The 71,805-nt window shown below is 42.5% G+C and overlaps 3 protein-coding genes across 4 annotated transcripts in view; 2 read left to right on the top strand and 1 right to left on the bottom strand.

Annotated features, from left to right (window-relative positions):
- ube3d (ubiquitin protein ligase E3D) overlaps positions 1 to 13,250 on the top strand; it is a 22,099-nt gene extending 8,849 nt beyond the window's left edge. Inside the window, exons 4-10 of the mRNA XM_071534757.1 lie at positions 63 to 282; positions 1,469 to 1,541; positions 1,631 to 1,712; positions 2,299 to 2,407; positions 3,527 to 3,693; positions 5,666 to 5,804; positions 12,521 to 13,250. Of these exons, the coding sequence (XP_071390858.1) occupies positions 63 to 282; positions 1,469 to 1,541; positions 1,631 to 1,712; positions 2,299 to 2,407; positions 3,527 to 3,693; positions 5,666 to 5,804; positions 12,521 to 12,541 (811 nt within the window). The 3' untranslated portion in view covers positions 12,542 to 13,250. The remainder of the gene's footprint in view (positions 1 to 62; positions 283 to 1,468; positions 1,542 to 1,630; positions 1,713 to 2,298; positions 2,408 to 3,526; positions 3,694 to 5,665; positions 5,805 to 12,520) is intronic.
- A 23,536-nt stretch (positions 13,251 to 36,786) lies between these two features.
- LOC139657060 (trophoblast glycoprotein-like) lies at positions 36,787 to 39,532 on the bottom strand. Its single transcript, XM_071534755.1, has one exon. The coding sequence runs from the start codon at positions 39,117 to 39,119 to the stop codon at positions 37,974 to 37,976; it is 1,146 nt and encodes a 381-aa protein (XP_071390856.1). The 5' UTR covers positions 39,120 to 39,532; the 3' UTR covers positions 36,787 to 37,973.
- A 3,081-nt stretch (positions 39,533 to 42,613) lies between these two features.
- ibtk (inhibitor of Bruton agammaglobulinemia tyrosine kinase) lies at positions 42,614 to 66,532 on the top strand. 2 transcript variants are annotated; one of them, XM_071534752.1, is made up of 29 exons: positions 42,614 to 42,750; positions 43,632 to 44,585; positions 44,970 to 45,066; positions 45,494 to 45,618; positions 47,271 to 47,381; positions 48,074 to 48,244; positions 48,624 to 48,741; positions 49,467 to 49,647; positions 50,029 to 50,152; positions 50,623 to 50,800; positions 51,148 to 51,301; positions 51,914 to 52,298; positions 52,776 to 53,032; positions 53,119 to 53,205; positions 53,302 to 53,384; positions 54,258 to 54,295; positions 54,488 to 54,584; positions 54,718 to 54,819; positions 55,499 to 55,616; positions 56,089 to 56,149; positions 57,184 to 57,311; positions 57,745 to 57,857; positions 58,058 to 58,203; positions 58,581 to 58,702; positions 59,026 to 59,124; positions 59,604 to 59,759; positions 61,739 to 61,933; positions 64,301 to 64,433; positions 64,936 to 66,532. In XM_071534752.1, exons 2-29 carry the CDS (start codon positions 44,262 to 44,264, stop codon positions 65,059 to 65,061), a joined length of 4,029 nt encoding a protein of 1,342 aa, XP_071390853.1. In that variant the 5' UTR covers positions 42,614 to 42,750; positions 43,632 to 44,261; the 3' UTR covers positions 65,062 to 66,532. The 2 variants fall into 2 exon arrangements, with proteins under 2 accessions (XP_071390853.1, XP_071390852.1); XM_071534751.1 differs by having other exon boundaries at positions 59,026 to 59,157.
- Positions 66,533 to 71,805: the final 5,273 nt, after the last annotated feature.

Here is a 71,805-nt window from a genome sequence, read left to right as displayed (position 1 = left end):
AATAATTATTTTCTTGCTACTTGTAAAACTTGTAATTGCCTTTTTGTCCTCCTCTACTTCAGAGTGTTTAAGCGAGTGCTTCCTCTCCCTAATGGCAACTGGAACGCCATTGTGGACGACTGGTGTTGCCACCCGGACCCGTTCGCTAACAAGCTGTTGCCTCGAGCGGAGGATTGTTTACTGGGTGACACCTTTCTGCTCCTGGCCAGAGACGGTGGCTGTGAAGAGACTCTCGCTGTGGAAGTAAACCCCGCCGGGGCAGAAGACAGCCAGGACCCAAAGGTGAAGGACATTGCAAAGGAGACAACTGGTTAATTTGCTCATGTCGGGCCTTATCCTAGCCATATCCACAACTTAACATATGTGAGTCTGTAACCATATTAGGTTGGACCTATATGGAACCTACACTACCAGACAGAAGTTTGGACACACCACATTTTTCTATATTTGTACTATTTTCCACCTTTTAGAATAATAGCTAAAACATCAAAGCTATGAAATAACACGGATGGAACACAGTTGTGGAACACAATGGATTGCATTGACCAGAAAAGTGTTAAATCAAAACAGTAGCTGCCCTTTGCCTTGATGGAAAGGCAAAAGGCTTTGGAAAGAAATTCATACACAGGCATCAACTTCACTATTTATATTTGTCTAAGAAACAAAATTCAAGCATTTAAGCATAAGCCTTTAGATCAAAATGGCTTTCAGAGAATGAAAAACATAGAACATTCAATCAGGCGGGTCCAAACTTTTGACTGTTAGTGTATATGAAGGCCGATACTGATATTGTTAGATTGAAGCTGCCCATAATTTGTGCGATTTTTCATGCCAAGAATTGCAAAAACTAAAAGTATTCAGTGTTTCCCGCAAAGTCATTTTATTCTTGGCAGGTTGGAAAAGCCTCTAGTATTTTAGGGTTCCCACTGGTTATGGAATTCAAACAGAGAAAGACAGAAAATTTGATCAATTTTGCTGAAATCAGGAAATATGGAATTTTATAAATGGGCTCCTTTACAGGAATGTAGCAGAGCCTCAATCATCTTGGAGGTGGACGACACAGACTGGCTAATATCCAGTTTTTATTAAAAGGCCAGTATTGGCCCGATATATAGTTCTAACCGCATCTCACACACAAACACACACACACACACTTCAGATGGCTTTGTGTCTGCATCACTGAAGTCCAGCTCGAGCACTCTGTAGAGTAGGATTGATCTCCCTATTCTTCTATTAGTCATTCTCTGCACAAGTGACAAGTGACTCTTTGCGTGACTGAGACTGAGGGAAATGGAAAGAGAGACAGATGGAAAGAGCAAGAGGACAAATGACAGTCTCGGCCCGCTTTGTCTCTCTCTCTCTCTTGTGTCTCCCACACTGTTGTGGTTATTGATTTGTGGTTTTACAACAGCCAAACTAAAACATTGTGGTGTGTGTTTCTTGGTTTGTGCCTGTGTTTTGTGTGTAGAAGCCTTGCCGCAGACTAGCGCTCGTTTCCTGTAAGAGCTGCTTGTCAGTGCTGGGGGAGGCCGTCGCACCAGGTACACATCACGGTTATTGATTTTCAGTAATAAACATCATCGGCAACTGTGTCTATGAGTTTAAGGTCTCTCTCTATTTTACCTTCCAGAGACCCTGAAACTGTACATCACACAGGTAGTGGTGGAGCCCACTGTGGGAGACAGGGAGGCAGAAGCTTCTCAGCTGAACAGGTGGGTGTTTATCCAAGCATCAGAAGGTGAAAATTAATGTAGCTGTTGAAGAAAGGTGTTGCATAAAGAAGCAATTAAAAAGTGGGTATAAACAACGTATGTTGGAGAGAAAGTAACACAGCAACATTTGTACAATCACCAATATGGGGCGTCGCAAATGCTGAAAAGAAAAGACTATCAGATAGTGAAAATGGCCCCATAAAGTGTATTTAATTGTTCTATATTAGACTTGAAACTTTGCCATTTTTGACATTTGCACACTTGCATACACTGATTGGCTCAAAGGGTGACTGTGTCATTTGTGGGGGACAACATGTTTACTGTTGCCTTGTTTTTATTCCATCACTTCATCTTGGATGGTTTTAGTGAATAGAAAAAGGTGAGCGCTGTGGTCAAATTGCTAAATAACCTGAAACACGGATCCGTTCAGCTTTACTGTGAGTGTGTGACTGAGAAGACTGCATGACTGAAAGATTAAGATGAAGCCCCATTCAGATTAAAACAGCATCTTTGGTGTTTCGTGGAAATGGCAGCATGATTTACACACTTTCTTGGTTCATCAGTGAACGTTGTCCCTCTTTGACAGATCCCTTTTCCTGGAGAAGACAATAGCAGCCAGGCTGCTGGAGCTGTCCAACACCCTGAGCACCTTCCACTTCTCTGTTCAGACCCCTGATGAAAAAGCCTTCTTACTGGTAAGAACAAACCAACATGATCAGAACAGAAGGGGCCTTGGCATTTTGGTAAAAATAGAACACTGAATTATTTGAGAATTGGGAAAGAAAGAGTGATACAGAAGGTGCTTCAAGCAATAAGGCCATAATTTACAGTGATTTTAGTCCAGTAAATTGGTGTTGTTGAGCACAGTGCCAAGCTCTTATCTTCTCTGAAATCAGCCACAAGCGGCTTATTGCTTTTATAAAACAGCAGTACCATTGCAATAAAATGATAACACAGCTGTTCAATAAATCTTGCATTTTTAATCAAAAGTAAATTTGAATATTATTCTTTCACCAAGCAATGTAATTCTGGAACAGTAGTGAAACAAATTGGTAGCAAAAGTGGTTGCAGAAGTGACTCAGACTTGAGTAGCAGCATGAGCGGTGATTTCCTAGTTGGCACATTAATTAAGCCAGTCAAAAGTGGGGATAAGAGCTGTCTGTTTCATAATGTAGTATTATTGTATTTTTGTGCATCATTTAAGTTCGGAGTGTAAGTATGTGTGCATTTGGGTTTGACCAATATGGGTTTTTGAGTCCCAATACCATATTTGGTATGATAGATGATAGATGGCATTTTGTGCTGATAATCGGTATATTTAAATTAAAATTTTTCCCTCAAATTTGTATTCTTGGCAGGGTAGAAAAGCCTCTGAAACGGCATGTAGACCATGAGACACTAAAACTCTCCATTGAAACTAAGCATGATGATGATAAAATAACAATAATAATAGTAATGATAATAACACTAAAAACATTCATGCATTTTTGTGTGGAATCCAATCAAAATGTCTCATTAGAATCAGTTAAGGTTAAGGCCTTCCCATAGACAACTAGTGTAGTATTGATCAATACAGAAAATATGTAATCAATCAAACTGCATCATATCAGAGGTGGGCGACACTGATTGGCCCATACTGGATGGTTAATAAAAGGCCAATATTGACACGATATACCGGTCTAGTCGTACTGTGTACATGAGTGTATACAAACACGTGCAAGTGATAGAGGCTCGGCTCGTCGGCCCACATGACGTCGAGTGTGTGTGTGTGTGTGTGTCTCAAGTGTTAAATGACCTGTCTGCTCCTGCTGCAGCTCTGGCTGCTGAACAGCGACTCCATCGTAGCGTCGGTCCCGGAGACGTGTGTCGGGGGTGAGAGGTCCGTCAGCCCCCCTGCTCTTCACAGCTCATCACCCAGAGCTGCCAGAACCCTGAAACTCCTCTACATCGCCTGCTCTGACAGAGGCATCCTGCAGAGAGAGTAAGCGAGGACTCTTCCCCACATCCTCCAACCCCCCCCCCCCCCCCCCCTCCCCCCTTTCTATCTTTGTTTTCCTCTCCTTAATCTTATCCTTTCATCTTTCCAACGCACGCTCTCAATCACCACCTGTCTCGGCTCACAGCGAAGGATGAAAGACTACTTTTGTTGGCGAACAGATTTCAGGTCTTAATAGAACACTTTGCGCTATGGTTGCCCGCTTAGACTTAATTGTGTGTTATTTCGCAAACCAGCCCGCCTTCAAAGGTGTTCATTGTCTAAAAAGTTGTCAGTTGCGTAAGCTTCGCGCGTGTTCCCTGGGACGTACAGGAGATGTTGTTGTTTTGACTGGGGCGCGTCTCTGTGTACCTTGCTGTGATGCATTGAAAAGGTGTGGGCGGATGTGTTGCAGTGTGTTTTGCCATGTTCGGTACAGCAGCACCCCACTGGAAGAGCCTTCCACCCTCATTATTTTCAACTGAATCAGCACTCGGCAGTTTCTCCACCTCCTCTCCTTCCCCGCAGCCGAATAGGGAGAAGGGAGAACAGAGAAGTTTTGTTGTGTTTCTGCTGTTCTGACAAGCCCGCTAGCTGACTGACAAGAGAAGGGGGTAATTAGACAAAATTCACATGAAAGGAGAAGGCCTATCTTCTCAGTCAAAGCAGTAAGTGCATCGCTTAATGACGTGATAAACTGTATGAGCTGAGTGATGCACGAGAAAACAATGTTTCTCTGTAGGTGCATCGTGGGTACCGAGCCTATGGAGAGACACTGTCATGGTAAAACAAGCTTTGATAGCAACTTTTGACTACAGCAACACTATTTTCAAGCCTGAATAAGCATTAACACACAGCAATTTCAGCTTTTGTATCTGTCCAATGCAGAGTAGTACCTCAATTTGGAGAGGTTAATATTCAGCATTGCCAGAAATTGGAGAATAATTGTTAATTTGGTGCTGCTCAATGCTCAAGTTTATCAGCCTCCCATTCATTGACAATTGAAAACAGGCTAGACATGAGAGTCTTGGTTGTAAGGTTTTTCACATTTGAGTGATTACTGTTTGAATTTAGCATAGCCTACTTGAGGTAGGGGGATTTGATGGACGTCCTGCAAAGCTAAATGCAGGAGAAGTTACTCTCACTTCTGTTTCCCCTACACAATTTTACCATTCCCCCTTCATCACTCATCTCTGACCTTTTTAAATTAAATGTGATGCCAGGGGGGCTGAATTCCCTGGATGAAGGCCATCCCAGTTGGGATACAGTCGGTTACAGTTGACTTCACCTGGAAGTTGCAGCATGGGCTGTTAAATCTGGCAATAATTAGCTAGAGAATCAGCGAGCCGATGCGTAGGTGGATTACGCCTGTCGCTCATGGCAATGACTTGATGATGAGTTGATTGAAAGTTGCAGCCACCATCACAGTCCAGTAGAGTGGGAACACAGTAGGGCTGGGCGATATGGTTGTATTCAATATCACGGGGGGGGGGGGGGGCACTTCCTTGATGGCGCTGCAGTCAGTCATGTTGAGGGCCGGCTGAGATACTGCCTGGCTTTTATCTGGAACTGCTAAAACTTTTGAGAAGAGTTTCCCTCTCTGGAGCTGCACAGATGGCTAAATGTCACCCAAACAAACTGGATCAGCGCCACACACTGACAAGGCATCAATCTCTCCTGTCTCAATCACTCTTCCTCTCCTCCTTTCGATCCCCCTCTTCTTTTCTTGCTTGTTCACACACACACACACACAGCATCATGCACACACATAGATGCATGCGTGGACACACACACACACACACTTGCCATCAATCCAGTTTTATGTATCACTAATTAACCTGTGTAGCTGATAGATTAAAACGGCGATGTAATGCTTTGTGGGATTTATGTCAGCTCTTCTTGACATCATTTGAGAGACATTAGCAGTATATTACACTGGCAGTACCTGTAAATTACTTTTTCCTGTGTGTGTTTTCAGCGTTGTAACTAGCTGGGAGGTCAATGCCATTGGCCATCCACTGGTCCTGCCGCTGAAGGTGTGCGAGGAGCTGCTGCAGGTGTTGGAGGACAGCAACTCTTCACTTCCCTCATCACTGCGGTGCATGAGGTCCTACGAGGTGAGACAGTAGATACTGTAATGGGCAACAGATTATGGTTAAGACAAGTATACTCTTCTATCCGTGGCCTAGACAAATTTTCTTGATCTTGGTGAAATTAGGACTAATTAGTTTTCAGCTCTGGTGAAATGCTTATAGCGATATCTTGTAATGTGATCGGAGAGACCCTGAAAGTCTTCTAGTTTATCTCCATCTTTTGAAAAAACAAAAAAACAAAAAAAGGCCCATTAGCAGCACCGCAGGGACTCTTTCAACTGACAGAGATCACTTATTTCACTTACTTGTTACTCATTTTCCATAATTCAGCAGTGCTTGACAGTGTTTTTATCCCGCCTTAATTAATTTCATGATTCGGAGCCTTCAGTTAACCGCCTTGCTTTATAGTTAGCTAGAGTTGCCAAGCACTGACTAGAAAATAAGAGGTGTAAACTTTGCTGACAACTCTATTCCCCCAGCCATTTTACAGACAGTTACAGGGTAATTACCACCATCCTCTTATCCTCTACTTCCTGCTCAGAAAGTTTAGGAAGTGACTCCTACCACTTAAACTTTTTTTTTTATTCTGCCAAATGACATGAGAACTGGAATAATGTACAGTGAGCAAATCTTTAAGCAGAAAATCTGCTGTCGTGCATCAGGTGAAGCTGCTCCTGTTGCTTGGTTTGAAGAATAAGCTTGTGGATAGAGAGTGCTCACTTGAAGGCCTGCAGTCTTTTCCTAATCTTTAAGGTTTCAGGCACTGAAGAGGGAACACTTAATTGCACTGAAATACAAGACATTATATCAAAGATGTATTTTTTCCTTTTGATGTTTTAGTGCATTTAAAGGTGCTACATGTAGCATTTGTGCATCAATAATTTATGGCCACATTAATTTTGAGCCATTAGTATAATTACTGTAAACAAAGGAGATCATCACAGAGAAGATTGGCAGCCTCTACACTGCATTTCACATTGTGAGCCACCTGGTCGGATTTGGTGGGAAATCTGTTGTATTGCTTTACAGCACAAATGAATATTGTATTGTATAATGTGGTCTTAATTTTGAGAAGCACTAGCACAAACATTATCACAGGCATAAGATAAAAGCTATTAATTGTCTCTTGACCATGGTATCATCTGCTTACAATAATATTGATGTTGCTACACATAGCACCTTTCACATTAAATACTTAAAATGAGTGGCATTCCCCGCAATTAAAAGTACTTAGGAGTTCACATATTGTGACTGTGAATATCCAAGGACCGTACAGTCGGTATTTGTGACCTTGAAAAGCTCTTTCCCAAAGCTAGAAATTAAAGAGCCGAGACTATAATGTAAGATCCTGACTGGTTCCAGACTCTGGATATTGTCTGCACAGACAACAATGAATGATAGACAGACTGAACTCACACAACGTCAGTCTGAACTTTGACAGCCAAAATGTAAATGCTTTATATTGCACACAGTCCCTTTCTTTTTTGTCCCCATGCCATTCCCTGTGGAGCTTTACATGAATTTGGCACCACAGACCAGCAGGATTTTTTTCTGGCTATGGGAGACAGTGCTAATAATTCACTAATAGACTCTGATCTGTCCTATGGGAATAACACAACTTCAAAGCTGAAATTCAGCGGTATTCCCCCTTAGAAGTCAAATTTTGAATGGAGGGCTTTCAGTTATACCGGAGTGCTATTCTAATGTAAGTCTTTCACCACAGGTCTCTGGGCTCCTGTCTCATTATGGAGGTATTATGCTTCGAGCTTATGATTAAAATGCTTACTACTGTTTCCTTCTCCCACCACAAACCCCCAGGATGGTAAACTAATTAAATTTCAGTGCCTCTTTCTTTTTTCTCTCTCTTGTCTCTCTCATTGCGGTGCGATGCACTCCTTCGTAATACTGTTACCAAAACCCTCTCAGCTAGCACTGAGGAACAGAAAGTCATACTTGGGATGAATTCTAGTATTTTCTGGGGGAACAACACAACAATGGTGGGCGGAGGAAGAAGGACTTAGGCTGTAGTGAAATGGAGAAGGCAGGAGATGGAGCGACCCAGACATAGGACATAGTATCTGTCTGGTGGAGGAAGGGGGGGTGGGGGGGTTACAGCCGTAAAAAGAGTGTGATAAATTGACACAGGCAAACGCTTCCTGAGAGTAGCAGCCTGCTGTGCTACAGACGGCGGAGGACCGGAGGGTAATGTGATAGTAGAGCCATCTAGAGTTACCGGAGATGGTCTGAGAGCGTCTGAGAGTCCGCGGTTAAGACACAGTTCGGAAAACACTTGACGCACCGTGTGTCGGAGGAGGAGGACAGTCAGCAGGATTGCAGTCTGGAGGCCGATAAAGATCTGAAGAGTCTGGGTCTGCTGGAGAGGCTGAGATGAAGATGAGAGACAAAGAGGGAGGGTGGGGGGAGCTAGGGTTCAACCGCGTTGGGTTTTTCCAAGACCGAAACGTCTGCGGTGAGGAGCTTCTTCTTGAGAAGAGCAGATGGCATTCCCACTCTTAATCGGTTTCCCTTCATTTGAGTTTCATTGTATCTGATCTTACCCAGCTCCAAGCCAAGTTCCTGTGGAAGTGCTCGGGTTCGACCAATATGAGCTTCTGAAGGCCGATGCCAATATTTTTGGATCAGGGCTGCCAATATCTGATTTTGTGCCAAGATCAAGTATTCAGTGTTTCTCCCTGAACTTTATTCTTGGCAGGGTGGAAAGCCTCTGAAACAGCATTTGGAACACAAAACTCTCCATTGACACTGAGGATAATAATACTACTGCATAAATTACTACTACAACTACAACTTCAGCAATTGCTGCTACATCAACTACTACATCTACTAAATCAACAACTACAACTACTACTACTACAGCTACAACTACTAATTCAACAATTATAACCACTACTACAACTGCAATGGCAACTATGTACTATGTATGTAGTCAAACAAACTGCGTCATATCCATCATATCAGAGGTGAACAATACTAACTGACCGATGTACGATTTTTAATAAAAGCTCAATATCGGCCCAGTATATGGGCAAATGGATACATCGGTCTAACCCAAGTATGATCCGCCATCACAGTGGTATCTGCATGCGATGGTGTTGAATATGACGTGTGTGTGTGTGTTCTTTATATATATATAATTTCAGTGCCTGTAAGCAGATCAAAGCTTGCACTGTAACCCAGCCTGTTATTATGCTGCATGTGGAATGTCTACTGTTGTCTGGGCTGTTGCGCTCCCCGCCCTCCATCCCGGGGCTTGCCAGTGTAATGGGGTGTAAAGTAGTTCCAGCTCAGAGTGTCACTCTCGAGCCCGGGAACAGACAACACTCCCCCCACCTCATTAATCTCCTCCCCGCTCCCTTAGAGACAGCACGGAGGTTAGATAGAAACCGATACAGAAATGGATCCAGCTGTTTTAAAATGGAGGAAGAACTTGATCGATACATCGCCTCAGTCCTTCTGCCGTCCGCACGACGCCACGGCAGGAGCCGCTGCACATTGTCGAAATAAATTATTTCCCCAAGGTACACACGTCTCGATTCATTAGACGTGGGCCAACGGATGCATGAGATAGGAATTTATCGGAAGAGCGGGGGTCTGTGATGCTGTTCTGCATCAGTGTTTACATCAGGGTTAGACCGATATATCAGTTCACGGATACATGGGGCTGATTTTGGCCTTTTATTAAAAATTAAAAATCACTTTCTGGATGCGGTGCAGTGTGTTTGATTACATCTTCACTGTATGATGAGTCAGTGGTTGTCTATGGGAAGCCTTTAACCTGAACTGATTCTAATGTGACATGTTGATTGAAGTATGCATTAATATGTTTTATTATTATTTAATTATTATTTTTAGCCAGGGTTTCAATGGAGAGTTTTGGTGTCCCATGATGGTGTAAATGCAGTTTCAGAGGTTTTTCCACCCTGACAAGAATACATTTCATGGGGAAACACTGAATATTTTTTTATGTTTTGGAATTATTTGACATGAAATTGGAAATTTATACATATTGAACGTCAGCGCAAAACATCAGCTGTCAGGACCTTCAACTGGGAAGAATATTGGTACTGGTCTTCAAAAACCTGTATCGGTCAAACCGTGGTAGAGAGGATGGGAAAGAAGTCTTGTGGGTTGTACTCGGAGTGTTGGGACTGATCCTGCCAGTTAATTACATCAGTGCTTACCAACCTTTTTTCCCTTCATGCACTGCTACTCATTGGTCATATGTGCTCACACCTTCCGACAAATATTACAAATCATTCAGGCTAATATTAACTCGGTGACAGTTGTATTTAATGACATAGTTATTCTGTGGCAGTGAATCAAATGGTCGAATTCTCAGTATCTTAAATGCAGTTGTCAGCTCATGTTGTCCCCAATTCTCAGCCAAATGTTAGTTGTTTCTTTTTTTGTCTCAAATTTGGAAACCTCCACCCCCACCCCACCCCCCAGGATCTTTTCTAGGTCCTTAGGGCCGGGTAGGGACACTCCCAAGTTACTGAATTGTATCATTATATGGGTCAGTGGCTTTGTTCATATCCTTATCCATCTGTAATCCTCCACTGCCTCGGTTCAGAAATTCTATTACAATTGTTTTCCTCTCAGGACACTCGTTTGAGTTTAGTATTCTGTACAGCTTTGTTCGAGTTTGCATCTCTGCCACAATTCTCTCCTCATCTCCACACATGTTCCATCTCTCTCTCTCTCTCTCTCTCTCTCTCTCTCTCTCTCTCTCTCTCTCTCTCTCTCTCTCTCTCTCTCTCTCTTTCTCTCTCTTTCTTGCTGTCTCTCACTTGTCAAGTGGAGAAATATTCTCCCTGCCACTTTGCCAAGTTTTGAGTGCTATGATAACAGAATGCCTGGCAGTGAGTATCAAACAGTGTGTGTTTGTGGGAAAGGTTTCCTCGTACCCATCTCTTCTCATTGTCTCAGTACCTTTTTAATACTCTGAGAGATTAGCCTCCATTTTGTAAATTCCCTACTAGGACTAAAGAGCTATTGTATATAGATGGAAAATAAAACTGTAGTAGTAGAGGTAATCTCCTGCTACTTGGAGATGTATTACTCTTATGGCTTTGCAGTGATATTTTATATTTGATGCGCAACAGAATTCAAATGAGTTCAAAGAACTGTAACACCCTTAAGCCTATTATCATCAGCTGTTCTGGGTAGACCTGTTGTCAGTGTCGCTACCAGTTTAAAACCTTGTTCATATAACTTAAGCACTGTTAAAAAAAAACTAACTTGAAAGCCAGAGACTTTCAATCTCTTATTCACCCCTCAATCACTAGATTGCAGCTTTTTTTTAAACCTTTATTTCTCCTCCTCCTAAACCTTTATTTCTCTGGATGGAGGATTTGAGGATGGATTTTTCCATCCTCAGATCCTCTTACACTGTTCTAATATCATCAATCTGTGATGTTGAATGCATTCCAGCAGTTATTTTGTGATGAAGTGTTGGAATTTACTTTTTTGGTGTAGCCACTTTCCCTCAACCTGCCTCGTCTACTTCTACTTAAGTTAGTGATTTCCTATATTTCCCAGAATGCCTTTCACTAGCCCCCAGAGAGGGGCATGAACTTGTATTCAGCCATGGGTCATACTTGTTGGTGGAGACGGCAATAGTGATAGCGTAGTAAGAGCAAGAGAGTGAGAGGTTTTCCTGTTGAGAAAAACTGAAAGTCGCGTCTCTTAATCAAAGCACAACATGTCTTGTGGCTGCATTGCATTCTGGTCTTTTGAGGCTACTGTGGGTGGGGAAATTGGTGTCTCTGCCTCTTCTACGATGGATTTCTCCCTGTATGATTGTTGAATGTCGGTGCAAAACGGTGAGTCTAGGAAGAATCCCTTGCTTTTTGATTCTGACGGTCTGACACCAAAACCTGTCATTTACTGTTGATGTTTTACGTTTTCTACAGTTTCATGCATTCACACCTGGGAGAGCTGTACAACCACGGTACAAAACCAGTACAACCACAGTCTTCTGCTATCAGCCACTGCACAGCTCCACTCAACGGCTACTCATTATTGAGGGAGAAGAGAGCGTTACTCACTTTCCCCTCCCACAATTTCCCTGCCCAATCAGGGATTCGAACCAGCAACCTTCCCATCACAAGCCCGCTTCTCCACTCTCTAGGCTACCATCACCCCCGTTCCTTATCATTTTTTATCTCATCTTTCCGTTCTGGGACTTAGAGATGTTTTTGCAGCGGCTCACCTCTGGTTGCCGTTTGTTATCATTTGTATGAATTACCGTTGATGCGCTCTAGTGGTGAGCAGACATTGGCATGGGGACGGAGTAGACGGGGCCTTGAGTGAGGCAAATGCCCTCATCCATCATCCCAATATAGAGCCCTCACTGGAGCGCAACCATTGTCTGCACCAGGCAAACACCCAGGAATAGCAGATGGAGGGAGAGAGAGAGAGAGAACAGGGCTGGCTTGATTTGTTTCTTGTGCTCTGTTTATGTGACTGTGTGTGTTTTTGAAGTTGATTAAATCTCTACCACCTGTGGTTTTTGGTGTTTGAAGACAGTAATTGTAGTTAATGTGTTGCTGTTCTCAACCATCAGACCGTAGGGGAGATGTCTCATAGTGCAATACAAACCACAGCTTGCCAAAATGCGAAGTTAAACGCATCTTATTTGTTTAATTTTATTCTCACGCTTCACAAGCTTCCATATCGATTTTAACCTCTCCTAACTTCCTGCCTCTTCTTCTCAGGTGGCGTACTTAAGGCTGTGAGGTCAAAGGTCAGAAGCCAGGAGGTCAAGGCTCCACTCATCAAAGAAGTCCTGGGACAGCTGACAGAGCAACTGTATGTATACAAACATGTGTATGTATGTTTGTATATGTTGACTTGGCATGCAGTCGAGTGTGGAGTGACCTCATAGAATTGATAGTTGCATCTATTTCTATTTCTTCAGTGTCTGATTTGTTGCAAAGCCAATATGTGAATATTTGTTCATTCCAAAACTTAATTTTGTATTCTTCTTACCATTCTCAACAAAAGCAGATTAAACCTTTGTCTGTCTGAACGCACCATCGCTTCATTTCTTTTGTTTATTTATTCTCTGTTAGAGAGCACTACTGGTTGATTTGTGGGGAAGACCTTGTTCTGGAGTTCATTCCTGATGAAAGCTTATTATAGAGGCACTCCATGTCCCCAAGGTGCAGCAGTGCACCCTCCACTTGAGTGTAATTACAGTGGAGATGGGTGATTTCTGTCTGTGTACGTATTCATGAATGATTGATGGTATTTATGTAACATGCTTGGTAGCGGGAATCATTGTGAAAATGTATGGTGAAACTATGAGCATGGGGCTTTTAATTTGAAATGTAATGCCCCTCTTCTCACCTTTTAAAGTGCACACGTTCACCATGACTTACCTGGTGTAGAGGAGAGTATTGGTTACTGTGTTAAGATCTACAACCATTTTTCTTTGGACTATTTATTGCCACTGTTGTCTTAAACATATGCACCATTTGAAAGCTTTGGCTTATACTGTATATTGACGTCAGACTCTTACCATTTAACTGTATTAAATGGCAAAATATGCATGCAGTCAGTTGTGTAAAGGAAAATGATGCACTGATTACTACTGAAGCTTATCATGCCTAAGCCTACACCTCTACTTCATGGCTAGTGAACAAGGCATTCAATCTACATAGGTTATCTCTGACCAACAATGCAGCATAATGTCTGCCTACATGTCTATTTTTACAAGCTCTTAGTAGAGGGAGGGGGGGAGGTAGTTTTTTCTGCTTCTGTCTGCATGCCTGGATCTGCCGAATGCTGATGCGGCAAGTGACAATTACTTTTAAAAATACAAAGACGCATTGTGCCCACTGAGGCGGCAAAGCAGAGAGTGAATTGGCTAATTAAATACATCCAGTGTTGAACCGTCAAGGGGTTCTCATTTCCTTTCTGCCCTTTCCCCACAAGTGCAAATGAAGTAGGCTCTAAATAACCCATTTGTTTCAAGCCCGCTGAGCAGAAGGAGGTACTCTACATTACCGGCTGCGGCTGCCGTTTTGAAGACACTGACAGACACAGTCACCCAGAAGCCTTGAAGAGTTGCAGGCGCTCTTTGTCTTTCTCCCCTTGATGATAGAAAATGGAAGTGTCAAATTAAAAGTTTTTGGCCAGTACACCACCGTCTGTTGACATTGTGCTGCTCATTAGCCTTTTCAGCTAGTTATCTCATGAAAAATATCAGTCTGAACAAAGGTCTACTCCATATTCAGCCCTAGTAATTACGTGTCCGTGGTTGGAGGACAGTTTTTGCTTGACAGTTTTTTTTAGCTGCTCCTCTTTTACTTTTACATGTGCTGCCGGGGTACAGTAGCTATAAGGAATAAGGCAGACGACATGCAGCTGCAGACACTATGAATGGCAGTAGCCTTATACTGCTTACTGCTGTAGAACATTTCAGATTGCCTACAGGACCTGCATTGTCTGTAGGTCTATTCCACCACTGCCGTTTAGCATAGTGCTATATGCTGGGAGACATATTGCTGTCATGAGAAAATTCATAAGCCCAGTCTTTGTGATTTTCATGTTTTAAAGTGATAATTTGCAACATTTTCATATAAATAAATATCTGTTTTGCCACTCTATTGACAACTGCTGTAACACAATAGTGATTCAACTTATTCCCAGTTAATGAAAGCTTTCACATTTGCTGTTCTAAACACCTGGTGTCTGGTAGGCCTTTCCTAGGAAAAATCCTCTGGTGCACAGGAGTTGCGTTTCACATTTCCAGTTTGTTTGGAATAAAAAGAAGAAGAACTGGGTAGTTGGCAGAGCAGCAATAGGCACCTTGGCTGAACAGACAAAGAAAAGAAAGACAGTACTGGACACTTTGATTGACAGGTGATCTCTGGGAAATGCAGTGTAGAAACACCACAGCAATGAGCACTTGGCACCAAAGATGGAGAAGAAAGAAAAAACAAATCTTGAAGATCACTACTTTAACATATTGAAGGATTACATGGTCCTCTATAGTTCCAGAAAATTCTACCACCCTTGGGCTTGTGAAAACCTTTAAAAACCTGTTGGATAAAGACCTGTTCTTAGTGTCTGTAAAGTACCTGAAAAGATCCAAAGTTTTTGCCTGATAGCAGTGATACATTATTGTGCCTCATTTCACATATATCAAAAAGAAGTGTAAACTTTCAGAAACAACCTTTCCATCCTCCGGCACTTATCAGTCCTAAGTGGTGCAATTTGATGCAACTCTTCACCCTGCACCTCTCTCTCCTGTTTGACTTCTCTCCCATTGGAGATAAGTGTCCATTACTGCCATACATGACATCACACATATGGAGTGATCAAGTCCAAGAGAGCTGCAGTATGAATTTCAAATTGGATTTTCCAGGCCTTTGCCTGTGCTAATGTGTTTGATATTATTTTCGGATTAAGCGAGACAGCGATGTGTGAGATTACAACGTGGCCACAGTAGAAAGCAAGAGATTCTTTTGGGAGAGGTCAAGCCATAAAGCCAGGCTCATCTCTGAGGGGAAATGAGGCATTAGATTGAGTTCCCGTTTTAGTCACCCAATCCTAATGGGTCATCTATCCAGGAGACTCTTCGAGTCACTCTGTGAAAGAAGGAGCACAAGATCTTTGCTCTTTTTCTTCTTTTCCTCGTCATTTCGAAGGTGAAAAATAGAGATAAAAACATTATGATAAGGTCGGGTCTGGTGTAGTTTTCACAATGTAATAGGATTGTAAAGGTCTTGTGGTCTGTTCCTAGATTTGAGAATACCCCACTGCTACCCCGTCCTCCCCTCTGGTTCATCCATTTCATCCATTTATCCAATTCTCTCATTGCTCTTACACTAGAAGGGCCAAGTGCCATCAATTGATGCCTGTTTTGAATTACAAATTGAAATATCGCAGCTTCCAAAATTCCCTCTATGACTTTCCCTTGTAGCACTTTATGTACAAAACAGTGTGGTTAGATTTCCATTCACACAAGGAAATAATAGTTATTCTATTTATTCCTGTCAATTGACAGATTTTTGGCCCACAAAGTCCACTGGCCTTTCTCGCCCTCTTTTCACTGAATCATCATCATGCCACGCTGTCTTCCCCTCTAACTACTCCTTTCTCCATTGCCCCATAACTTTGACAACCTTTCCCCCTTTGTAACTCTGTCTCTCTCTCCCTCCACACCCCTCTGTCTCCTAGTGCTTTCTAACAAGGCCATGGGGCATATCAGAGGGGCCTTGTGGGGCTCATTAGTTTGCCCATTGGTCTCAATGAGCCTCGGTGGCAACCTTGGAGCAAACCCATGATAATGCCAAGCCTTCGAGCAAGCGCCGGGCAAAGAGTCAACCTGCTCCTGGGGAAGAATGACACAGCTGCACCGACAAGCACTGGGCAAAAACAACTCAAAACAGAAATCCATAAAACCATTTTAGGAAGTTATAACGCATGTGACAGCGCAGTGACAGTCAGAAAACCGCTTACTGTCATGAGTGGCTGGTCCAACGTGAGAGTACAGTGCATTAGACCGGTAGTGCTAGGCTGTTGCCGAGACTTCACAAATGCGCATCAGCGATATGTCTGTTGTTTAGGTTGCAGAATACGCAGCAGCTTTGAATATCATTTGATTTTCTCTCATGATGTAAATCTCTTTCTAACTTTGGATGAAAGTCTATTAGTAGTTCAGTCTACAGACACAGACTGAGTTGAAGGATCAGGTCTGACAGGCACCAGACATTTTGAGCTGACAGCTGACAGAGGAGATGGAAGCCCCGCTGGAACTGGGGTGTTAGGATGCTGTTTCTGCTGCTGTTGGAGCTTTATCTCCTCTAGCCTGAGGGAAGACGAATCCGCCGCTGCTACTGAGTCTGAGTCTCTCTGTCGGAGTGCAAAATGCTTATCAGCGGTTATGTTCGGCATGTATTATGGAAAAATAAGCAGTTAAGTTTCCTGTTGCCTCTAATCCATGGTTTTGGGGGAGATGCATATAGTGTGTGGGCTTGTACATAATAGAAACCCTGGTTTAAATTGATCAAAATGGTTATTACTTGTTGAAGTCAGGTAAAGGTGTTCAAACCAGAAGTTTCCTCACCAAGAAATGAAATTGGCATTTAAAGAGGTAGCCAATGAATGATGACACACTGTAATAGATCACATCCCGTAGACCTACAGACTTTTGTTCCAACAGGAAATCAAATTGAGATCCTCTTACTATCTACCAAAAGATAGATCATTCAACAGCCTCCCATGAATGAGATGACAGCCAAATGGACTGCTACACTGCTGCGCCCGCTTCAGGGAGGCTCTAAATGAGGGATGGCTAGAATTGGGAATTGGAAGAGGGGGAGAGGGGGATGTTAAAGACAGGGCAATCTGTTAGCACTCACGGCTAAGACAAATGGTCCAATCTACGCAGACTCATGTCTCCTCTGCATGCCTCATGGGTGTATTCACAACAGCTGTGGTGTGGCTAAACTGACGTTAATTGGATCTTCACCGTCAGCAAATGAAGGGCAAAGAATGTATACATGAATTGATCTTTGCTTGTGGCGATATCAGACAACAGATGTCAGAATCATGTAAGATAAACTATATTTCCACAGTAGAGGTCGATCTTGGATCTTGACAAGGTAGCTGCATTCCATTCAAAGTTGGACCTTGGAAATTACCGGCTGGTAGATTGTAGGCTAATTACAACCGCTGTGCATTTAAGTGATTCAGCTTAGAAAAACCAGGGAAGAAACAAGGATGGCCTGTGAGATTTTCTTTTCCCAACGTAAAATCCTCTTCCCAATGCAACAGCTTGTGTTATATCAATGACAGTTGGCAGTGTTAGTTAGCTACTTAGCATGGAACGTTAGCAACTGTAAGCACAACCTGGCATTTCAAATTAAATAAATTTAAGGTCATGGAACGCTGAAAATCAAATGTAAGTGTGTTAAGAGGATTATGAACATCATAAAAAGTCCTGCTGTGTAGCATTCACAATGTATACCACCCCGTTGACGTCAGATAACTGCATCTGGGAAAACGCAAAGTTGAGAAATCTTGTTTAGCTACTACTTGGAATTCTAAATTCTGGCCCGTTCCATTGCTTTGTTTCTTAGTAGAAAGTTGGAATTTCTGACTTTTCAACATCTCTGCTACACAGAAAAAACTGTGGCCAGGGAGAGAAAATAGAATAGGGTACAAAATTGCTCCGTCCATTTCTCTCTTGTCCTCCCACTCTCTTTCTCCTTGGGTTTCAGCTGATTGTTGCCCAAGGAAAAGAGGGCCTTCTGTTTGTAGGTGACCTACCCCCTAGGACACCACAGCAATATATCCTCCACATGATAAGCTCAAGAAAACTGGAAACCTGGGACCAAAGCAAATAATAGGCAGAGACATATTCCCACCGGCCAACCAGGACCGTGTGTGTGTGTGTGTGCGTGCGTGTGTGCATGTGTGCCAGTTTGTGTGTTACCTCTATTCCCTCTTGCCAAAGAGAGGCCTTTTGTCTGGTCCAGTATATTTCCATGAATCTATCTTTAGACGGGATTCATCGTGATGAGACTGCTGTCCAGTTTTCTGAATGATTCCAGCACTTTGCACATTATGAGTCTCTGAGGCATTAACGTTTTGAGGTGCGAGAGTCCCATTTCCCTGAGCTGGTACCAAATTATAGTTTCCGCCCCACACCGTTCTCATAGGCAGCTTGTTCTATTAGACAGAAGCCTTTATCCAGGGAAGGGTTTATCGCTGAGACAGAACAAAGACCTTCACTCTCCCACCGAGGCGACAGGTGGAGGGGAGGACGTTTTGTCGAGTTGAGAGCGCCATCTCATCTTTCTTCACAAAGAGCCCCTGCCTTATTCTGCAGCAACGTCTTTCTTCCCACAATGGAGGAAAAAACGGCTGCTTCTTTTTTCTTTTCGTGCATTTCCTTTTCATCACGTGATCGTTGGGTGTTAAACACGACTGTTCGACCCGCTTGTCTCTACTGCCTTTCATTTACAGAGCCCGTCCTCACGATGCCTCGGGCCACAGATCTGGCAACGCATTGTGTCTACTTTAATAGCTTCCGAGTTAGGAAATGATTCACTTCAAGTTGCTGAAGGCTACATGTGTTGTAGTGTGCTGCGCTGTGCTGTATGGGGAGAATGAATCATGTTCACGATATTCAATATTACATCACATTTTCATAGACAGAAGTGGATGGGAGAGAGAGACAGGTTTCTTTTTTACATCCGCTGCTTTAATTTCAGTGCATTTTATCATCTGCAGGAGTTAGTGGGGATGTTTTTACAACTGATGCCTTTGCACTTGCCATATAGTACTGTATAGTAGCTTTTGGCTGTCACTCTTCTCTATTAGCTTTGGCTGCAGATCGACTTATTTACATAATTTTGTGAAATAAGCACAATGTTAATAACCCCCAATCCCCAACTCATGCCAAAAAGATTTCCTCTGTGAATTTTTAATTTTCAGCAAAATAAAAATCTTATTTAGTCATTATCAAATCCTTACCCTGACCTTAACCAAAGTTGCTTACTTGCCCAAACATAAGCCTTAGCTAGCCTTTTCACAGGATGCACAGGTGAAAATGGCACATCCAATTCGTGGTATTATCACTTCTTTTCATGGTGGAGTGTCCTCTGCCTGAAATTTCATGAGGCTGTGTTGATATTTCAGGAGCCCAAGCTGAAATCTACTTACCTTCCCATACCGTGTAGCTTTTTGCCTGTCAGCCTGTACAGTTCTCTGTTGTTTCCACACCAATAAATGACGTCTCTCAAGGCTGTCAGCTCCTCCAACAGAGGATGTTATTACAGCAGGCTTTTTCCTCTGATCTTCCTCTGTCTCTGCTTGTTATCCAGTATCTACTTGAACAGCCCCATCATCACAGTACAGAATCACGGCAGAGGAGAGCAGCAAGCCTGAAGACTGGGTCTAATATTATTAGGTGTCACGAGGTCGCAGTGCTATAGGACACAGTATCTAAACCTCATCAATGCTCTTGGCAAAGACGCAGCTCCTACTAACTGGGGAGTAGAGATGATGATATGATTATAGAGTGTGTGCGTGCACAGTCAATCTGTAGTCATTAACATTTTACACTCCTTTGAAATATCATTGTACCACGGCATTATTGCCTGTGGCTCTGGCCTGCCTGCAAGCCTCTCTGCTTTATTCAGGATCACTGTTGATGATGGGATGTTGTTTGAACGCTTGGTTAATGGCCGCCACATGGAGGAAACATTTTGCTTTTCCACAACAGATGTCAGCTTGACTTTGTACCTCACACACACACACACTCAAACACACACATACACACCTTTTCTATCTCTCTCTCTCACTAATTAATGTTGGAGTTTACCTGTTCTTTTGGAAGGTAAATTAGCATGCAGTCTGCAGCTCTTTATGTTCAAACTCACATGGTGTTAAAGCTGCACACTATGTGATACAGCACAACTAGTCAAGTTTATTTATAAAGCACATTTAAAAATCAACTAAGGTTGACCAAAGGATTGTACAAGTAGTAAAGTGCAATTGAATACAATTGATAGACCAGATAGTAAGGCATACAACACCCATGCACATGCAAAATATACCTATACATTCACAGGTATGTCATGCATACAGAAGCCGAGAGCAGCTGTGGTTGCTCATATAGATAATGATCACGACTTCATTATCTCGACATATCAAATTTTGTTCTTGTTAATGGGAGTAAAATAGAAATTCACAATCACGTCCACTCTTGGCGTCCATACATGCAGACTCAAAGGCTAAAGAACAAAATGGGTTTGGAGACAGCTAAGAGACTATCAGATGAACTTGGGGGCCTAAGGGTCGAGTTAGGGCAAACTAAATACGAGACCTGTAACAGAAGAGAAATGGACAGTAACAGAAGGCTTGCCTGTTATTGCTTTAATCACATTTTCCCGCAAATCAAAAAGACATTTGTAGAGTATCTCCGAGCAACAATGCCCTGCAGACATGATTTCAGAACTTTTTCAACGCTGGCTGTGATCTAGATATTTAGGATTTACGAGGATTCATTTGAAATCAGGATAAACCGAGGTGAAGAATAGAGGTGACAGAAAGTTAAGGGGAAGGACTCAAGAGAAGTATCAGGAATAATGGCACATTTCAGAGTAAGTCATTCATTCTGAAGGCTATTTGTCCTCTGAATACATGTTTTAGAGTTACATAATGTACTGTAGATGGAATGCTCAAGTTGCAGCACAGCCTCCACATACTCTTAGATCAGCTCTAGCATTATCTTTCATTAGCAGTAATACCTGCAGGCACACAGATGCTTACAAAGGACAGAGAAATAAGTGACAGAGTCATTCTGAATGCATGATGCTCTGTAGCTCTACTTAAAGTGAAATTTCCAAGCTACAGAGTTGAAGGAAAAAGCCACCCTTGGATCCTTTTACACTGTTAGATATCAGCAATCTGTGAAGTTCAGTGCATTCCAGGAGGTATTTTGTGATGAAGTGTGGTAATTAACTTTTTTGGTGAACCAACTTTCCCTCAACCTGCCTCGTCTACTTCTACTTCAGTTTGTGATTTCCTGCGTTGCCCAGAATGCCTTTCGACAACCCCCAGACAAGGGGTGCAAACTTTTTTTTGCTTTCAACCAAAGGTGTGGGGTTCGGCCTAGAAATAGCTTGAAAGTGTGATCACTCGGCTGTGGGTTATATGCATTAGATGCATTCTGGTCTATTGAGGCTCTTGTCAGTGGAGAAATTGGTCTCTTTTCCTCTTCTACAATGGATTTCTCCCTGTATGATTGTTGAACTTTGGTGCAAAATGGTCTAGAAAGAAGCTCTCGCTCTTTGATTCTGAGGGACTGACACCAAAACCTGACGTTTAGTGTTGATGTTTTAGAAACTCCATTATAGTTGCTGGAAATATAAATCTTGACCTCACATCACGTCATCTATGTTTTGCTACTTATCCACGAGACTAAGAAAAATACATACAGACAACAAAATGGAGCCAGAATGTGAAGGACATCGCCAATAGATGTTTTTTAACTGTGCCAAAGTGCTTTAGAGTGGAATTTTCCGTTATTGAACAAGCTATGAGCAAAGTTTTAGATGAACATGAACAAAACCAAATAAACAGAAACCCCCAAATTTCATGCCTATTGTCAAATCAAGTCTTTGTTTAGGATCATAGGAGTCAGTTGGGTATGGCAAGGTGCCCCATCTTAGGCTAAATGAGTCAAAATTTGATCATGTAGTTTCTATCATTATAATGGAGAGCAGAGGTAAAGCAAAAATCACCATAACTATATTTGGAAGCCATATCTAAAAAATGAAATCACATCAATGGAGCATTCATGGTTACCTATATGTGTAACAATTTATCACATTGACCAAATATTGTCAGTCATTGCTCCACTTTGTCCCCAGAAATTTAGTTGATATAAGCAGGTTTTGAAGTTTTATTGACAATTGATTTTTATTTACATTTGATTTTTAGATGCAGGGGCTTTGCCATATACCTTTGGGTTTAGTGGATGAACAGCCCTGTTTAGGACGATTCCCAGCAGTGTGATCACCATGAGCATACCTGTGGCAGACACATGCCCACTGAAGGACCTCTAAACCACAGGGCCAGTTGTCAAATCAAATCTTCTCTCCATGTTTATCCCCCACATTGTTGCAAGGATTTGTGTGAGAGCATGATGGATTAATCCTCACTGATCTCCAGTTCTGGTTAACGCCAGTGAATTGCAGGAATTCGCTTTTATCTAAAGAAATTGGATTTCCACTTCAAAATGCCAAGTAGTGACAATGAACAAATAGGAAAGGTCCTAACCTGATGTTTGATACCACAAAGTAAGGCGTACGTGAACCGGTGTGCAGAGTGGGCAGCACCTTACAAAAGCTAATTGAGCTTTTATCCTTCTCATCTCGGCTGGGCTCGTGTACAGAGGGGTAACCGGAGAGATCCTAATTGCCCAAAGCATTGGCTTGTGGATGGTAATAGAGGTATCGTCAAGTACTATCTGATATCTACATATGGAGCTCATGTTACACAGCACTTTAAGAATATTGCATTTCATCTGTCGGGGGGCTGTCTGAGCCTGTATCTGAAGCCTATTTCATTATTCTCCATCGCCGCTGCCAGACTGCTTTGCTGGCATGGGGACTCGTCTCATTTCATAGAGAGAATAGAAAATGACAAGACGGCGCGCAAAGGGGCGGAACGACACACTTGACAACTGGGGGCCGAGATTGTAACCAGAGAAATGTGAATGTAAGTATTTCCACAGCCACTCAGGCTCCCGGGAGAACGGGCTCCAGTCGAGGTCTTGGATATTATACACACATATGGAGCGGTAACAGGGTGAGAGGTTATGTTGTTTCATACTGAACCCTCCTCTTGGACAGCCTTGGACCCTCATCATCCAGGGTAAACAGCGTGTAAGATCAGCTGTGAGATATTCATGAAGAGAAGAATGAAATGCAAATAGTGTACATCTACATAAACAGGGAGGCACTGGTTATCCGATCTGGCTGCCTGGTGTAAGGAGCTGTGAACAATCAGGGGTGGATTTCCCAAAAGGTGTTGTAGTGCTAAGAACTTCTTGAAGCAGTTATTCAAGACATTTGTTCACTTCCTGGAACCCCTTGTAACTCAAGTAGCACACAAAATCTCTCCTTCTTTCACGACAATCTGGCAGTAGGCTTGAGATTTCATTTATTTCTTTACAGGTCCTATGAAGGCAACATCCAGCAGCACAGGCCGCAGTCTTACCTAAGCTATTGGTATAAACAAGCTGCGAACCACCACATCAAAGTATTAGAGGCTTTTTCTTTTTGCTTCAACCCTTATTGTGAAAATAAATAATAATAAAACTCCTTCACCAATGTATTTATTATTAGGGTACATCAAAGTCTACATTAATACCTTAAGATGAGCAAGGCATGAGGCTCAAGGATGTTGGAGTAGGTGCAGTTTGCTGACATGAAATTTTAATTTCATATTGCAAATGAAAACTCAGTTGAGTGCTGAAACATTTGGCTCATGCTGCGCCACACAGCAGTAGACAATGTCATAAGAAATAAGGTTAGAGTACTCTGTGCCTGTATATACAGTCACCTATGTTATAGGTGATAAAAGGAATCAAATTGCAATATATGTTACTTGTGTATTTAAATAGTGTTTAAGTTACATTCAAAATCGACCTGCGACAAGATGAAGTGCATTGTTGTAGGTACAATCTATATCTGATTTAACATGTTTGATTGATAATCCTTCAATCGACTTGTTATGCTCTCAGCTCAGGAAATTGATTATTCCTTTGATTGACCTGTAATATCTTCAAGCAGTTCAAGTAACTGTCTTGAAGCTGTGCATGAAGCATGTTGTGAGTTTTCAAGATCACTCGCTATTGGGAACTTGCCCCGGATGATTTAAGGCGACATAACAAATTTCTGTTTCCGCTGTGTGCTGCAGCCTGAGGAACGATGTCCAGTTCAACACCTCTTGTGCCAACAGATTAATGGCAGGACACAGCTTTCATATTCTGTGTGGACCTTGTTACGCTGCCTCTTGAAGGCCCGCTGAGCATTCTAATTTGGGGGGAAAGAAATACATGTTTTTAAATAGGATTTGCACCATCTGACCTTGTAAAAGCAAAGCTGGACGGTGTGATAGAGCTCCTCTCGCCTGTCTCTTCCCCTGGTGCCTTGCTGCTGTGTTGCTGAGGTCATTACTCACTGTGACACCCTCCACTGATCTACATCATATTACCAGGCGTTCAATATCGTTCCCTGCTGACCAGGCGGCCTCGCACAACAACCTCAAAGAGGAATGCCAGGCTGTACTAAATACATCATCACGATTATTAGAGTGCTTGCCTCAGCAAGTTATATTTAGAGATTTAAAATGCCTCGCTGCTCTGCTCTATCTTGAGAACTTTTTACATTATTTTTGCTACATTGCTTTGTTTGATATTGTTTTTTTATTGATCATCTATGCTTTGAACTGTAGCTTTGCAAAAAGAAAAAAATAATCCTTAACTTATTTTGCAATCAAAACCTCTCCATTTTACCTCCTGTGGTGGAAGTGCTCAGCACTCAGTGTGTGGCATATAATATTCAGTCACACTATTTCCACTCCCAGTGTCTTTTGTTCTTTTCTTTTTCTTTTTTTCTCACACAGGTATACTACAAAATTGGAAAGAAACTGCGCACAGACAGCAACCAAGATGATTTCCCCAATAGACCTGAGGCTATTTCTTACAGTAGTATGACAGTATGACAGTTTTCTCCTCTCTAAACCAGTTTCATTCTTCCCCTTCCTCTACAACACAGATTATATGAGTCTGGCAACCCATTCTAGCTTTCCCAGACGTAAAACATCTGTCACTAAATCTGCCAGGGCTTATTTTGACATGAAACAAAAAAATGGCTCTGGAGGCTCATTGGTCTTGCTCTCACTGGTGGCCCTTTGTTGAATGGATAGACAGCAAGAGCAGAAGAAATACACAAACGCTTCAGCAGTGTTTGGGTTGGATTGTGTCCACACAGAAATCTTATGTTAACATGCCAGGCTGGAAGTGTCTGTTGCTGAGGGAAGCTGGAGTTGCCAGAAGAACACCTACTATATGATCCATTTTATTACATGCCTTTATTATTTAACCTTGCCTTAACCTGGTTAGTCTCTGGAATTTCTTCTTCAAGGGAGACCTGGCTGAGAAAGTAACATCAGGACAAACATAAGAGCTGCGAACCAACAGCATATAACAGTATAAAGTCAGAATAGGGTCAGTCAGAGGAAAAATAATGTATAAAATCAAAATACAGTCAAAATCACATAAAAGAGAGAACAAAGTAAAAGTTGTGAAGCGCTTCAAAAGGAAATAATCCAACATCAAACCAGTAGTCTCATGGGCCACACCTATTTTATACACTCACCGAGCTCTTTATTAGGAACACGGTGTTGCTAATAAAGTGCCCAGTACTAATACTGGGTAGGTATCAAGTGACATCTGCCTCCAGGTTGGACGTGTTGTGCATTCTGAGATTCTTTTCTGCTCACCACAGTTGTAAAGAGGTTATCTGAGTTACTGTAGCCTTTGTCAGCTCCAACCAGTCTGGTCATTCTCCTCTGACCTCTCTCATCAACAAGGCGTTTCTGTCCGCAGAACTGCCGCTCACTGGATGTTTTTGTTTTTTGCACCATTCTGTGTAAACTCTAGAGACTGTTGTGCGTGAAAATCCTAAGAGATCAGCAGTTTCAGAAATACTCAAACCAGCCCGCCTGGCACCAACAACCACGCCACGGTCAAAGTCACAAAGATCACATTTTTTCCCCTTTCTGATGTTTGATGTGAACATTAACTGAAGCTGCTGACCTGTATCTGCATGATCTTATGCATTGCACTGCTGCCACATGATTGGCTGACTGGATAATTGCATGAGTAAGCAGGTGTACAGGTGTTCCTAATAAAGTAACCCAAAGATAAATTAAACTAGAAATAACCGCCTCGCGGCTGTATGCCTCCACCAATAAACTTTGTTTTATCATTGCAAGGACAGTCTTTATTTATTGAACATATATAATTAATGTGATTATTAGGTCAACTTAAAGGATTTTGGTGTCTGCAAAAGTAAGTGACAGCACTTCCACCGTTTCTGTAGAATGACCCAAGATAGTTTTCTCAGCTACAGTGTTAAGCAAAACATTATAGCTGAATCCAAATGTCCGGACTTCACCGCACTTGCAGACTCGCGGACTTTGCGGGCGCGTTCCTGGGAAGTCTGCGAGTGCTGAGGGCTGTCTAAATCCACAATTAGTCCAGTCCACAAGGGGCCTCAAGGGGACTTTCTGCAGACTTCCAGAGAGTCCGCTTGGGGTGCAGACTTCACCAGACTTCACTGATTTAATTACCCACAACTCATTGCAATACGGACGTGACCTTGTAGTTTTCCCAATTGCCGAACAGAAAAACAAAAAGGACTTATGAATGTGTAAAACAATGGCTTAATTAAAACGTTACTTGAATCATGTAGGCCAGAAATAATATTCAACCACATCATGATACGAGCGATCTCGACCACGATCGTGGCATCGATCACTGTGTACATGATTGTAGTTGTCGCTACACTGTTGTTTTGAACGTTTCCACAGCAACAAGTGAAACAGCCTTGAGTCCTGTCTATCAGCGGCTTGTATAGCCTTGCAGCCCCGCGCCCTCGCAGACTTGACGTGGTGACATTGAACACGTCACGGTGCGTACAACTGAAGTCCGTGAGGGCTCAGTCCACAAGACCGGAGGGTGGACATTTGGATTCAGCGTATGATGTCACAGTGAAGTTGACCTTTGAACCTTTGGATCTAAAATATCACTTCATCATTTTATCCTATTAGACATTTGTGTGAAATTTTGTGAAGTATTATGTAATTTCAATCAGGAAGACTACCTATCTTTCATTCATGCTTTCTCTTTACCCAATCAGAGTTGGTGAACACTTTCCCTCGTTTTCCAGAGAACCAATCAGAGTTAGCCGTCACTTCCCTCTCTTTTTCAAAGAGCCAATCCTCTAAGTGATGGGAGTATATACACATCACCTTCTATGCTATTGTCCTTCTCTCAGATCTATGCCGTATGCTGCTGTCATTCCAGTCGCTGTGCTTACCTTCGTCCCTCCACCACCCCATCACCACCAATGTCCAGGCTCCAGAGGAACTCCCCAGGGGGACATCCTAATTCCTACGTCTATCCCGGATGTACTCCTAACTTCACAAATGGGAGGAGTTCCTGCATGGAGCTTATGCCAAAGTTTCTCTTGTTTCATGTCATGAATAAACTTTTTCATTCGAGCATTCATCCTAGTCTCTCCTGATTGAAGTCATAATTAGTGTGAATTCTTGAGTTATGGCCAAAAACCTCTTTTGTGAGGTCACAGTGACCTTGACCTTTGACCACCAAAATCTAATCAGTTCATCCTTGAGTCCAAGTGGACGTTTGTGCCAGATGTAATGAAATTCCCTCCAGGCATTCCTGAGATATCGCGTTCATGAGAATGGGACGGACATGAGGTCAAAGTGACCTTGACCTTTGACTTTTGACTACCAAAATATAATCAGTTCATCCTTGAGTCCAAGTGGCATAAAAAAATAGGCAGATTGGATTCCTTGAATACAAAAAGTGAAAGTTAATGCTACAAAAAAGCACACAAATGAACAAAAGCACATAAGTAAGCAAGGGACGAACACAACGAAGGCTTATATACATGCAGCTATGCAATGTGTTTCAAGTTCAAATCTCCATCACTGAACCTTTATTAAAGGTGAATCTGCAACAGAAACAGCACTGCATTACAGCTATCAGTTCTTCATTCAAATAATGGATACTGCCTTATGTAGTTAAAATTATACTATATTTTACATGTTTCAAATACTACTTTGTTCTCTGTTACTAAAAAAGAGAAAAGACTAAAAAATGTAATTACAAAAATCATCGAATTAAATCTTTGAATACAGTATATCAAATATAACACAAAAACAAGGTCAAGAAAGCAGACATACATTATTGTACAATAGATGGGGCATTCCTGTGAGAACCCTCGATCATAAACATCATAACAATGGCGGCATCTTAATATAGTAACTTCATAATTGCAAACTAGTCTCACATACTTGCTTTTATAGATAGATACACTTACTGCATTTATAATACAGACAGTAGACACTAAGATTGTGGATATGCAGCTGGTTCAAGGGCTGTAGACAACACAACTTCACACATCCCAAACAAAACGTGACTGTGGGTAAGCACTCTGTGTTCTGGCATTGTAACCAGAACCAAAATGGCAACTGTCTGCTGACCTGCTCACCCGGAGCTGTGTGGCTTCGCTGAGAACCTGGCATAAACAGACAGATGGTGGATCAGGGTACTAGGGCAACACGCTGAGAGACAATGTTCCCATGAGCCCGCGGTTAAAGGTATCATCTGGTCAAGCTCATAGTTTCCAGACTATTGAGTCTGATGAGATAATACCATTTTAAAGTCTCAGCAAAGTAGCAGAGCCTTGGTAATTTAAAAATGGATTCCTTGTCTCTTTTACTCCACGGACAGTTCTTTATTTGTTTTCCCATTGCAAACTGCGTATGTCACAAGCATCATTCATTTTAATACCAAGGTCTTGGACCAATGGTAGTTTGATCATTTACACTCTCATAATTCATAGGGCTTGTCAGCTTGGATGGATGGTGATGATAAACGCCACACTAGCTCATTCTGATGGTGTTCTGAATTTGTATTTTATTATTTTTCTAATTAACTGAGCAAACATATAACATAACCAAAAGCAAATGCACATGCAACTCAATGAATATTTAGCTTTGTTTTGTAACTAGATGTAAAGGCTCAAGGCCGGCAATATTCTCAGCATGCCTGCCAGGATATCTATCTCATTTAAGAAACAAATTAGTGTAAAAACACTTCAACGCCTCACCCTCTCTTTTAAAGCACAAACAAGAGAGTGCTTGATGGCTGAGACAGGCATCAGATATACTGGAGACATGTAGGTTACCAGACACTTGCACCTCTCAGGAGTCACATACGTCCACGCATTAATCAGTCTCCTGTGGTTTGAAATGTAACAGAAACGCTGCTCTTGCCCCATATGTTACGGAGGTTAGAAGAAGCAGGTCGGGATCAAATTCATTAAGGGTGCAATCACACCTATAGTTTTTCTTTGGTCTGAATCATGCCGGAAAAAGATACGTTGTTGCACTTTGCATCTAGTTCGTCTAGAGTTCACACTGACTCATTACAAACGAACCAATCAAAGGACAACTGGTAACTGGTTTTGTTGACCTGTCATCCTACAACATTGTCATACTTTTTGGTGGGGGGGCCATCAAGACAAGTTTATTCTGGTGACTGACGTTAGCAAATCATGCTGCACTTAAATATACTCATAGGCTTTATTAATCTTCTCTGGTGGTCTTACCAGCTAAGAGCTCACAAAGAAATAGTTGATTATGAGCATGAGGTCAAATGGCATCGTTCTCACCTGCCGAAACAAACCAAACTAAAGGAGTAAAGGCTCCAGGCTTCAGATGAATCAAACCACATCATTTAAAGGTCCCTTATTATAACAGTTACAATTTCCCCATTTATATACATATATGATCAAAGGTATTTGATGAAGATATATTTACTAATTTATTTTGTTTGAGTGGTTAAATGTTAAGTTGCTGCATTTTCAAAAATATACCCTTTTGTTAAACTACATTTATTTGCAAACATGTTGGAGAACATTATTCTTATCCTGAGTCATAGCAAATTTGAAAACAAAATCATGAAAACTGAATAATATGGAACCTTTAAGATTACTTACAGGTACCATTTAGTGTTGGAGCTGCTACAAGTTCTCATTTTCTCACTTTTGAGGTAATGCTAGTGGCCTATGATCACTCAACATAGTGTATGCTGAAGTGTTAGCATGAAGTCTATTATCACCAGAGATATTCTAAAATGGAGAGGGGATTTGCCACTCTAGCCCTGGCACAATAAGTGTTAATGGAGCTACATAGTTAAAATGCCAATTCATGTGAAGATGCAGCTATCAGACCTTAATGTTTTTGTGGTTTTGGAATGAACTCAAACCCAACCAATACCACAGCTTGCATGGCCACTTACAGACAATTATAGCATTAAAGCTAACCAACGATAATTGGCCAAGTGGTCTCAAATGTAAAAATCAATGTGGAAGTGTTGTTTACGACAACCTTGTCAGCAGCTTGTAAATAGAAATTTTATTCCTCAAAAAAATAAAAATTTCCCTTCTTAACAAACTTTCATTGACATTGTTCAATAGTTCTAGTACATTTGTGGGTAACAATTTGTAGTACATTGCTTGCGAAACTTTCTAGCTTGATCAAGCGTTTTGCTTGAAAGCCATAAATCAGTTTCAGCACATACACTAGTGAAGCACAGACACTGTCATTCATGATTTCGTAAATAAAAATGCTATTTTCCCAATAATTACGGTATAATTCATATGAATATGATATTTTAAATCGTAACTAAACCCATCCAAATCTGTAGTGAAGCCTGACACCTAATGGTGAAAAGCAGGGTACTGAAATGCTCATCTGCCATCTGCTATTGGCTGGTCTTTCAGCCAGGTGACGTCACCAAATCAGAATGTTTGTTAACAAACAGAATCTTTTGTTTTAAGCAGCAGTAAATATGAGTCAACTAAACAAAACATTAGCGATTATGCTGAAATCGGGTTGTGTTTGGGGCTGTAATGCCAAATATAGCTAATAATAATGGATTAGGTTTAGGCTTTTTCCATTTTAAAGCAACCAGGATACAGATAATAGTTTACAGGCCGTCTGCATCTATAGAACTGGGGACAGGCTGGCAGCAACCACTCACGACCGGGTTTTGCGGCAGGCATTTTCTTACAGGTCAGTAATAAAAATTATAAACGTCGCTGTTGGGTAGCATAACATGCAAGCTTGCTAGAGTGACAGTAATACAGTCTCTCGGTTTTGCTAGTCTCGTTTGGGTCTAGCACAGCAGTAGCTCCGTTGTCTCCATTGACTGGCACTGCACTGCCAGTCCCAAAGCGTTCCATTAAAAAACATTCGGGTAAAATCTTTCACTTCATGTAGGTAAGTTCTTTGTTGTTGTGATGTCACGCTGATATGGCCTATTACAACAGGTGATGACATCACCTGGCACAAAGACCAGGCAATAGCATCTATGAGGACACTCTGTGAAAAAGTAAATGACCCCCCACCCCTCACCCACAAAAATGACTTAGACTTAGAATTTATGATTTTGTACAAATTCTTCATTGACACCAATTCATTAAGGACTTACTGTGCCTCGAGTGCCACCTCTGGCCAGTCTGTGAGTGGTTTCCCCTCTGCTGCAGCCCCTTTACTGTCACTCAGCACAGTGTATGCCGAAGTGTTAGCATGGAGCACCAGAGCCAATGATCTACCGGGGACACAAGGTCCATGTTCTCACCACTTAACTTAATTTGACCAAAAGGCAAATACTCTTTAAAGGGAGTACTCAATCTTATGCAAATTTCATAACTTAAAAAAAAGCAAAAAAAACACATCCTTTTGAAACAAATAAATCTAATGTCTAAAGTCTTCCAAGAGTAAAGGTCACTCAGTAAAGGTCAGTATGTTATTAACATTTTACATCCTCAGCTATCATGCAGTTATTCATTTTGTAAAAAACCACCAACGACCTCACCTGACCCTCAGTACTGGCAACACTATCTCTTACTCATAAAGGTCATCCTCAGTATGTTTTTATTTTTGACATTTTATATGTTCGACTGTTTTTTTTTTTTGCCTTGCCTTCTCTTTTTTTTGCCTTTTACAAGTTCATAATAAATTTTGTAAAAAAAAAAACGTTGCCCAATATGTTAGCCTGACCCATGATACTGTATCCGCTTCAGGATCTCTCCCATCTTTCCATTTCCCTGTATCTGTCCCTCAAGCACATGTGGCAGATGCTGCATGGCAGAGGCCGCGGCGCTGTCAGCCCAGATCCGTCTTCGTTTAGCAGGACGCTTGTTCATTAAGCCCAACATGGCTCAACAGGAGGCGGACTGCCACAACACACTCATGTGCGGCATCATAAATCCACATTAGAGAGGACGAGGCATCTCATGTGGAGGGAGGTGGTGGAAGTGGGGGGTGGTGTGTGTGTGTGTGTGTGTGTGTGTGTGGGTGATACTGAGGAGCCCGGGCCACCGATGCCCAATATACAGATGCAGAACTGGCGTAACCACATTAGGAGCCATAGTCCCTGGATTGCATCCCACCATAGCAAGAAAATTCAGTGAATTTCTGTTGCTTTGTTACAAATCATTGGAAAATTTTATCTTGATTTCAGTCTAAAAAGCGCGGCCCATGTGACCGCCATTTACAGAGCCTGTTTTTTTCCAGGGAAAGGTCAGTGGCTAGGGCGACTTGCCAGGTGTTTGTGGAGCAGCAGACCAGTGCAGTGCGGTGAATGTAATTACGGCACTCTGGCAATCTGATAACCTGCCAGTCAGTCTCTCAACACTAGGAAAGAGCACTGGCATATTAAACGTGGCTCAACAAACATGGCCGTGAGCAGGGTACAGTGTCTGTGTGTGCAGAGCGAGGGGGGTTGGGCTGGGGGGTAGAGCTCGACCCATATGGGGTTTTGTAAGCCAATACCGATCCTGACATTTTTGGATTGAAACTGCTGATATTTTGTGTCAATATTCAGTATCTTCAAATTTGACCAATTCATAGTATTCCCATGATGCATTTCCTACCAATATGGCGCTTTACAATACACACAGCTCACTGGCTGTGTTTGTCATTTGATTGTAATCACCTGTTAATTTATTATAATCACCTGTTATTTTCCTGCCAAGATGACCGTGTGGTGATGTAGTGTTCAGTGTTACTCCTAGAATTTTATTCTTGGCTGGGAGGAAAAGCCTCTGAAGCAGAATTTAGACCACAAAAAATTCTCTATTGAAACCCAGGATAACAATACTAAAACATATTCCTGCATAGTTGGGAGAAATCTAATCAAAATGCCGCAATCTAATCAATTATGGCTTCCCATAGACAACCAGTTTAACACTGATCAATTATACAGTAAAAATTTAATCAGACAAGCTGCACCATATCCATCACATCAGAGGTGGACAACACTGACTGGACCACACACATTTCTTAAGGCCAATAGTGTCCCAATACATTGCTCTAACCCTGGGGGTCTGTTCAGATGTGGGCTACGAGATAATAACAGGGTAGCTTGCATTACCAGGGAATAGTAAAGTTGCTGTCTGTAACATGGTATATAGGCCTGAGTAGGTCAGATAGTGGAGGAGAAAGAAGAATGTTGACGAAGAGGGGTTAGAAGTCTGAATCCTAGTGCTCCTAGTATCCTTAACAAGGCCTTTTTTAGTGACAAGAACAAACATCAGGCCTTCTTCTGTCTGAAAGTGGGCTTTAGTCCACGGCTCAAACAGACGGCTGAAAGAGCCCAGGGAGCTGCCCGAGACTCGCTCCTGTCTTTCTGGACCCGGGTTGACACCATAAGTCAACCACCAGCTATGTAGACATGGAAGCTGTTAGGAGACCGGTTTTAACAAGCACAAAAGGGCCACTGGGTGAGTCAGAGAGGGTGTTGCGCTCCCCGGTCCCATCACTTTCATTCTCCTCCGCCTCAACCATTCACCCCCCCCCCCCCTCACATGCATTTTTTTTTCATTGTAATTACACCTGCTCTGCCAAGCGTGGCTGGAGGTGTGGCTGGGGGAAATCACTTGTTAATATGAATCTGCCGAAAGCAGTGTGTGAGGAGGACTCTCTGCGATGGTCTCTGTGGAAACATTAGGGTGTAAGCAGCCTGCACCTGTACCTCCCACCTGGGACAGAGAGGTAAGGAGACCTCACCTTGGGGAATTGCGTGTGTGTGTGTGTGTGTGTGTGTGTGTGTGTGTGTGTGTGTGTGTGTGTGTGTGTGTGTGTGTGTGTGTGTGTGTGTGTGGAGTGAGCCCATCCATTTACAAAATGAACCTCCATACAATTACAAAGCCCCATTATGGAAATGGAAACAACATAACTACCTTTTGGCTCGAGCTGCTTTAGCAGGCTGGAATCAACGATAAATCACCTGTAAAATCATGATCACAGAAGGGAGCAAGCGAATCAGAAATGAAGCTATCGTCATGAGCAACCTGAGCAACACATCATCACACCAATCAGAATAATACTCCTAGCAAAAAAATGCCTGATAGATTAGGGACAACCGGACATGAAGATATCCTCCTTCCTATCTGCGGACTCAGCCATGCTGTTTTTGAGCATATGACTCCCGGGCAGTGCTTAATTTGTAAATGATGAGGCCCCGGTGTCCGGAACATATCAAGACAACAAGCGCATTGGAGGCACAGTGGTGCTCAGCCATATAGCTTACTGTAGACCTAACAGCCTAAACATTACTAAACGACTATATGACCTTAGAGCTCTGACTACTGGGGACCGATAACAATATTTGATTATTGTATAAGCTACATAATGCTCATTTTGTCCAAACCGATGGCTTTTTACAAACCTGCCCTTCAAGTAGTGGACTAAAGATATAACTGCGCTGTGCACAACATAAAATGCCCACATACTTGGCTGTGAGACATCCTCATCATACATAAACACATCAAGGAAACTGTAATGGCTTCAACCATTTACCAGACAAATTGTTGCTCGAGTAGTTACACATCAATATTCAACACAAATAGGCTACTTTCATAGGATATCTACTTTGAATGTAGGAAACAATGTCAGTGAATAATGAAATGACAGCAATAAAACATGTCATGGTCATGCCATGCAGCTAGAAGTCGGCCTAAATGCGACACTCAGCTGGACCGCGCTGTTTTGAAATGCCCACATTTATGTGAGGCTTACAGCCCTTCACTCAACCAATTATATTACCAATTATTTCTGGACGCTCAACATGCGCAATATCCCACATATTTAACTATGGGACTTACAGGTCCGCACTCCAAATAATTTCTGTTTTAATCTATGCAAATATGATTTAGATGTTATTGTCCCAGCAGAGAACAGTTTACAAACAAAAAAACAAAAACACGCCTACCTTGTCTTATTTTCCAAAAATAGTCCACACAGTGGACATATGGACAGCAAATTCAACTGTCTTTTAGCCATGACTATGTCTGAAGTTTACCATAGGTACTACTACTCTGCAGAGCAGCTCACTCATGTGACGTGATTACTATGCGCTTGTTGTTACTTTCTAATAGGGTAATCACCTGTCTTCACATGGAAATGAGCCAATTCAGTTTTTGGAAGGGAGGGGAAAGGAAGTCAACTGTTGGGATTATTACATGGCAGACAAAAAAACAACAACTTTCATTTACTTTCAGTACCGGAATGCAGGTAGTCCAAAACCGCGAGGTGCCGGATCCTGTTCCGGCAGGATCCGGCACAAAGCACTACTCCCGTGAGATTTCCAAGAAGCAAGTGTGACACTACAGGCGTGACGGCACATCCTCAGCCCACAGAGACAAGTCAGAGGCTGCTGTGTTTGTCAGGAGACGTACAGGACATTAACACCAGCCGGAGCCCCGGACCAGACAGATAGTGTTACGCATCACTTCCCTTCCTCTGATTTCAAAGAGACAATCAAGGTTACAGCGACTGCTGATGCTGGCTTGGCAAGAATGAATTCACTTTTTATTCTTTTATGATACTGAAATGGGGCCTAAACACATATTCCTCACTCTTGCCCCTAAAAATAAAGTCACTGTTCGCTCATTCGAAAAAATAAAAACTGAAGATATCTCATAACACATAATAAAGGCATATTGTGTTGCTGCTACATACAGGCCTGGCAAACTGGGAGGGAAGTCAGAGTCTGAGCAATGTTGTTATGGTACAAATTACATGTAGCTGCAGGCTATGTAAGGCCAGTTGTTGATGCTGAGTGTGTGTGTGTGTGTGTGTGTGTGAGTGAGTGAGAGAGGGGGAGGGAGAGGGAGGTTGTTATCTCTAGGTGGTCTTCAAAAGGCCGAGGGAGTTCGTAGTCATTTCTGTGTAAAAACAGTGACAAACATTCTCATTAGCGAAGCGCGCTATACAATATGCGCATGGTATATCTTTCAAAGGAATACCACACATTAATTATTTATCCATACTACGCTGGACGGCATAAAAAAAAACAAAAAACAAAAAAAAACAGAAATTGACAGTTGAGTATTAGCAGTGAGGGAAAACACTTCTTCTGCGATGCCAGCTCCCTAAAACAGGGTCACATGAAAAGCAAAGCTGCTTGAGCTCATTTCCATAATACCTCCTTGTGCCCCACGAGAATCTCGGGTTCAGTTTGCCTTCATTTGCATTTGTCACGAAACAGCGTTCATCTTTTCCAGTTTGGCAGCTGTTTGCACTGGTACAGTATATTGGAATGCTTACAGTAAATCTATTGGTTGGGGTTGTTGGATGCAAAACCTGCCCACTGGCTGCAGCTCAGAAACATTATTTCGGGCATTTGACAGTGGAGCCAAGGATTTTTATCAGAATCACAGCGGGAAGTAAATTGGACAGGAGATAACAGTTGGCTACTCTCGTCACCTATAGATCTACAGATAGAAGCCCATTTAAATTCAGATATTATGTCCTCTGTTCAACTTCACTTTCTCCTCTACTGCAGCAAATCACTTATGAACTTCAAACTAGCACTGAAACTGTGGTTGTAGTAGGTGGAGGTGGGGACGGCTGGGACGTTTGGAAGCATCTGAAAGGTGGCAAAGGCGCTAAGGTTTCACAGTGTGTAGTGTTGAGTTGACTGACATGTGGAGTAGATTTAGTCTTTGTGATGATATGGCTTACGCACGTCATGGCATTCCCCCGGGCATCTGTGCTGTGTCTGAAGCAGCGGTGAGTGTGCACTTATGGAGTGTGTGTGTGGCCCTGAACTCCTCCGCCAAAGCCTTTGGTTCACATTCCTCAGACTGGAGATTAAAGGACCTCAGTCAAGAGAGAGATCAGCAATCCAGAGGCATTTTATTTAGCTGAATACCTTCACGGAAGAAAAAAAAAAATCAGAGAAGAAAAAGAAATCACATCCACCTACTAAATGCAAAACTATGTAATGTGCACTATAATCATTCAAAGAAGGCCTATATCACAAAATCACATAATAAAACAATAGACTAATAAACAAGCAGTATAGCAATTCTCTGCAGTAGAGGCATAATGAGAAGGGGTGCAATAGCCAGCAGGATGTATTCTTGCCAGATATTCTTTGCCTTCTTACTTAAAAGTCAACGTACTCCATCTGTTTATCCTTTAGGGAAAGTAAAAATAGTACATATTACACTTTCCAAGCCCCCAAAAGCCCATTGCCTTGATTCATTGTCCATGCAATGTTTCAGTACATGGAAAAAGAGAAATTGACATCACAGCTGCCGGGTACAGGACATGCGCCAGTGGTTGAATGGAGGTCGTGATAGGGGGCTACTTAGGTGCCATGACGAATGTCAAATCTGAACAGCATCATGTGGGAAGAGGAGGGGGAGGAGGAGGAAGGGGAGGAAGACTCTCATGCAAATCTTAATAGTAGAAAGTCATGTAACGTCTCACTGTGGGGTCCCAGACAGTGTCCCATCCCCTCGCTCAAACATCCGAGTTGATGCTCAGGTTGGCCAACCGCGGGTCAGAGTTGATCTCATACCTGTAATGGTACCCCTCCATGTGGTCCCTGCACGCATCGCGGATGTTGTACATCCACCGCTTGATGCCCTTTCTGTTCAGGTAGAGGACCAGCAGGAATATGACGCCGATCAGGGCCAGCACCAGCCCCAGGAACACGTACGAAGTCTCCAGCACGCCCTTCATGTCGCCTGAATAGTTGCACTCCAGCTGAGAATGCTCTACCTGCAGCAGGGGCTGGTTCCTCAGGCCTGCCGGGTCTGTGCAGGTCAGGTTCAGCGCGTCCACCACCTGATCCGTGCTCTTCAGCCACACCACCAGGTCCTCGATGAAGCAGTCGCAGCGCCAGGGATTCCCGTCCAGGCGAACCTGGAGGCCGGGCTTGAGGCTGAACTCTGCCAGCGTGGCATTGGGCAGCTCCCTCAGGCTGTTGTCCCTCAGGTCCAGGTCCCGCAGCGACGGCACCTTCAGCGTCCCGTTCTGGATGGAGATGATGGAGCTGTTCTGCAGGCTGAGGTTGGTGAGCTTGGAGAGGCCCGAGAACAGGCCGTCCGGGAGAACCACAAGGTCGTTGTTGGACAGGTCCAAGCTTGTGAGCTGGAGCAGGTTTCCGTTCCGTAGGACGCTCAGCACCGCGTCCACGTAGGAATGGTTGTAGAAAGACCTGCTCAGGTTGAAGACCTGCAGTTTATTGTCATCAGGGAAAGCTCTAGCACTGAGGCACTGGATTTTGTTGTTGCTCAAGTCCAGCCGCACAAGGCTTGGCAGGTTGTCAAATACCATTGCATCCACAGACTCCAACTCATTCCCATTGAGATAGAGATCTGTCAACTGTTGCAGGCTGGTTGGGAAAGACTCCGCAGTGATACGAGAAATGTTGTTTCCTGTGACGAACAGGAATTTAGTATTGGCCGGTAATGACTGCGGAATCGCGTTCAAGTCCTCGTTTTGGCATTTCACAGTTTGTGCGGAGCACAAGCATTTGTCCGGACAGCCCTGACAGGACAAAACGACAGCAAGGAGGAACAATACATGCATCAGTCCCAAGTTCTTTGTCCTGTCTCGGATTTCTCCACGTTTAGACCCGCACAACGTGCTCAACAGGCGCATCTTAACTCTCTTGGTTTCTATAAATCTGACGAAAAGACCGTGCGTAAAGATTGCTTTGCAACAACCCAACCCAGTCACCGCCTTGTTCTTCCGCACGGAACGAGGGAAACTTTTCCAGCTCTTTCTTCCCCCTTTATCCTTTTTAAAACTACTCCCACTTCCGACTCAGACGCCATAAAATTAGCCCCAAACCATCCTTATCGGTCTACATTTCCATGAGGATAAGTTATCCTCTTCGTGCCAATGTTTGTTTTCCAAACCCGCGGCTATGAAGAATGTATTCGATATTTTCCCAGTCCCGACAAAACAAACACGTCCGAGACGGCTTTGAAGACGGTTAAGAACTTACTTAATGGTTCCGAAAGAAACAATAATCCTTGTCTCCCAAGGGTGCTATACGTGATGTGCGCACTTCAGCTTGCCACTCTGTAAAGACGGTGGGAGAGACTAGAGGAATAGTCCAGACACAGTGCCACGGTGCAGAACAGTGGAAGGAGGGACTAAACCATTTTCAGCAAAAGGGGGTTGAACAGTAAACTTTTACAGACTGCGGTCGGTCCACGATGTTTCTAGTTATAGTCATGCTATGCGCCCATGGCTTCGTTCCGCTGTGTTTTTACTCGTCCATTGATCTAAAAAAATAAACATCACTGTTAAACATAAACAAGCGCATATCGCAACTGGTGCTCCTAAAATGCATTGGTGTGCGCCAATTGCACTTCTTTAGTGTCGATATGAGATTGTGGCCCATGGGTTAACCCAGTGATTTCCAAAGTGGGACCCGGGGACCCTCAAGGGTCCCCTGAGGAGGCTCCATGAGATCCCCAGCAAAATGAAGAATAGTTCAATTTCACTATTATTCATTTGAAGATAAGGCAATATATTATACGTTATAGGAATGTCTCTTCTGATCAGAGGTTTCACTCTCCCCACTGTTATCTCCCAGCCTGCAGCAACACAGTTATACTAAAAAATAATCAACCACAAAAATCATCTCTGATGGGGTTTCTTAGGATAAAGTCTTATCAAATAGGTCTAATCTGTTTGGGAGACCTTTACAGGAAAGTGTCTGGGAGCCCCATGTGTTAACCAGTTTGATCTATAGGCCTATTATAAGATTTGACACCCAATCCAATTCTACAACACAAAGTCATTACCTATTCAGCCCAAATGGCATTTGATAAGTTTTAGTCTCAGCGGGAAAAACACTCTGCCAACTATATCATAAATAGTCACTTCCTTTTTAACCTAAAGGAATTGAGAAGCAGAGAAAAACTGGTGAGGGAAAGACATTAATCATTTGATCCACAGGTTATGTCACATTACATATTTCCCCTGAACCTATTATTTGCCATGGATGCAAAGTACTTAGAGGAACCACAGTTCCTTGGGCTTTTAAAATCCTTTGTCCTTGGATGGGATCATTAGACCTTCTACAAAACTCCCATCCCCCAGAGGTTTGTCAACCCCACAGAGGAAGAATTCGGAATAATAGGAGAGGTGACTGTGAGGATAGCCTCATGATGATTTGGATTAGGGTTTATTTTCTGGCTCAGAGCAGATAACACTACTATATAAAGAAGATTTAGTGAAAGTAAAAGTTCAGACAAATTTCTTATTAAGTTAATAAAGTCATTTGAATTTGAAATGCTACATTTTGATGAAGACTCTCTCCACTGTTATCTCCCCACCTACAGTCAAGATAAAAATCTTTATCGAAGGGTCGAGGGTCTAAACTGAAGCATACTGATCTGGTCTTTGACATGAAGAGGTTTAGGAATTCCTGATCTTGCATGTAGAAGGACTTCAAGTTAAAGGGCTGGGATAGGGTTAAAGGCAACTCAGCTCATTTTGAATCTCTTTTGAATGCAGCTGGGAAGTCGGATTTATTATTTATTTATTTTTTGTTTCATTCATTTCCTTGAGCAAATAATAAAATATCTGTAAAATTTGTCAGCCTCACGGGTTCAATAATATGATATTATTCAGGAGCACAGACAGTAGGGTTAATAGAATGGATCCTTTATGTCTTTAGGTTTCCACATCTCCCTTGAGTGTGACCTTGCAGTCAAAGCATTGTCTGTTGGATTATGCAGGATTATACTGTTGAGAAGCAAAACTGTGGATGGGTTCATGCTTGAATGAAAGGGGTGGGGTGTGTGTGTGTGTGTGTGTGTGTGTGTGTGTATGTTTGTGGGGGGGGGGGGGGGGTACTCATCAATATGTCATTTTTTGAAGCCCCGGTGTGGATCCCAGTGTAACCCTATCTTTACCCCCCCTTGACCCTCTCCTATTCTTAGCTGTTGCCAATGTGACAATCCCCTGAGTATATTTTCCAAGGGACCTGGCTATCTAATGATTATTTTCTCTGAAAGAAACAAACCATATTTTTTGTTATGCTATTTATTTAGGAATAATTAAACATCCCTTAAACAATATGCCACTGGTCATGTAAAGCGAAGATAATGGTAAATAAAGAAGGCACCATACTTTAAGAATAGGTGTAACAGCATTATATGCTAAACAGACCATTCTGCCTGTGCAAGAAAAGGGACAAAGCACGTTTTGTTTTTTCTCTCATTGCTCTGAACCCCATTTTTTTTAGATGAGTAACTTGCCTGCTAAATATAGATATACATTATGCATTAGCACTATTTATACATTTTGTGCATTTTTGATTAAAATGTAGAATAACATGCTACTATCAACCCTCACATGAGGGAAAAATGTAACGGCGTATATGTTATAGCTCTGTAATCTTGGCAATCATGATTGGACTTTTCAATAATAGATCCTAAAATTTTCATTAGATTTGCCCATTTGCCCAGGGAATAGTAGCAACATGATTTTCCAATTTGAACTCAACAATATGTTTCACAATATGGTACTCTCTTCCCTCTTTCATCTCCCTGCCCTGCCTCTCCTTAAACTGCACCGTAGCATGAAGATTTTTCTATATATTTTTTTTTAAACTAAGACATAATGATTTTTATAATCTTATAAGCACATAATTGGAGACCAATAAATTATCTATGACAACATTTTACACACTTGATCTTTTTTTTTTTTCCTGTGATGTGAATTTTTTTTTTCACTTTCTTTATTGTACACAAGTTCATATACAAAGGTACAAACAGATACATAGACAATAGAGACAAAGATAAAAAATAACAACAAACAAAAAACACATTTTACAATGCCAGAGTTTATGTTATATGCAGCATATTATATTCGCTTAATAACTTTAAGGTCTTAATAGCTTTTTTGTTTTAATATTAGATAAAATGGTGCTATATTGTTTAAATTCATTAATAAAGTGCATACACACCTGATCTAAAATTAAAATGAAAATTTGCAATGACATCATGGTAACAGCACAGCTAAGCGCAAAATGATGAGTACCCAATAGGAGATCAGAATATATATGCATTCAACCAATCAGAAGTCTCCATATTACCGAGCTTCCCTCCTCCGAGGTCCTTACCTAACCTGCAGGACTTCAAGCAACTGGTTCTGTCAAAATTTCCATCTGTGAAACAGCCAAAGGCGTCACCTATTTACAGTAATGACAGAGTGGATGTCCGCCGTTTTTGCAAGCTCCGTGTCTTCTTCTTTCTTCATCTAGCGGAAGGTGAGAAATGTTCTGAGATCTTTGCAACGACGTTAATTTCCCATAGCAAGATAGCTGGATTACCAGCTAACGCTAGCTAGCGATGATGTGTCAGAGTTAGCTGTCTACTGTAGCTAAAATAACGCTAGTTAACGTTGCTTCAGTACTTGGTGCAAATTTTCTGGCATGTCATAGTTCCTTCTGCCCAAGTTAATTGTCTAGATAGCTGCAGAATTAGAAAATACATAGCAAATTATGGTGGGGCTTCGTGTCTGCCTTGCTTGGCAGCTGTCAATGCTTAGCCCAGGTTGTGCACAGCTTGCTAGCAAGTTACCGATATAGGACATATAATATGATAATGGGTTAAAATGTTATATTCCAAAAAGGGAATAGGCTTCGCTTGGCTGCAGTACCCCAGTTCTCTCATTTAGAGCCTAATGATGGTCCCGAAAATTGATGGGGATCTGTATTCATGCAGTGGAGTGGGTAAAACAAGCTATTGGCTAGCTAATTAGCATGTTACATAATCCTGCTGTTGGGTCAACATTTACCGAGATCCTGGAACCCAGATTTGCGTACCTGCTCAGTAAAACCCAATATCATATGCAGACTGTATGCAAAGTCCAAACTCAGTAACACCTGTGTTATTTTTGCAGTACTAGCAAATCTCAAGGAATGTCTGGCTGTCAAACAAATGCCAACTCAGCTGATCTGTGCAGAGGAATCCTTAGTCTGCCAAGTCTGTTAGTCTGTCAGGTCTATCTGCTGTGCAGCTCTGACCTTTGCCCTTGCAGGAGTGTAACTCACAACTTTATCTTGCAAGGCAGAGCAGTCTCCATGTACACCAGGGTTGTGTGTAGGCTATTGTTTTTCATTAATAATTCTCAAATTTCCTTCCTCAGGTGCACCATACAATTATGGAGTTTTGAAAAGGGAGCAGAGTGTTTTGGGGGGAAAGGGGGCCTTTCCCCTCAAGTTGGATGGTTGGACTGCTGGATGAGAATGTCAGAGGGTTGTTGAACTTGTAGCCTTTTTGTAAATTATTTAAAAAAGTAGTAAGAGGAGAAACTATTTTTGGAAACACTGAAAAGTATATTTGTACAATTTTGTATAAAACACATTGGACTTAGTATTTATTGAATTCTTGATGTCATTGTATGCTGCAAGCACCTTAGGTTGTGTGGTATTGTTGGTCGAAATGGTGGACTGAAACTAGTCACTACAAGGTTCTGGGGTTGCTAGGGTGCGGTGGAACCTCAACACAAGCACAATTCTAGCACCCCAAAACTATCTCGACCTTAAATATATATATTCTTTAGATTTTTTTCTTCTTCGAGAGCAGCTCTGTTACGATACCCATTATCATTTGAAAGCTTGAGTGATAGTGTTCAGGTTTGCTACTTTGCATTGCGTTTTTTTTTTTTTTTTAGTTTATTTGCAGTTGTGGGTGGCGGGCAGTCAGGAGGGCAGGGTGGGACTTGTGTAGTTGCAAAGGGAGACGGGTTCACTGTGAGACCTGGGCAGAGGTCAGGATGAGTCTAGCAACACCGGACTGCACACCCAAATGCCGCTCGCCGCAGCACGCAGACCAGGTGGTAGCGGCACTGACGGGCGGCTCCGAGGGCCAGCTGCGGGCGTTCTTGACCACACACTGCCACAACGCGGCCACCCTGAGGGACGCCTTCGGTCGCACAGCCCTGCACCTTGCAGCCTCGCTGGGCAAGAAGGCCCTGCTGGAGTGGCTGCTGGACAGTAAGAGTGCTGACATGACGGTGAAGGATAAGGAATCCGGCTGGACCGCTGTGCACCGCAGCGCCTTCTATGGGCACATCCACTGCCTCATGGCGCTGGTCAAGGTGCGTATCATGGTGGATCATAAAAAATAGTAGTCAGTTAGATGATTTAATATCATTAAATCATCATCAAATTATCAAGTGCTACCCATTCTCTAGGGTGATTAGGCGCAATGCTGCATCCAGTCATGGTCTTCATTGGGCAAACTAATACGATATACCCAACAGTCCCGACTAACCTGATTATAGTCGTAGATTATACAATATAATTAGGCAATAATATAATTTTCAGTAATCTGTGGTGCTGCAAGCGGAACATATAAATGACCCCTTGGTATCTCATGTCAATTAGTCTTGACCTTGTGCATTACACAAGTGGATTAAAGCATTATTTTCCTAAAGAATAAGGCCTATGTTTGAATTTGTTGTTTCTTGGCATTGTTTCAGCATGGCGGACTCCTCTCCACCCAGGACAAGGAAGGTCTCTCTGTCCTGGACTTGACAATGAAGGACAGACCAACACATGTTGTGTTTAAAAACACTGGTAAGAAAAGAAGTTGTTATGTCAGCTACTGTCTTCTGCACTTAAATTGATGTTGTTGTACCTAAACTAGGCTTATGAAACTGTTAAGTCTTTGGGTTTGGTTTTGTCAAGAGTTGCTTGGCATAGGCTATTCTGAGTGTCATGGTTGCTCAGTCTGCTAATGGACATGTCTTGCACTTGTGACTGCATGGGATTAAATTCTGCCTGCACTCAGTCACATCTAGTCAATTTCTCATCTCTTTTTACAGTATCTGTCACAAAAGGACTTAATAAAACACTTGACGAGGGTGTACTGCCCACTCAGACTGAAAAGCACTCTCCGTTCAGACGGAAAAAAAAAGACCAATGGTTTCTGTCAAGCTCCTGGTGGAGGTAATGTTGTGGCTGTGCTTGTAATTGTGTTTTCTTGTTTTCTTCCTCTTCACAGACCCAACTGAAGTATACACTTGGGGCAACAATACTAATTTCAGTCTTGGGCATGGTAACCAGGAGAGCAGACAGCACCCTGAGCTCGTAGATGTGTTTGCCAGGACTGGAGTTTACATCAAGCAGGTAGGCTAACAACACACTGTTGTTGTCTCAACTGTCCAGGGAGCAAGGAGGTGTTTTTTTTACACCATCCTGTAAGGATTACAAGATAGGGCTACCCCACCTTATACACTCCACTCTCTTGTGTCTCCCTCACACCAGTAATGGCCTCATACTCTGCGTCAACTCTGTAACAATGTGTTATGTTAAAAAAAAAAAAACAGCCGATCCACTTGGGTCCTCTGGATAAACCACGTCACCTGGGTCAACCTGCAAAACACTCCCTCCCCAGAGTCCTCTTTACTTACTGAGCCTCTCCTCAGGGTAAATCAGCATTTGTTGTATCTCCTATAAGCATGGCCACCGTTTTTATAGTGGCTCATACTTTGTCTTTCTCCTGAGGTGAAATCACAGCTGTGGAAATATTGGCTTAGATATTGCTTGAGAGGTACACATTGTACGTTTGATGAATGAGGATGTTAGTACTAATACGGCCACGGTACATGTAATATGAGACATTATATTGTTAGGCATAGTAAACCATGGGCATTATTTTTCTGTGGCAATGGGTTTGGGAGGAGGGTTGTTAGAAATAGGAGGCCATCGGTAATCTCATTGGAGTGAGTCAATTAGAGGGCAGCAGAGTTGGTGTGTCAGGCCTGGGCTGATTGGGTTTGTCTTCTCCTGTATAGGCTAATTTGTGACTTTGTGGAGCCCGTCTCTGCATGGTTAAACCCACGCTGCCAGGGTGTGCCAGCCAGGCTACAATTTCATGCCACTTGTCATGTGGATGCTCTTAGTGTGATTAATATAGCTGCTGGCACCAATACCACTGCCCCCAGTGGTGTGTGTGCACATCAGACGCTAGTTATATTAGATTAGGTGATGCAAATGACTGTTGGATATGTTGTCATTTCAACCTATTTGGAAGGTTTGTAAGTAGGTTTGTGGCGAGTGATTTGGGGTAGAAAAATAATTCTGCACACTGCAAATAAAAGGCTAGAAATGATGTATCTGGGCTACGTTTCACTATGTTGCTGCTGTTTATGTAAGAAACCCTATGCTCAGGGTGTTTTGCTGACCTGCGGGACATGTCGTGTAGAGTAATTTCATAAAGCTTAGCGGGAGACAGATGGATCCCATTTCATGACCACACAACGACCCAGTGGCGCTCCACACTGCCTTTGTCTTCCCAACCCAATCCAGCAGGTGCTGGGGGTTAAATATTAATTCCAGAATGACATGTTTTAATTAAATGAAGCACGCTGGTGTGTATGTATGTGTGTGGATGTCCCCATCAATGTGATACTCCAGGAAACATCCCTGTGCTCTATTGAGGGCTTGAGGGGAGTGATGTATTAGTAATGATGTTTGCTTTTCCACTTGTGCCGTGGCCTTTATTGGAACTGTGTTTTACTATCACTACAAGAGCGCTTGGCCAGGGAAATGGAAAGAGATGCATCGCAGCCTCCGTTATGAGGTCAAGATTATGACGGCAGGAGTCTTGATCAGCACAAACTGTTGCCTCAAACTGCATTTTTCCCTCAGAATAGTTAGGAAACTCAACAATACTCCCTGACCTCACACAGCACATAGAAATGTATGAATTCAAAACAAAAGCAACAACAAAAAAGTCACAAAAATTTACAAATGTTATCTGCCTCCTCTCCCTGCAGGTGGTCCTGTGTAAGTTCCACTCTGTGTTCCTGTCTCAGAAGGGCCAGGTGTTCACTTGTGGACACGGGCAGGGAGGACGACTCGGCCATGGGGACGAGCAGACTTATCTGGTGAGACTTCTGTTCTTAGGTTTCATTTTGATGTGGTAAGGTGTGGCACTTGCCATATCTTTAAACTAAACTTTTTTTTATTATTTTTTTTAATCATTATAATATATAGCTAAGGTCAAGCAAAAAGAAATCTATTTGGAAGCTATATCAGTTTCTGGACCAATGTTCCCTCTCAGCTGATAGTTTGTTGACCTACTTCTAATAATTGATCACATTGACCAAATAATATCTTGTCAGCCATCAATCATTTCTCCACTTTTTTCCCAGAAATGTAGTCGATACAAGCGGGTTTGGAAGTTTTGGTGGCAAATGTTATTAGATGCAGAGACTTTGCCATACCTTAGTGTTTACTAAACTGACGCTCCTGCTTCTGTTAAATGTAGAAGATTCAGTGTGTAGACGGTTTGACTTTAGCTGATGATGATGCTGGTTTGCTCTTGTTGTTGAACTTGAAAGAATTTCATTACTCTGGGTTTCAGTTGAGCATTTTAGTGTCCCATGATGGTCTAAATGCTGTTTTAGAGGCTTTTCCACCCTGACAAGTATACAATTCTGGGGGAAACACTGAGCACTGTAAAATGGCCGAATTTAAAGATACTGAATATCTGCAAAAATGATTGCTGTCAGCCACTTCAGTCCAGGTTCAAAAGTTCAAAGTTCAAAACTTTTCTTCCTTCTCACTACTCTCCCAGGTTCCTCGGATGGTGGAGGGTTTGATGTCCCACCACTGCTCCCAGGTGGCAGCAGCCAAAGACCACACGGTGGTGCTGACGGAGGAGGGCTACGTCTACACCTTCGGCCTCAACACCTTCCACCAGCTGGGTCTAGCTCCTCCACCCGCCTCCGCACATGTCCCTAAACAGGTAAGGTAGCAGGGAGAACAACTGGCACAAGGTCAGCCATGGTTAATAGCCAGAGAGATGAGGAGAATTGCAGTTCATATTTTGCAGTGCATTAGTTTTGTGCAAAATAAGATTCAATTATTGTCATATATGTCTTATGATAATTTTGAGAGATAAATTCTTGTGATAAATTCTTTGGGGAAGTCGTGGAAACGAGACTGAAATGACATGGGGTACAAAGATTTGTGTTTAATCTGCTGTCTGTTAGGTTTCTTTTTAATGTTTAATCTATATTGTTTCCCTTACCACACCTTTGACAATCATCTTCTACATTGAGTCTAGTCTAGGAACCCTTATTCCTATATAGCTGCAGTATCCCTGTCCTGTGATGTATATGCAGGTGTTCTCCAAGACCCTGAGAGGGAGGACTGTGATTGGAGTCGCAGCAGGAAGGTTCCACACAGTGCTGTGGACCAGGGAGGCCGTCTACACAATGGGACTCAATGGAGGGCAGCTGGGTAAGTTGTAGCATTCAAATGTCAGCACCCTGTTCATGTACACATATTTATGTGTTACTTTCAACTTGGTTTTAGTGTTAGAAACTATTGTTTCAGAATCATGTTTTTCATAGAAGCAGCAACTGCTATCAAGTTTCACCTGTTGATCACTTTAGACTACAATAGTCATATTCCATTGATCCATTTGAGTCACCCTGACCCCTGTTGCAGATGTCTGACCTCTGTGGTCAGACATCAGTTTTTGTAGGCAGATATGGACACAGATATTTTTGGATTGAACTTCCTATGCTTTGTGCTGATATTTTGTGCCAGTAGTAGTATTCAGTATTTCCCTCATAATTTTATTCTTGGCAATCTTGTTTTTACAAAAAACATTACTGAGTGAATTAAGTGAATATATGTCCAAAGAAAATAAAATTGCATTGCAGGTTTTACAGACTGGCACAGCTGATTTTAATTACACAGGAATTATAAAGTATTTCTATGGTCCGCCATCTGAAATAAAACAATAATAATAGTATGTTATGGTAAATATATGATCAGTTAATGTGCTGTTTTGGTAACATTTTGGGGTCTTTATTTACTTCAGAAAGAAAACCCAGCTTTGGTCGGGGAGGGAGTTTGGGAGGAATCTCTGGGTGTTTAGTAAAAGGCCAATATTGGCCCAGTACATTGGTAAACTGATATATCGGTGTAACGCTACTCTACTGCCTGTTGACTTCCAGGTTACCTGCTGGACCCCAATGGGGAAAAGTGTGTGACGGCGCCCCGGCAGGTATCAGCTCTGCACCACAAGGATGTTACCATCGCCATGGCAGCAGCTAGTAACGGGGCAACAGTGGTTGTGACTGAGAAGGGGGACGTCTACCTGTTGGCTGACTACCAGTGCAAGAAGCTGGCTTCAAGGTGAATAGGACAGGGGACTTGGATAATTCGTCATTACACTGCAAAAATTCAACTAGTTTCATATTCAATCTTAGGATCCTATTTTCTTAAAACAAGTGAAAAAATCTGCTAGTGGGGTGAAATAATTCTGCTTGTTTCCTGTACTTGTTTTTCAGGAATTTTCTTTAAACAAGGCAGAATAGGGCAGATCACTCCACTGGTGTCAAGAAAATGTCACTTGATTTTTTTTTTTGATTTTTTTTCACTAGTTTTAAGAAAAATAAGAATTTAAGACCAAACACTGTATTGATTTGACTTGTATATTTTTTGCAGTGTAAGCACAGATGATGCAATTGGAGCAATGGTCAACCAAGGTCAATCCCTTTTTTTTTTTTCTCACAGGCAACTGAACATCAAGAAGGTCCTGGTCAGCGGAGGTAGCCTGGACCACCGTGTGGATCCACAGGTCCTGAACGAGGGAGCAGGAGAAAAGGTGGCCATCTTGGCCCTGGATGAAGCTGGGAGGGTAAGTATGGTTAGCAAAGATAAGACAAATGGCTTTTTCCACTCCAGGGAGAAATGTCACTTCTAAATTAATTAATGGTCCCCAAAGTGGTGTCCAGGGACCTTGAGGTGCTTCTAAGGGGTCCCCCAACAAAATGAGGAATCGTTTAAGTTCACTATTGTTTCACTCACTAGATGTTAGCACAGTGAGAGAATGTCTAACATAGCTATTTTAGTCATAGCTATACTTTCCCCATTGTTATCACCCCACCTACAGACAGTATAGACAGTTATATAAGTCCAAGTCATATCGAATAGAAAAAAGTCCTCTATGATGGCGTTCCCTAGGATACAGTTCCATGAAACCGGGGTCCATGGTCTAATGCTTCTCTATTTTGGGGTTCTTTACATGAAAATGGTTTTGAACTCTTATCATAAATGTTATTATTGTAAAGACTACTTTTAATTTTGTTGCCTCTCCCTCTCTCTCAGGTGTTCTGCTGGCGTTCTTCAGGCAGCTCGGTGAGACAGTGCCGGTGGGCGTACGGCCGTCAGGTTTTTATGTCGGACATCGCTCTCAGCAAGAACAACATGATGTTTGTGACTCAGGAAGGGGAGGGCTTCAGTGGCGTGTGGGCCGGAGAATATAAGAAGTACGGGGAGAAGAAAGGTGAGCAATATAGGATACTGGTGTTTTACAGTAGTGAATTGATATTAGAGTTTATTGATGTTTTGAATGATTTACATTGGTGCTTGTATTGAACTGTTGCTTCATTGTGACTGATAATAATGAACTTTGTCCAGCACTTTTTCAAAATGGAGTTTACAAAGCGCTTTAACAATTAAATAAAAACACTGAAAGAAACAACATACTCAAAATTAATTAGAGCAAGTAAAAGTGAAAAGGGATAAGAATAGAGGGTACAAACAATATAATGGTAAAAAATAAACATCACATAAAAGCAAGTCAAGATGACACTGATTCTGCTTCTTATTCAAACTCTTGTCATGTTACAGATGGTAGTGTGGAGGTTTGCGGCCATTCAGATGCTGGAACAGTGTACGAGCGAATCCGCCTGGAGAAACTTCCCTACGTCCACAGAGCCGTCAGCATCACCATGGACTCCAAAGGGCGAAATTTTGGAGTTCTTCAGTCTGACCCCAAAACAAGGTAGACACGGTCTCTGCTGAAGCACAGAGATTCAGGACATTTAGATGTCTATCCTATTAATCACTAAACAAATCGCCTCTAAGGACATTTATAATGTTTTCACACTGGTGAAAAAGAGATTGGTAGCAGCCTCTTAGCATTTATTTTCAGTACTAGTTAAAGTCTTTGGGGAATGACATTTCTCATCATTTAGTCTAGTATTGAGTCTTAAAACCTACTTTTCTTAAAACCAGTGAAGAGATCTGCCAGTGCGGTGAGATCATTTCACTTGTTTCCAATGCAAATCAACTTGTTTCAAGAATTCTGTTGAATCAAGTGCCATTACCTTGAAACTACTGGAGTGATCTGCCTTCAAGATGTTGTCACTTGTTTGAAGAAAATTCTCAAAACTCCATTGGAAACAAGTGAAATTGTCTCACCCTTCCATAAGCTGCAGTATGAATAAGTAGTTAAAAAAATGTAAAGTCCTTTGAGAGATTTGATTCCCTGTTTACTTGAGCTAGAACTGTGTAATTGAATGACAATACATGGTGCAGAATGTGGAATTTGATTTAGTGTGTTGTTGGAGCAAATTTTCTGACTTCCCTCCCCATCCCTCTTTCTTCAATCCAGCTTGTACGAGATTCCCACAGTCTCTCCCTCCTCCTTCTCTCAACACTTCCGTGGCCTTCTGGAGGAGGCGGACGAAATGGACAGTATCCACGATGTGACGCTGCAGGCCGGCGACCGCACCTTCCCCGCCCACAAGTACATCTTGTCCATGAGGTCCGAGTTCTTCCGGAAACAGTTCGTGGGCGAGCGCAGTGAGATCGACGAGGAGCCGGACGGAGAGGTGAGGCGGAGCGAAGACGCCGTGGGCTGCGATCTGCTCATCTTGGAGAAGATCCCCCTGGAGATGCTGGAGTACGCCCTGCACTTCATCTACACCGACTCCTGTGAGCTGCTGGTGCATGGGGCCCGGCCCAGAGTCTCCGGGGCCCCACCCAGCCAGAACCAGGTGAGGAGAGTGAATGGACTCATTTTGAGTTTAGGGCCCTTTATAAAAAATTGGATATCAGCTTGTCATGCAATCCACCTCCGATATGACGGAGGCTCCTCTCTGACCACAGCTAGTGAAATTTGTTTTTATTAGTGTTATAATTCTGTCTTAATTCCAGTGTGGTGTGGGAGGATTTTACTCAGCAACTTTAGAGGTGTTAGTTAGGCAATGAAACCTGCCTCTCCCTGCCTTAAGGAGCTGGCATGTCTTCCAGTGGAGAGTTTTAGTGTCCCATGATGGTCTAAATACTGATTCAGAGGCTTTTCCACCCCGACAAGAATAAAATACTTATTGGGGAAACACTAAATACGAAACACTAATTTAGCTGTATGTGAAAATGGTCAAATTTAAGATACTGAATATCCATTATCAGCAGCTTCAACCCCAAAATATCGATATCAGCCCTCAAAAACCTGTCTCTTTTCCCTTGGCCAGGATTCAGAGCAGGAGAGGCTTATCAGCAGCCTGCAGGACTTGGGCCTGAGAGGTCGCTCGGCCCTCGAGGTCTACCGCTCCCTCCCCCCCACAACCAAAGGAGACGGGGACAAGGCCAAGAGCAAGGGCTCCAAGCCTGGCAAGAAAGGGAAGGGAGGCAAAGGTGACAAGGCCGGAGCCAACGAAGGAGGGGCCAACCCCGTGAAAACCTTACAGGGCATCGCAAAGAAGCTGGGCCTGGGTAGCCTGTCTGCACGGTGAGAAACCAGCGGTGCTCTAAACCTGAGGCAGTATGCATTTTGGTGTCATTTGTTTCAACAGTGTCTCCTTTATTCCTTGACAGACTGGATGGAGTCAAATATGAAAATGGAAAGATCAATGTGATTCACAAGAAAACTGGCAACAAACCCAAATTCAACCAGAAAAAATGGCAAGTGATACTATTGTGTAACAGGAGTAGCTGTAGACTAGATTGTTATAAACAATATATTCATTCTCTGACACGCCTCTCTTTGTCTCTCCACAGCTCCTACCTTTGTGATGTTACTCTGAAATCTGAAGATGGGAAAGAGTTTCCCTGTCACAAAAGTGTGCTCTGTGCCAGACTTGGTGAGAACTTCTTACCACCTTGTCAGCAAAGTGGATGTTGTCATTTTGGGATAGACTAGCATCTCTGCAATTTGGTGTGTAGTCCAAAATCCCTATGGGAAATATGAATGGGCTTTTAAAAAAATGCCTAAAATAAGGGCTGTGTTTAGCAGATACCCATGAGATATACTACGCTTTCTTCCAGGGGTTAAAATACATCACCTAGCATCACCTAGCATGAATTTTGATCTCTTTAGTTACTTTAGTTAAGTTACTTTGATTTTTTTTTTCTTTTAAGGAAATGCTAATCATTGGGGAAAGCGGATTACATTATCACTGATGAGTGACTTCCTTTACCTCTCACCTTGTCCAGACTGTGTTGTACATTCAAATTGATATTTTCATAGTGTTGCATCAAATATATATTATAGTTGTTATTGTTCATAGATAGTTATAGTTGCCTTGTTCTTGTTCTGTTCCAGTTGTGTTTCACAGTTGTTGCTAGCTACAGGCTAACTACTGTTGTAGTCCCCTTTCCCAAAGGATTAACATTCCGCCGGCAACAATCTGTAAAAAGTAATTGAAGAACAAAAATTCACAGTGTAGCACAGACTTGATGTTGTTTCTTGCAAAACCTGTTCATATTTTCCATAGGGATTTTGGACTACACACCAAATGGCAGAAATGCTAACTTTACAGCCTACAAAGTTGTGTCATACTTCACCTCTCTGTTCATTTAGACTTAGCATATAAAAGACACAGGTTTAAATACACAGGTCTTCAAGTGTGTGATTATCAAGTCCATTTTGTTGAAGTATTGGATTAATGTGATTTGAAATAGCTTAAAAGTTGATGACTGTTGGATTCTCATCTTTCTTCCTGTGTTTTCTACAGAGTACTTCCACAGTATGCTGGGGAACCCCTGGATTGAGGTATGCCATGTTTTTTTTTTCATGTTTATTCCTTAACAAATTTGTCACTCTTATAAACCCCTCTATACAGGCATGATGGTTACAAATTCTTGTCCATGCTGAACAAAAAACAATTTCATGGGTGTCTGTGTCATCTCAGTGTTGAACTTTGTTGTCCAGGGCTGGTAACACTGTTGTCTTGTGCCCCCTCAGGCCACATCCTGTACTGCACTGGAGATGCCCACTAGCTCAGAGATTCTGCAGGCCATTCTCGAGTATATTTACACCGACGAGTCTCCCACCATCAAAGGTAGATTCTCACGTTTTATGTTGACTGAAAGCACCTTTTGAATTGGTGTTGCTATGATATTAGAAGCTCTATGATTTACTGATTTGCCAGTACTTTTTGGTCAGACTTGTCCCTTTGCTTCTTTTCCCCCCAGAGTCTCTAAATGTAGAGTTTGTCTGCAACGTCCTGGTTGTGGCTGACCAGCTGCTCATCACACGACTGAAGGAGATGTGCGAGGTTGCCATCACTGAGAATTGTACGTCCTGTCTCTCTTATCCCTCTCCTTGCCTATCAAACCTCTTACTGTGCCATCATCTTTTTCCAATTCCTTTCATCTGTATGTAATGCTGCATTCACATCATGTGGGTATAACTATTAGAACTACTTGAGGGTAAAAAGCAAGAACTTGGAAGTGTTCATGCTTTTGTACTTGTTTGAGGCCGTCAAGACGCCATGACTGACGTTTTCTGCAGACTTTTGTTGCTCCAATCAGCTTTTCCACATTTGACATGCAGTGATACATTTGACTTAATGTTTTGCAGTAAACCAAACATTGTAATGTGAACCACATTTGAAAAAATCCAGCAAATATGTGTGTGCCATTTTGTTGTGAGTTGTGATCACAAAATGACTGGAAATCTTTCATTTTGTAGGTTTTATTTGAAATGAATGTATCGTTGTCTAAACTGAGAAAGAAACTGGGGTCCAATGCCAAACCCCAAATTCCCAAGTAGTACTTAAGATCTGAAAGGTGACTTGTATTAAAATCCTATTTTTAAATATTACACTCATCTTTCCCACATGACGTGAATGCAGCAAGATTTTACAAGCCGAAAAGATGGTAGAGAACACTTTTTCCACGTCATAACTGCATAACATCTTGGAGAGTGATTACCCGGAGATGATGTCTAAGCTGCTTGCTTTGCTCTTGTCAGTGACTCTGAAGAATGCTGCGGAACTGCTGGAGTTTGCTGCCATGTACAACGCCGAGCAGCTTAAACTCTCCTGCCTCCAGTTTATCGTGCTCAACATGGCTGCCCTGCTGGAGTCCAAGTGAGTTGGTGCACACAGAGAAAAGAAGGTTCCTCAGTGGTTCTTGGGCTAAAATATAGAGCTGTAATGACTCAAATTACTGTCTGATTTGGATAAAACTGGCAGATCCGAAAAAATAACCCAGTGTGGCTTTAAAAAGGGCTTTTAATGCTGCTGGTTTAAAGGGGTTCTACTCTGGTATAAGCCAAATACAACATTTTTCTGGTACTATATAGGACCTTTTTTGTTAAGAGTATAGTGTTGTTCTGTGCAAGATTTTGTTCACTGTGTATTCACTATATTTCTGGGCAAGGAAATTCTGATACATACAAAAACTGGATGTATGTATTATTTTGCTTCAGGAGAGACACGAAAAATTATTCTTGTTCCATGTGTGTGTGCATATATGTTGTGTGTGTGTGTGTGTGCGCATGTTGTGTGTCTATATATGTGTCTGTCTGCTTGCTCCCTCGCCTGTTTGTGTTGCCCTCAGAGCGCTGGATATTCTTAGTGATGAAGTGCTGCTGGAGCTCTCTGCAGCCTACAGGAGGATGGTGAGTCATATCCCCCCCTCCAGTTAACCCGTACAGCCTGCCTGGTTCTCATCTTCACTTTAGGGAGACACCACAGCTCAACTAGAGGCTAAAAGGAATCGCTCAAAATACCTGGCCAAAGTAGGAGTTGAATAGGCTCTCATTTCCCATTTGGGAAGACAAAACAAAACAGAGAAGGTGTATCTAGTGATATTTTTAGTGTATCTAGCCAGTGTTATATCGACTCCCTGAAGGCTATTCAAGCAGGGTGTTTGCAGGTCCTTAAAATGTCTTTTTAAAAGTTGAATTATCTAAATTTAAGGCCTTCAAAAGTCTTACATACTCTTAAATGTTGTGTTTGAGTCTTAAATACAGTGTCAGAGGTCTTAAAAATGTAGCTTTTGCAGACACATGCTTTGCTTTTTTATGTTCAGGCTAATTTCGGGGGGTAAAATGATCTTACATTTTATTTGAGCTGGCATTAAGAATGTCTTAAAGTCTTAAATTTAGCCCACAGAAACCAATAAATCACCCTGTCAAGAGTCTTGTCAAGTTAAAGGAAATATCCACCCTAAAACACTGTAACACTGTATCGGCACTGTACATTGCATTTCTGGGCCCATTTTGCTGTTTGGTGGTGTATTTTTCTTATTCCCATGAATGATTGGCCAAATGTAGAACCTGACGTCACGTCGAGATGTTTCTGGTACAATGGAGTTTAAAAGCAAAACATTTTTCCGCTATCTAAAACATCAGCAGTAAACATCAGTCTCTCAGAATCAAAGAGCAAGGGCTTCTTTCTCCTGCAAAGCATTGAACATCACAGATTAATGACAACTAACAGCTAAGAGTTTCCCCCGGGGTGGATTTTTTTCTTCAAGTCCACCTTGTCTTTTTCTACCATATTTGATGAAAATGAAAACAGGGTCAGGTTCTTATATACAATTTACCTTATGCTGGAACTGTTTGACTGCGAGTTAAAATAAATAAATAAGAGTCTTATAATGCATCTTGAGATATTTTAATCCCTCTGTTTTTGTTCTGTTTGGTATCAGATCCCAGCAATGCAGAAGAGATTCATCACCCCCTACCCCGGTGCCCCAGACCTCAGTGTATATGAGGAGGACGATTTGGACTCAACATTCAGCCCCAAAACAGAAGCAGAACTGGATCACTCCTGCAGGTACACAAACCAGATTATTACGAATTATTTCCATGTTCTTGTGCAGGTTAAATAATTTTGCAATCCTAAAGAGATACAAATGAAAATAACTAAATAGCAAATTTGGGGATTAAAAAAAAAATTGACTCTTGCTACAGGACCCAGCCTCTTTTTAAAACGCATGACTGTTCTTCTCATGTGTGTACAGACCAGAAAAAGGCTGAGTCCTGATCACTTAGTGTACAGAGACACCAGGAGCTATGCCAGGGTGTCTACAGCTCCTTTAAAAAGTCTTTTAAATGTTTTAAATTGAATGACCTAAATTAAAGGCCTTTTAAAATGTCTTGAATGTGGCAAAATTTTGCCTTTGGATCTTAAATAGTTTCAGAGGTCTTACAAATTATTTTTTTTAACCCAAATAAAAATTGATTGTACAAATTGATCCCCTTCATAGGGAAACACTATTGAAGAAGGCCAAGATGAAGGCTAAGAAGAAACCGCGGCGCCGCTCTGACAGCTCAGGAGGCTACACCCTCTCTGATATCATTCAGAGCCCCCCTACTGCAGGTACACACACACACACACACACAGCTAGGCTATATTGATTATAATATTATAACATTACAGGTTAATATCCATTTAGATTCACTACCTATCAGCACATACTCACACAAGATCATGACAGACCACACTAAGTATTCTTACCATCTCAACCATCAGCTCCCTTTGTAATAATAACTTCAGTGACGGCCTCTTTTCTCTCCCAGTGGTTTCCCCCTGCCTGGTGAAGTCAGGCAAGGCCAACTCCACCGAGTCCCTGCAGGAGCTGCTGACGTCAGACTCTGAGGGCAGCTACATGGGGGTGGGCAGCCCCCGGGACATGCAGTCACCTGTCTTCCATGACAGGGTCGAGGTGAATGTCATGTCACCATAACAGGCACATACACTTGGATTGTAAACTTGCTGAAATTTTTGGATATTTTACATCTTGGATATGCAGCATGTGCTTAAAATTCAAACTATGAAATGAAACAATGAAAAAACAAAAAAGTAAAATGTATACGTTTTTGTGCACTGGCCAAACACGCCTTATTGCTTAACAGATAAGAATTTATAGCTTAACAGATAAGAACAGTTTAATCAGAATAGATTAACAAATAAAAAACAGTATAGTAGGTGAGACTTTATAGAACAGATTATCTTTTAGCCTGCATAGCTGATCCTGATACTTAAGATACTATGAGCGCACCATGAAATCTTAATTCGAAATGCTGTGTTTATCACCTGCAGGATGAGAAGGCTGTTAATCAGAGGCTGAAAAACCCACCCAGCACCCCCACCTCCCTGAGGAACGGCCTCCCTACGCCCCCCAAGAGCTCCGCTCCAGAGCCAATCCCCAAGGTCCCAGCCTGGTGAGACGGGCTTTCATGATCCTGGGCTACATCACAAAACGTCTTCTCCTCTTTTCTTACAACCTCTTTCCTTTTCTCTCCTGCCTTCTGAAAAGGCTGGAGTAAGGAAGTTCAGAGGGGAGAAATTGGTTGTTTTACATGCTTTGAAAAACAGATTTGAGATTTGATACAGATTACCCTGACTTTGGCGCAAAAGTTATGTACTCCTATTTCATTTTGAGGAGGCGGTATGGAGAAAGGTGGGAGCTGTCAGTAAATCAAAGTGAAAGTTGAGCTGTATGTCCTACGCAGTATGTGTGACTTGGTGTTATTCCGATCTGCAGTCCTGCCCGTCCGCCCCCAGTCTTGGATCTGAGAGCCATCATGGACATGGAAGCCAACTCTCTGCAGACCCTCGGAGCCACTCCTAAAAGCCCTGGGAGGTGCGACAGGTCCATTATATTTATTTTAACGGAGTAGGTCAATTACAAAAAAATTGTTGTTTACTATGACCGTGTGGTAAATTACTTTATGAAGACCAGGAGAGCTGAATTACTGACAAATTCATTATTTTTTTCCTAAGTGCTTGTGAAAGTAAATGCATCATCTCATTTTCAGTATAATTCAGTCATTGTTTAATCATGTGATCCATCCGCCAGTTTGTTCATTTGTCCGTCTGTCCTTTACATACATCATCTTAGACACCACTGACTGGATTTTGTCAGAACTTGGAAATGATGCATCTCATCACTGCATTTGGCATTTTCAAAATTACCTTTCCTGTTGCCTTGTGTAAAAACTGTGATGCCTGTGATTGCTATTAAATGTGTGAAGGAAAGCTGTCGTGAAATACTTGAATGAACGTTATTTTCTCACTGTTCTTCACTTAGCTAACTGTTGATATTTTCCTGTCTGTCTGCAGTGTCAGCATTATCAGCAAGCACTCCCCTGTTCCTACTAAGCTGTCCCAGAAGCAGAGGAAGATGATGGCCATGGCCAACAAGGAGGCCAGTGTGGAGTCCGCTGTGTCCAAACCAACCGCTGCTGTCACCCCATCCAAAAGCAGTGGGAAGGCCTGGTGAGTGGGCCTAGCTATGAAGAACAACACTGCAGTAGCACCACTGAGTTAACTTCATGGTTCCTCTTGATGCCTTCATAGCACAAGACCATGAGTGCATACATTTGTAGCATGGGTGACCCCAGTGGGAACTGAACCCCTAACCCTGACAGTGCTACTGTCCTGCTCAACTTTATTTACATGGCGCCTTGAAGATGAACACTGTGACCCCCATTTACACCTTTTTAATACCACGATCTTTGTCTGGATATCTTATCTGGAACAGGGAAAATGCATGTTAATGCATGGTATAAACGCACACAGTACACATTGTAGTCGTAATGTGATCCGATCTACCAGACCAGCTCCAGAAGTGACTGGATCTCAGCCAGGACTCCGCAGTCCAAACAGTGTGTTGGCATTAGTGAGAATGTATCCATTCACCAGGGGCCTGTCTCTTAGTATGTTAGCGAGCTAACTTTGGACTTAACCCTGGCTTTTTGGTCTCACGAAGGTGCCTCACTTTTATCACCATAGTAACCTATGCTGCACAGCTAACCTGCTCCGGAGCAGGTTCAGTTTAGGCTATCAGATCAGAACGTATTAAAGGCCCACCTCACACCAATCAGCTCTCTAGAAACATGGAGTCACCATTCATTCAAATTAAAGTGACAAGTAATATAAAGAACTGTACAGGAGGGAAATATTGAATTAATAGATAGTAAGAAGGGCTGTTAGCAGGGTGACTGTGTTTACAGACTGGTAGAACCACTTTCCACGATGGTTTGTTATATCTGAGATATTTATTAGGCTACATCAGATTTAATACATGTTTATAGATTTATTTTCAAGGCCATTGACCCACTCTGGCTATAGGGCTTCTAACAAATAGCAGGTATCTTATATTAGTTGACCATAGTTGTCAATAGTGAATGAAATTTAGGCCTACTGTCGCATATCAAGTGCACTGAAATTCTTCAATAGACTTCACTGATATTCAGTCATATTCCATCACCACGCCATGAGGAACATGAGGTGACTTTGTGAATATGAAATGTTTTCACAGCCCCAGTGTGATGAACATTGTATCAATGAGAAGAATGAACACTGTGTCTCAATGATGGGCAGCAATATGAATTGTGTGTGCTTATGTGATTTTCCTTTTCCCAGCTGAATCTTATTACTTTTGCCGCTGGTATGACCTAATTTCCCCACGAGGATCAGTTTCATCTTATCTCATTTTACATCCACTGCTCTGGGTCCGTCCATGTTGCATTTGATTGGCTACTTGTTACAAACCCCACCTCTTCTATATGAACACGCTCATAGCTGGATTGGTAAATCCTGGGTTGACAGAGCCAGTTGATAACCAGCAACGTGAGACCGATTATCTGGGATTGCCAAAGGTTTTGTGACTTTGTTGAACTTGCTTCATGAGACGGGCCCCAGGTAGAAATGTCGTCACTGCACCTCCTACTAGAGAGTCATAGATGGAAGACGATCCCTTCCGCAGCAAAAGAATGTCAAAGCTGTTCAGTAACACCTGCCATGGTTGTTTTTGTTGACAATGCCACCTCCCCACCTACTCGCCTGCTTTGCATAGTGCATATGAAAAATGAGATCTGATCACAATGCAGTAATGACATAATGTTCTTTATCTGGATAGCATATGCATTGTTGTTACAAAGTGCTTCACAAAAAGGTAAAAGAACAATAAACAAGATAAATAGACAAAAATGATGGAGCATATTACAAAAAAAGCAGGTAGATCACATCGGTTACACTGAGAGGCTGTAGAGTAAAAGCGAGTCTTTAATCAACTTAAAAATGGCATTGGATTCTGCTGATTTACACCTTCAAGACAGTTGTTCCACAGTCAAGGGGCCACAATAGCAAAGGCACAACCACTCTTTAGTTTTATAGTTTTAGTGAATTCAAGTGTTGCTCTACACTCTTCCTTTATCTCATTTGTTTTCCCAAAACCACTCCTCTGTCTGCAGGGCAACAGCAGTCCAGTCACCGCCCTCCTCACGCTCATTTCGGGACCTGCTGGCGGAGGAGGAGAGCCGACTGGTCAGACTGGGACCCGCAGGCCAAGGTGCTCAGGGCGCTCCGGGTGCTCCGGTCACTGCTCCTGCTGCCAGGAGGGTCACATTCAAATGTGCTGAAACCAGCGAGCCAGAGAGACCAGCTGGGTACGTGCACATATACAGTACATACAAGAATCTCAGGAATAAAGGCCTACACATACACACTCAGTCATTCACTTAGACTCAGGATAATACACACTCCGGTACAAAAACGGTTGCTCGTACACGCAATACCGCTCTTCTCCACTTGATGGCACTGTTGAGGTGTCATGATAAGAGCTGCTGTTCAGTTTTGGAAACTGTTGTCAGTAGCCCACACACACACACACACACAGAATACCCAATTGAATCATTCCCTATTCTGTAATTCCTAACTCTAACCTCAATTCATGCCGTTACATAACCTAACCTTAACCATTACTTAAAGACTTTTATTTAAATCCACCCATAACCTATAAAAATAAACTTTTTTTTCCAAATCAGATCCAGAAAATGGTCTTAACAAGAAACCTCTTGTGGGGCGGGTGCTACTCTTTGTGGGGACATTTGGACATTAAAAACAAGATATAGATCTCTTACACACACACACACACACACACACACACACACACACACACACACACACACACACAGTGCCAGTAACTCAGTGGTTTGTGCAGGCTTGGGTGTTATGGTCAGCTGTAACTCTCTTCTCGTCTTGAGGTTAAAGGATAAAAGGGGAAGTAACGACCAGTGTTTATCTAAGACTGATTCTCACAAAAAATAAAAAATCGTTTAAATGTAGCCTTGAGTCTTGAGTCTGACTGAACCACTTGTCAGACGTTAAGCACTGCCTGACAGGATCCTGTTCTAGTTAGACAGAAAGAGAGAGGCATGATGCTGTGGTCCGAATGAGGTGATGCGTGTTGTGCTGTTCCTCGGGGCAAATGACCCATTATAGCCGGGTTGAGCTGCCCACTGACACTGAGTCACCCTGACCTTTACAACCCCCCCCCCCCCACCCCCCCAGTCAGCTGGACAAACACAGCACACACACACAGGAGTATGAGCTCAAGTCCATGAATACTTATTCCCCTGTGCAATTGGATACAACGGTTGTCTGTGAGGGTGGAAAATACATCTGTTATTGCTTTGACGTTTGACTCGTCGTAAAAGCTTATTGGGTCGCATGACGGGGGGTTTCATCCACGCGACCAGCCTGTGGCACAGACATAAAAATGGAAATTGAAATTAAAATAGGAGAAATTACAGTGAGACTGTTTGTAGTTTGGCTGAGAAACCAATGTGTAAGCCTGCTGGTCTGGGTGTCATGTTTTGCTTTTTGAGACATTCTGGGGGTGTTGTGCAAAATTACAAGGAGAAGTTATGCGTCCTCCTTCTCCCTCACAGATATTTAAGGTCTTGAAAGTCAAGTTAATCTCTCTAGGTTTTTGTAAGTGCAGCTCTTTTTTATCCAAACCAAGATAGAATACTTCCTTCTTCTGTCCGTCTGCCCCTGCTTCACGCTGCAATCTTTAAGAGTAGACCGTCAGATATTAAGCAGCTGTGCGAGTCACTCTAGTGAAGCTTCTGATGTTAATCAGAATTGATAAGGGCAAACCTCATGTCACAGCGGATCATTCAGAACAGGGAGCAGGTTCCAGGTTCCTCCTCTTCCTTCATGGGTTTGCATGAGCCGAGAGAGACGGATGAATCCAAGGCTCAGGAAGCAGCGGCAGCCTTGTACATTCTTATCTCGGCCTTCTGGGACAGTGTTTCCATATCCCCAGTCAGAATTAATATAAATGTTTTTTCAGTCTCTGCCAGTTGAGCCAGTATCAGATTTTTTTCCCTTTTTCTATGAATATTTCCACAGGTGTCTCTTGCTCTGAGTTGCACACACACACATGCACACGCACACACACAGACCCTCTTTCCACCTGGCATTAACATGCATCATGGTGACCAGATAGAGCAAAAACGCATCAAATCCAGGTATAAATGAACCGGTCACATTTATAACAAAGTGTAAATGCAATGCGTCTCACATCCACATATAGCAACTATCGAAACAGAAATAAACCTAAGTGCACATAAATCGAGCAGCCTGCACGGAATAGTATAGTAACATACTTGGATTGTCTGGTGTTTACTGCCAGTATTAAAAGACATAAATATTCCGAAGGAAATGACGTGCACAGCAATCTGTGTTTTGCGAGGGGAAAGAGAAATAAAATGTTAATGTGTATAATGGAGATGCATTTTAACGTCGGGTGTAAAGGCGATCCGGTTCCACAAAGCTGATACAAGATGCATGTTCATGTCAGGTGGAGAGGAGGCGGCCATTCACACACATGAGCCTGTCAGTAGTAGTTTACTCAGCCTGTGTCCACCCAGGTAGACTGTCGTTTCCCTCACTTACCACTAACACAGTGCAACCACTCATATTTATGCAACCCTCCCGTCCTCTCTCTACCCCCTCCCCCCCTCTAGGCCCTGGGTGCTGGGAGCAGTGGGCAGCCCCCCCTGCTCCTCCATGGTGACCTTTGCTTCCATCGTGGAGGAGGAAAAGCAGCAGGAAGCCGCGCTGATCCGCAGCCGAGAGAAGCCGCTGGCGCTCATCCAGGTAACCCATCTTGTCCGCGCGCGTCTGCGTTTACGCACTCACTCGCGCATGCACACTTCTGCCGTGACAGAACGTATGGCGTGTGTGTGTGTGCATCATCCAGCTGGAAGGCTTGGTGGTGGGCGGTACGGCCGCCATGTGCGTCCTGTTTCCTTCCCCGTTTTGCAGACGAGTCTCTAACAAACATCACATTCTGTGCAGCACCGGTTAGAAATGAGGTGCCTCCAGCTGCGTCTGACAGCCGTCTCAGTCCTCCTCCAGCTACTACTCTGTCAGCGCCTTCACAACGCTCAGCTCTACTCTTGTGTTTTTCTGTAGCGTTCTGCTTGCTATTATGTAAAATGATCTTATTATCATTAAGCTTTCACTGTCAGCGTTTTCTGTTTTACCCTCAAATGAATTGTGGTTTCATTGCCCACACTTTCCCCTCCAGTCTCTTCCCTTTTTCTTCTATCGCTCATGTCTTGTCTTTTTTTTTTTTTTTCCTGCGCTGTCTTTCTAGATTGAGGAGCGGGCCATCCAAGACCTGTTGTTCCATTATGAGGCGCGTGACAACCCCGACGAGCTGATAGTGGTGGAGAGGTCTTCCCGGGGTCCCGTCGCCACGCCGACCTGGAACAAACACTGATGGAAGACAGCACAGCCGCTACATCCCGTCAAACTGAGACGATTCCCTGCAGTTGTCACCCAGCGTCACCGTACCTGCACCATCCCGCCTGCAGCTTACCTGAAACCTCATGTGAAACATCAGTCTGTGTTAAGGTGTACCTCAGACTCAACCGTCCCAGTGTGGGCCGGGTCTGATGCAGATCTTATGCTTATCTCCCCAGTGTTACTTTAGATTTTATTGCTGCTCAACATTTTTTGTGTGTGTGTGTGTGTGTGTGTGTGTGTGTGTGTGAGTGAGAGAGAGAGAGAGAGAGTGTGTGTGTGTGTGTGTGTGTTTGTGTGTTTTTTTTTTGTTTTTTTGGTAACTAATGAATGTGTTCCTAGCGGTAGAAAGCTATTGAAAAGAACTTTTGAGCAAAGGATCGCTTATTATGCATGATTTTCTTTCTTGCTCTGCAAAACAGGAACGATGTGAAAAGTAAACAACCTTCCAAAAGGATATTGTCAGCTTATCTGAATTGTTGTTTAGTAATATTTAGTTGCCAAAGAAGTGAAAAGAAATGGGGATGTCCAAACCGCAAATTGGGTCCAAACTACAGTACCTGGAGGGCTATTGAGTGTATTGAGGCAGTTGAAGCTGTCAGTGTGAATAATAGTAAGAGTGCCAATTATAAAAATATGGGAGAGCAGTCAACTGCGCTTGAGAAGTAAGGTAAACTGCTGAAGAAGGCAGTGAATTTGTGTTGAATTTCTTTTTGGTTTTTATTATCCTATTTTTTTGTTTTTGCTCAATAGCTGCATTGTTTGGACTGATCACTTCAGCTGATTTGCATTAGGTTAGCATTCTTGCTAAGAAATGTAACTTTATCATGTTTAAAATACATTATTTGTTGCAATTCTACACAGGGGGTTGATTGTATGGAATTGGCTTTCTGCCCTTTCTCAAGTTGTTACCAGCAAGCTGTGGAGAAGGTTATGTGCCTTTATTCAACAATGACCACATGTACACATACACACAAGTACAGCACTTAAAAATAATTTCTCTCCCGTTTCATTATTTTCTCCATTATTTGAGTTGTTTTATTCTTTAGCTTTATTTTCTGGAGCCGATGTTGGCTTGGTACCTCCGATCTGGACCATGTAAACTCGTCTTCTTCCAATGCCATTTGTTTGTGTGTGTGTGTGTGTGTGTGTGTGTGTGTGTGTGTGTGAGAGACTTGCGGATGTGAAGAGAAAATGGCATGCAATAAAAGAACTCACCTGTGCAATGACCCCGTCTTCCCGTCTGTATTTCCATTCGATTACTGAGCTGTTAGATTATAGTGGACTGAGTGAAAGGGGAGACAAATTTAATTCTCTCAATTAAATTCTCTTGCTTTAGTTTCTGTCATTTTTTTTATTTTTTATTATTGCTGTAAGATTGCAGAAACTCAATCCGTCACTGTGATAAATGTGGCTCTCATTGCATCTAATAAAGATAACATTTCATCTGCCCAGCTCCTGACACTTCATCTGCCCTGCATCAGCAAACGGCCATTACCGAGTCTATGCTTCTGATTAGATGTGATGACCCCGCTCTGAAAAGAGAGTGTGGCGATTTAGGGTTTTTATTGGCTGTAATTACAGGTAGAGCATCACATCGGAAGTCAGAGCGAGACGGCTCATGGGGGAAATATTAATTACTCATTAGGATCTATTAGCCAGTGCAGAGATGACACACGGTTCAAAGCCTTTGAGAGAGTCTGCCTCTTTACATCAAGCTGTATAATGAACCAGGCTTTATCCTTTGCATCTCTGCTCTAAATATAAATGTAGTGTTCAAAGCCACATGATATGTTTTGAAATTAGATTTTCAAGTTACCTGCGTGAAAAAAACACTGCATCATGTACACTACCAGTCAAAAGTATGGACACACATTTTTTCTTTATTTTTACTATTTTTCACATTTTAGAATAATAGTGAAGACATCAAAACTATGAAATGACACAAATGGAATTATGCAGTGACCAAAAAAAGAATTTTTCTGAAAGACATTCATACATAGGCATCAGCTTCATTATTTATATTTTTCCAAAAAAACAAATTTCAAGCATTTAAGCATAATCCTTTAGATAATAATAAAATAATGAAAAACAAAGTACATTCAATCATGCATGTCCAAACCTTTGACTGCTAGTGTACTTTAGATATATATAGTCACCCTTGACTTAATATTTATGCGGTTGTAAAATCAAAAAGTTTGGCTGGCAGGCAGCAGTGGACATACTTTTGCTGTGAGACATGAAGTGATGGGCGTGACAGAGCAGTGAAGTGTGTTTGGAGAAGCTGCACTCTTCCTGTGGAGAGACGGCGGAGGATAGGCCCGGGCCGGCCAGCCTTCCTGCCAGGCAGATGGGAAAGTCATAGGGCTGTCCTCCAGACAGCGAGGATACTTCAGGATTAATTTGTTTATGGAGAAAAAGGGACACGCTAGACACTCCACGGAATACCTCCTACATTCCCAACCTGCTCCAGGACTGGAGAGCGCCAGGTCCAAGCAGGCCAAGTTTAGCCAAAAAAGCCATTTATCCAGCCTGATTTCATCACTCATCAGCTTGCCATGTCATTTGTTAGGGTCTAATGATTGTAAACTGACTCTAAAGTTAGTTCTCCTACTCCTTCCCAGTCCAGATCAGGGGTGCACACCTGGGAGCAACCTCTTTCAGAGTGGAAAAATAGCCCAGTCAGGCTGTGATTTGTTTGCAACTATTCAGAGGCAGATTTTTGGGAAATGCTGCATATTGAAGTTGCATTCAACAGTTTCTGGGTGATGAGGGGATTGAGGAAGTAGTTAATCATGCTGGTCATTCCACAAACACTGCTGTAAAATCAGGTTTTGAGCTACAGTGAAAATGTAGCCAAAGAAACATCCGAGCCTGTGTATACGCTCAGACTGTGAAGAGACTGCATCAATCAGTGTTTGGGTAGTGCTGAAATCTGCTCACTGTGCAGGGCTTTCACTTTCTGGACAAGATGCAAAGTTCCAAAGCTGAATATCTTAAAAAATGATCACACTATATTTCTTTGCTTTACAGTTTGGAATAGTTTATTAACTAATTTTGTAGGTGAAAATATCAAGTTCCAGCTTTGCAGCTCGACAAAAAAAACAGGTACAGGATAACACCAGCTATTGCTTATCACAGTCTTCCTAACAGTCCATCTTGAGAAGCAGTTAAGATCAAGATTAAATATTAGAGGAAGTTAATGATAATGGTGGTGTCACACATCATGATAATAATGACAACATGAATGCGTTTTACTCTATGGCCACATTTCCTTCCCCTTCAGTGCATATCCAATAAACCATTAATATCAGATCAGTGAATGCAGCACAAGCAGAACTTAAACCTAAACTGCTGTTAGGCATATCCAGTGATGTAGGCCTACTGGTAAATGAAAAGGTGGTAAACTATGACCTCCAGTTGGTGATCATCATAACGCAAACAACCACTATAAACAAAAATCAATTCCACTTTAATTCTATTTTGTTTTTCCTTTAAAAGAGCCTCTTTTCATATAGCATCAGTTTGTGTGTGATGTAGCCTACACTATGATTTTATATCATAAAGTTTTATGTCAGCCTAAAAATGTGGCTCTATTGTACAAATAAGAAGGTGGGTAAACTGAGTTTAAATGGTTTTACCACCCACTAATCCTGCACATATTGTTATTGCACAGGCAACATTAGCCATATGTGAGCCTGGTTAATTTCCTGGTTGTAGAAAAAGCAGACAAGTCTGTGCTGCCATTTGATCAGCCTGTCACTTTCACTCTTAGAGAAAGCAGTACAGATTGCCCTAGAGTGTGACTACCATAAATCCTTACTTAAGAGTTATTCATACACTTCTTAGGCCTGAATGCTGGCCTGCGGCTCAAAGCGCCTTCCGGCAGCTTAGTTTCTCTTCATAGCCACAGTCAGAGAGTAGAGCCTCCACTAGCCCTCTCAAACCCACTTAGTGGACATGGAGCCAGTTAGCCCCGGATTACCTGACTGCTCCACAACCGTCACTCAGCTGGCTGCTGTACAAAGATCATTAGGGCCTCAGGAATGTCTTTACTCTCTGAGCGTGCCCGGAACGTGCCGGCCTTCCTGCGTCTTGGCTGCCGTCTGGTGACGTCTGCTTGGCTCCTCCATGCTGTCAGTCTGACAGCCGAAGGGCCACGTGTTTCCCAGCAACGAGCTGGTCTTGTGACCTCTTGGCAGGAAACTAATTATTCAAAATTTTGTTGCAAAGCAGGTACCAAATCCCTGGGTGTGACGATAATTATTTAAAATGTGTGGAGTGTGTGATTTTAATTTTGTTTTATGTTTTATTTTCTGATACGTCTATGATCGTACAAGAGCATAACTTCTACATTCTTCCTGTCTGCACTATTATTTTTTCTGCACAGCAGTCAGAAGACTCCCCCTATTGATTGATTTTAAGATGCCTGTGCAGACCTGGCTGCCTGGTTGATGGACCATTTATTTACACTGAATGTGCAATATATTAGGGACATCTTACAGATATTGAGTTACAGCCCCTTTTGCACAATCCACATCTCAGTTGTCTCAAAGCTTAAAAATACTTCTCTAACTCATCTGCTTCTCTTTCTCTACATCTCATCCCTTGTGACTGGTATAGAGGCCAACCAATAAGGGATAATGGCTTTTAACTGGATTCACCTCATCAGCGTACTTCATGAAAAGAGTGTCTCTAATATTTTGTATATTCAGTGTATGTCAGCCATGCAGTGCTATGTACCAAGTCTGAACTTGGTACATAGCGCAAGTTGTTTATCTTCCTCTTCTTTTCCATTATATTCTTCCCTTTCTGCCTCATATTGTCCTTTTTCTTCTTCTTCCCCTTCTTTGTCTTGTTTTCCATTGTCTTCTATCCCTTCTCCTTTTTTTCCCTCTCTGCTTCCCCATCTCCTTTTTCTTCTTCCCCTTCTTCTTCTACTTATCGTTATTATTGTCTTATTGTTTCTTCTTCTTCCTATTATTATTAATCACTAATTACATGTTTGAAACCAATTGGGTTAATGTAATGGGTCCACGTTTGTCCCATGGCCCCACTGATCATTCTATTGTTAGTTGCACAACTCTGTCCTGGCTACTAACTAAGATTTGTCAGCAGATGGACACACCCATAAAACACACACAAACACACACACACACACATAGATTGGAAAATCATCCTCAAAACACCCCGGGCTGTTTGAGGGCCACACCTCATGGATGTGTGCCACTGATTCCTCAGTAAGCCGACATCCAGGTGGAGGAGAGGCTGCAATGCTGTTAAGGTGGATCCAGTGATGAGCGCCAGCTAGCTGCAGACAGCACATACAGTACTGAGACCACAGAACGCCTATTAGTGCCTCAAGTGCTTTAGCAGCATTTCCCTCCTTCGCCTCAAGCTGTAAGACAGATCACAAATACCCCATAATGAGGCAGATTAGGTGAGATGGGCCTCTCTATCTCCCTATGAAACAGGACCCCCTCTGTAACCTTCGGCATTGACCTGCCGAACCCATCCGGAGCCGGTCGCACCACACACACCAAGCCCCGGGGATCAAAAAGAAGTGAAATAAAGGAATCATCTGTGTTGCTGCTGCTGCTTCTCTCTGCTGCAGCTGACCCTGTACGACCCCACGTTACATTTCCTCGCCGGCAGAGCGATTCTCCAGTTTTTTTTTTTTGTCACTGGGGGTCAGAACCAGTTGACTGAAAAGGACTGGAAATCCCATTCTGTCCTCCCCTCCATGCCTCTGATCCACGACCAAAACTAACTATGCCGTCAGCGCTGGGAATATCGCTCCGACAGCCTGGACAAACTAATGCGACTCACCTGGAAATCCAGTTATCTCCGCGAAAGGGAGGAGGAGGAGAGGAGGAGGAAAGAGCATGATGGAGGAGCGAAGGAGGAAGAATGACAGTGATGGCATCTTTGTTTTCAGGCTATGTCATCGTTTTTTTCTCAAGTGCCAACATTATCTGACGCTCAGCCCTTCTTGAGGCCTTCGTCATGCTACTGGGGTGCAACGAGTTGTTTCTCGAGGCCGAGACCGAATGTGTCGCCCAGATATTCCATCTTATTCACTTCCCAAGATCACACTGCCAACTGGAAATGGATGAGGTTAGACATTTGACAGCTATTTCTACTCTGCCCCGAGAGAGGGAAAATGAAATGTATGTGTTTATTGGTGGTTTGTCCATTGTCACCGCATTCAAATCCTCTCCTCTCAGCACAGTAGAGTCCACAGATCTGCCAACGCAGGATATTTTTTTTGTACTTTCCTCTGCTCTGTGTGCATTGTTTTATCACTCATCACTGTTCAGCGGCTCACTCTCTCATTTTGGAGCATAATGAGCGACGCCATCCTCTCCCTGCTTAAAGTGAGGTCGGTATAGAGAGGTCAGGCTTTGCTGGATTGCTCCTAATGAGATAGAAATTCTAATCATGGCGCTGGAGGACCCTGGACCCCGCCGTCTCCCCGGGGTAATGCTGCACGGAGCTGAAAGAGACAGCCACTGAAAACCACGCATCTCATCCCACACATTAAAACCGCTCTAATTAGGGAATAGAGAGAATTGTTTAGGCAGAGCGTCGCAGTCCGCTGGCGTATTCAGACTTGTCTCCATGCAGGACCGATACAGCAGCTAGTCCATGTGGAGCAAGGTTCGACCGATATGGGTTTTTGAAGGCCAATACTGATATTTTTAGACAGAAGACGCTGATA

Source organism: Centroberyx affinis, unplaced genomic scaffold, assembly GCF_046629955.1.
Source record: "Centroberyx affinis isolate AG114_WGS23_722 - 3 ecotype Tasmania unplaced genomic scaffold, CSIRO-AGI_Caff_v1 ptg002613l_1, whole genome shotgun sequence".
NCBI classification, from domain to species: domain Eukaryota; kingdom Metazoa; phylum Chordata; class Actinopteri; order Beryciformes; family Berycidae; genus Centroberyx; species Centroberyx affinis.
The sequence above is the reverse complement of the archived record's forward strand: the minus strand, read 5'-3'. Positions and strand labels throughout refer to the sequence as shown.

Bases quoted from the DNA above. Each gene is read 5' to 3' on its own strand.
- ibtk (XM_071534751.1), top strand. From the start codon at position 44,262: ATGAGTCTAGCAACACCGGACTGCACACCCAAATGCCGCTCGCCGCAG. The intron at 44,586-44,969 runs GTGCGTATCATG...GCATTGTTTCAG, and splicing joins GCCTCATGGCGCTGGTCAAG to CATGGCGGACTCCTCTCCAC. The intron at 54,296-54,487 runs GTATGCCATGTT...GTGCCCCCTCAG, and splicing joins TGGGGAACCCCTGGATTGAG to GCCACATCCTGTACTGCACT.
- LOC139657060 (XM_071534755.1), bottom strand. From the start codon at position 39,119: ATGCGCCTGTTGAGCACGTTGTGCGGGTCTAAACGTGGAGAAATCCGA.